The following is a 72,089-nucleotide window of genomic DNA, read 5'->3' as shown; positions in this document are numbered from 1 at the left end:
TTCGGGTGTGGTGGATTCCACACCAAGGAGATAACTCTCCCTGCTCTCCCCATGGGCCCGAGCATAAGGGCCCCTCCAGGGAACGAGCCAAAGCTCTGCGTGGCCGGGTGCCCGCCTGGAGGTGAGGCGGGGCTGGTCCTTCCGTCTAGCGGTCCAGGAGGAATTCAGATCCGGTGCAGCGTGTCCGGAAGTGAGCACCACCAAGTCAGAATGCGCTGTCGCAAGGACGCTTGCAACCATTCTGGGATTGCTGCCACTTTCTGCAGCGAGGCCCCCCGTGGTCTCCCTATGATTTCTGTGGGGGGGGGGGCGGGGCAAGGGGATCTCTGCCTAAATACTGGCTGATGGGATGGGGAGGTATCCTCATCGGAGGCCCCGAGCCTGTCAGCCCAAGGCGAACATCGCCACCATAATCTCCACCATCACTGTATTTACGGTGAGATAGGAGCGTCGGAACTCGTGTGCTGGGGATATTGCATTTGTCCCCTCAACATATAACCCGTAATTTGCGCAGATGTGCTGTAACCCCCAGAAGGAAAGGCTTTCCATGCTATGACATCTGCTAAATGGGAAGGATTCTCTTTTAAGTGATTCATAATGAAGTCTTGGCATATCTACTATAGTTACCCTGACGTGTATTCTAGCACAGGTTGGTGATGTTGTTTTATGATGTATGCCATGAGAAACGGTTTCCCTCCTATGTGTATCCATGATGATGTCTTGGTATGTTTTCTTTGACAAGTGAGTTGTTGTTAATAAGGGCAACCTGTCTACTACTTATGTTGCAGTACTACCAGTAACCTATGTGTTTTATTATGAATACAGTGGGTGTTCACAGAGTAACAGTACCCGAGTAGGGTTCTGACAGATGCTAGTGTAGCAGGATGTTACTGATACATGTTGTATTTTAAGCAATACAGTTTATTTTTACATTACTTGGTCTTGTGTTTCTTTTATGGTGTTCAAATTGTGTCATGTGTGTTGTGTGTGTTGTGCAATCACTTTACACATTGCCTCTGGGATAGGCCTCATGCCAAGCTACCAAGGTGGTGAGCTGGGGTTATCCTATGTGTGTAACCCCCTCGCCCTGTCTAGAGTGGGTGGGTTCTGCCTGGCTTAGGTGCATACCCTAGTCAACCAGAAACCCCACTTCTAACACTCTATAAATATCACTTGCTCCTGTTTAAAAAAACTTGATTCTATCCTATGTTAATTTGTGCTATATTATGTTATATGATTTACATAGTGCACTAATCACCAGGAAGCATATCCATGCGCTTTAGCAGATGGGTAGGTTTGTGGTGCTCGAGGTGCTTATACAAAGAACTAGTCCTTCAGCTTCTTGTGGAATTTAGGACGAGAGCAGGAGGCTCTGTTGTGTTGAGGGAGGTTGTTCCACCTCTTGGGTGTGGTATAGGAGAATGGGAGACCTCCAGTTTTGCTTTTGCTTATGCAGGGAATGAGTGCAAGTGAAAGTGAAGAGGAGCGTAGGTGTCTAGGTGGGTTGGAGAAAGTGTATGCGTCTGTTCAGGTATTCTGGTCCTCTGTGGTGTAGGGCTTTGTTCGTATGCATGAAAAGTTTGAATTGGCAGTGTAAGTGAATTTCTGTGGAGTAAGAAAAAACCTAGCATATCATTATTACACTTCAAAAAAACTAAACCGGAGGGAGGTACAATTTTTCCAGACTTTCATCTTTATCATGAGACCTTCTGTTTAAAACATGCATTACTGCGGTTGTGCCAATATTCTTGTGAACTTGTGCCATTGTCATCTGCGGCGTACCCCAGGGTTCATCCCTCAGCCCGACCCTCTTCAACGTCTACATGGCCCCGCTCGATAACATCACCCGATCCCACAACCTCAACATCATCTCATACTCCAACGACACCCAGCTGATCCTATCCCTCACCAAGGACTCCGCCAAGACCTACCTCCATGAAGGAATGAAGGCCTTCGCCAAGTGGATGAAGAGCAGCTGCCTCAAACTCAATTCAGCCAAGACGGAAGTCCTTATCTTCGGCCCCACCCCCTCCGCATGGGATGACTCCTGGTGGCCTGCCACTCTCTAAACCGCTCCGACTACCACCGACCACGCAACCGAGGATTCATTTTGGACACCTCACTATCCATGACCCAGCAAGTCACCGCCATCTCTTCCTCCTGCTTCAAAGCCCTCCACATGCTCCGAAAGATCTACAAATGGATACCCATCGAAACCAGAAGAACAGTTACCCAAGCCCTCGTAAGCAGCAAACTGGACTACGGCAATGCCCTCTACGCAGGAACCACGGCCAAACTCCAGAAGAGGCTGCAACGCATCCCGAACGCCTCCATATGCCTCATCCTGGACATCCCCCCCACTGCCACATCACAGACCACCTGAAAAACCTGCACTGGCTCCCAGTCAACAAGAGAATCACTTTCAAACTCCTCACCCACGCTCACAAAGCACTGTACAACACTGGACCAGAATACCTCAACAAATGACTCTCCTTCTACATGCCGACCTCGCCCTCACAAACGTCCCATGCGTCCACAGAACTGCAACTGGCAGTAGATAATTTTCACACCTTACCGCCAAAACGTGGAACCCACCTGTGCCAGACCAAAGACCTCCTTACCTTCTGGAAACTTCTCAAGACCTGGCTGTTCGAGCAGTAGCAGTAGCTCCCCACCCCGCCTTCTCCCCCTCCGCCTCCTCAGCGCTTTGAGAACCTCACGGGTGAGTAGTGCGCTTTACAAATCCCTGGTTGATTGATTGATTATGACTTGATGTTGGACAATCCTTACTGCTCCCTTTTGACCCTGGGAATAATTTATTTTTTCCTCAAAAACACATGTTATGTCTTCATCAATATTTAAACATACCTCTTGTTTTATTGTCGATCATGTTATAGCCTGCAAATAACTTCTTACCATACCCGGATTGGTATAATAATCTCATTACCATCAATAATAAAGCATTTTTGAAAATCTTTGAGACAGAAAAGTATTATAAAAGTTGCAGATTTATTTTATGACAATGCTCCAGTGTCTTTCCCTAATTTTCACACATCAGTTTATTGTCCCCTGATCCTTCCTACCTACATTTTCTCTCCTAATGAAAATTATTTTGGATGTTCTACACTCGCTACAAAATGTTTGACTCTTTCTATATCCAGGTAAGATATCTATATTATTTTGACTTCTACTCCTTTTCTTAATAATACTTTTTAACTGGTGTTAGACCTGACAGCCTTAGGGTGGTCATCCCCCAACTTTTTGGCTGCCTCTCTCCACTTCTCTGACACTGTTTTTGCTGGTTTTAGGACTCTTCGCACTGTATCACTGCTTTCCAGTGTTAAAGTGCATATGCTCTCCGCTAAACATGTTGAAATTGGTTCCTACCCAATTGGCATATTAAATTTACCTGTAAGATCCTATGAAAGTGCACTACCTGTGCCCAGGGCCTGTACATTAAATGCTACTAGTGGGCCTGCAGCACTGATTATGCCACCCACATAAGTAGCCCCTTAACCATGTCTCAGGCCTGACATTGCAAGGCCTGTGTGTGCATTTTCACGGCCACTTTGACTTGGCATTTAAAATTACTTGCCAACCCTTTAACTTCCCTTTCTCTACATATTAGTCACCCCTAAGGTAGGCCCTCGGTAACCCATAGGCTGGCTGCTATGTAGGTAAAAAGCAGGATATGTACTTATGTGTTTTACATGTCCTGGTAGTGGAAAACTCCTATATATGTTTACCACTAGTGTGAAACCTGCTCCTCTTACAGATTATCATTAGAAGTGCCCTCATATACTATTAAGTGGTAGATTCTGATCTGGCAGTAGTAGCCAGGTCTTGTTTAGTATTGCCAGACTGGTAATGGAAAATCCTGATTACTGTTGAAGTTGGATTTAATATTACTAGTTTAGAAATGCCACTTTTAGACAGTGGACATTTCTCTGTAGTTACTGCCATCTGTGCCTTACTGCCTGTCTCCAATCCACGTCTGGGCTGTGCTGGTTGACAGCTTCCCTTATGCATTCCACCCAGACAACCATAAACATAGCACACTCAGTCACAATTGTATTTATCTGCATACTGAATGGGTCTTCCTTGGCAGGAACAATGGAGGGGCTCTCTCTTACACTTCAAAAGCCAGTGGCCTGACCCCACACAAAGGGCAAAGAGGGCTGGGTTCAAAGAGAAACCTGTGCACTTCAAAACCACTCTCTGAAGTTTTCATGCACTTCAAAGGTGAATTTGGGTATATATACTGGATCTGTGACTCCCTAAAATCAGACATTTCTGGATCTACAACTAGACTCTGTCAGAGGGACTGCTATACTGCCCAAGGGACACATCTGATCTGCTTTTCTGGAAGGACTGTTCTTCTGCTTTTTGCCCTGTAACCTGCTGGCCTTTGACTCATCCGGAGGGACTCACTGCATCGCCTCCCAGATCGGTGCAGTGCCTGTTGCCTCTTCATAACTTGTTCTGGATTTTCCACGCATTGTCCCTGGGCTTCAAAATATCCCTACATCGCAGTGAGGAACCAAAGCTGTGCTCCTGGAAATCGACACATCACCTTGCAGCGTGGAAAGAAATGAAGCATTACCTTTGCTGCACCAGACAAAGGGATACATCACTTTACTTTCAGCCAAATCCCCTTTTCTGCTGCCCTCTGCATTGTTCTTTTTTATGCATTCCGGATACCGTTCATTGAAAGGATACAACCACTGATTCTTTAGGTTTGAGACTCCTTTAAATCTTTAAAAAGTGATATCTTGACTTCTACATATTGGATTTTTGTCATTTTGGTCTTATAAATTTCAGATAAATAATATCAATTTTTTCAAAACTGGTGTGGAGTACTTTTTGTGGTGTTACTGTATAAGTTATTGCACAAATACTTTAAACATTGCTGTCTAGTTTAAGCCTGCCTGCTCTGTGCCAAGCTACTGGAGGGTGAGCACAGGATACTTTAGGTTGTGTTGTGACTTACCCTGACTTGGATTGTGGTCCCTACATAGACAGAGTGCATACCTCTGCCAACTAGAGACCCAGTTTCTAACACATTGCTAGTGGGAAGCCATTGGGTTCTGGTGTTTTCCCAGTGGGGAGTGCCTGGATGGCTACCTGTATTAATTTAGCAGTAAGTGTCTCCTCTAACTCTCATCTCCCTGCATCCGTAAGTTTGGGGACAATCAATTCTTCAATGAACCGGTTGCCTTGCTGGGCCAGGGGTGTGGCTCGCTTCTTATAGAGGCACGTTTAATAATTTGCGAATATGAGGCGAAAGATTGTGACTACCAATCCTGTGTCCGTAATCAGGCTTGGAACTAACTGGAGTTCTTGTTTCCTGTTCACTAGCCAGTGTAAGAGTTTCCCTGTCTTGCCACCCAGTTTGTATAACTTGCACTGCCCTAGAGTATCCATATCAAGCAATTTGTGTCTGAGTTCCTGTTTCTTCATTTCTAGGACATGGTTTGCTTGATCATTCATGTTCTAAATCCATTATGTCCCTCTTTTTGTGAACTTTTGGCTGGTGAGATATTACCTATCTCCTTAGGAGTGCTTTTAAGGTCTCTCAAAATACATTAGGCATGCCCATAGTGTCTTTACTCATATTGAAGTACTCAGAGATTTGCTATTTGAGATAATTGTTGAATATGGTGTCTACAAAAACCACCATGCACTCAGTCTCCTCTGCCACAACCAATCCCATCTGGGAGAATTGAGTGTGAGGGTTATCAGGGCATGTTAGGTCAGTGCTTGAGAAAGAATTCAGGATACCACCAGAACTCCACCATCTTTTGAGGGAGGGAGGAAATGAACCATTTTGAAGATGGATTTGTGTGAGTGGGAGTAGAAGGTTCACTCCATAGTCTGAAGATGAATCAAGCACCAGGTGTCCATCAGGGCCAAGGATTTGACCCATTCCTCCAGGTTTATGTTTTTTTCATAACAAGGGGTTGTTAGACTCCAGGTGGGGATCTATAACAGAGTCAAAGTCACCCCTCTGTAGTGTTGGGATCGAGGGTGGGGTTTGTAATACCACCATTGTGAGTGCCTTTAGTGTGCTCATCACTAGAGTGGGAGAGAATGGATGGATGCAGTCATCCAGTGGGTGCATTCCATGCTCACATCAATGATACCAAAGTGTCTTAGGGCATCATAATGGAGTTTGGAGACTTGCATAAGGAAATGCTTGTATGGTAGAATGGTTGACACACTCAAAAGAGATTTAAAGTTGAAAATTACTTTAGGATTTGCTGGGAACAGGAGCATATACTGGGCCCTGAAGTGTTATTTGACCTTCACATAAGACCTCTGTATTGCTGAATCAAGTGCGTATAGTTAGGAAAAGACACAATCCGACATGCCTGGAATAAAGTTTACCCACCTTGCACACCTGAATATTGCATCCCTCTCCCTATAATTTAGGAATTCAGCAATCATTAGGCAATGGGTGGTTCCTGAAGGGTTTTTTTGTGCCAGGGAGCGATGAGCCCTCTTCATGACAAAGCAAGTAGACAGTGAGGATGCGGTCACCCAAGTGGCAGTCCAGGTCTACATAAATTATTTGGGCATGTGTTCTCCTACTTTTTCTGGGAATCCAACACAGCCAAGGTTACATCTACGGGCTGTGCCCTCTGCATCCCCCAGGAATTTGGACAGGTGGAAAAAACACAAAACTGCTGCTTTAAGAGGAATATTTACAAGCCTCTTGCGCCTCCTTGCACCACACTATCATAATTTATTTACGCTAATGTGGCATTAAGAAGGCAACTTCCCCATGCCATATTTACAAAGTGTAGCAATGCATGCATTGCCCCACCTTATAAACCCTTGCACCGCATTATGCCTCCCCCAGGCATAATGTATGCAAGGTGGCGTTCCCACGCAGGGAGGCCCAAAAAAATAGGCAAAAAAATGACGCTGTGAAATTTACAAGATTTCACTGCACTATATTTGGCATAATTTTTAACTCCTGCTCAGGGCAGGCGTTAAATGATACACCCATAATCTCCTATGGACTTCCCTGTGCTATGCTGAACTATCTTCAACCTTTTTGACGCTGGTGCAGCAAAGCACCACAATAGCGCCAAAACTTTTGATGGGATTGTGCACCATGGTGTGCAGTATTGCCGTTGGAGGGTGCAAGAAAAGTGACTCATCAATGCGGATGAACCAATTTCTTGTAAATATGCCCCTCAGTTCCTTCACTGTGTCCTCAAATTTGGAGGCATGGCCATCTGTCTCAGTCACTATTTCTGCAAACCCAAGCACGTCCTGCCCCAAATAATCGATCTCAGTGCCCTCTTCACCAATTGTAGCCTCTAATGCTGTGTGAGAGGCTTGAATGACCATCACAATAGTGTCCGTATTGTCCAAGTTCATGTAGTGTAGTGCAGTGACACACCTGCTTTGATGCCTCCTGGGCCACTGATGATGGGCCATATGTACTTAACAATCTTGATTTCGAGCTTCTGTGAGCCCATGCATGGCAGCATGAGCATCCAGAGCCCCAGAATATGGATGTCAATGTTAGGGGTGGGGGAAAGAGGCCCAGTGATGCAGAGATCCACATAGCAGGACACCTCTTGTGCCAAACCTGAGCTGAGGCATGTCTGTTTTCTGGCCCACTTTATCTGCAGTTAGCTCACATGAGGCAGCACAAGCAGCCTGACCCTAGAGATGAACATTGCAGCTGAGAAGTGGAGGATTCCCACCAGGATAAGTGGTTAGGGTTTCAGGGGCCCTGTAGATCCCCATTTACTCACAGGGCAAGGCCCACTCAAATATCTACTGGGGCAGTCCCATCAAAGGCCCCCACAGTCCACCACAGTAGGCTCACCAAGCCCCACAGGGCGCTCATTCGGCCGATCCAGGGACCACACTTGGATCCTTGGAGGTCCTCATTCCAGAGCCCACATGATCTGTGAAGGCGGGGTTTCTGCAGGAAGAGGGCACTTCACCACTCTGGTGGCAGGGGGAAACTTCAACTCTGGTGTTATGACCTGCAGCTTCACACAAGGTCCAGGGACTGGTCCCTCAGGCACACAGCCCGACCATGCAAAAAACAGCACTGGCAACCCAAGGCCCGAAGGCCCATCAAGGTCCTCTTCTGTGTGTGTCTGGGTGTGAGAAAGAGTGGGGGTCCCAGCAATGTGTGCCAGCCTTTATGCCCTACCGCCACCCGATGCAACGATGCAACAGAAGTAGGCCGCACCACCGAAGACTAATGTGACGGCCCTCACCGCTGGCAAACAGTGCTCTCAGTATGTTCCCTTGGGCATAGAGGTAATTGGCTCCATCACTGGGATCCATCTGTAGCAGCACCCATGATGAGGAGTGACCTGAGTCAGCGCTCAATAGTCAGGGAGACATTTCCATCATCCTAGCCTGCCAGGTGATGCCCCCTCTTAGCTTTTACTCTTAAAGCCTCCCTAATTTCTAAACATTTTCTCTCTGACAATACATCTAGATCTTAATGCAAAGTGGAACTTCACTGGGAATTGGATGTGGGTTTTACTTGATCTATCTTACTCTGGAACAAGAAGCAGTATAAAATACTTGTGGGCCCACTTTGTTAGTTTGCACCATGGCGCACCTTAAAACAGGTCCCCTAGGCACAAACAAAGAAAGTGTGCCCTATCACATTGAATGCACTGCCCCTAGGCAGCCACAAACTTTCAAGTAAAAATCAGAGCGGCTTTAAAGCAGCCGCTCCGTTTTTCACTTTGCAGGTGGCAACCCGTCTGCACTTTTAAGAAGCATTAGAGATCCCCTTGCAGGCGGTTGCAGTGAATGACTGCACCCGACTGTAAAGGGATGCCTGGGGGTCCATAGGGCCCCTTTTGCCCATCTAGAAGGCTGCCATCAGCAGATGTAGTGACAGTGAACCACCTTTTATGTGGTGAACTGTCAGTGTGCCTCCTGACAGTTTTTTTGCCTCTACATCCACATCTGTAATAAGGAGCAGGTACAGAGGCAAAGGGACTCCCTCATTTGGATGGGGCCACGCCCCCAATGCAAGTGAACTGAGGGAACACTCTCTGGTGATAGCGCTGGAACTGTATGTGTACCGTCACTATCTGTGTTACAGCAAGGGCTTCACAAGCGCCTGTGGCTCTTTCTGTAATAGCAAAGTGCTCAGGGGGGACCGCAAAGTTGGCGCTCATGACCGTTGCCCCCACGGGGCACTTTCCATAATATGGCCCAAGGTGACCAGATCAGCTACTACAACTCAAACATTATTCTTTTTATTCCAGAGACTTTATATCACTCTTACTCAAATAGCTACGTTTCCTAGAGATGCTAATGATAAATGTTGGTCCTGTGATCACCCCAAAGGTAATTGTAGGTGTATGTTATTTAGTTGTCCACCTACACTATCCTTTTGGCAAAAGGCTTGGTCTCAACTGAAAATCATTTTTCAGATTGGATGTCCTTTCTCTCTTCGCTACTACCTCTAAGAAGTTTGTTTGAAGATAACCCACTTATTCATAATAATAAGTTGATGGATCTATTGTTGGTTTTAGCTGTTCAACAAATAAAGGTTAACTGGAAATGTTCTTCTAATATTTCTTTCAAAGCTGGGTGGTGTAATGTATGTCACTTTCATACATTAGACACAGCTTTCGCATCCATGCTTCTTCCGAATGTGAACACAGAGGTATTCTGGTAATCACTGAAACATTTTCTTGATAATATTGTTATTAGTAGCTCACATACTATTTGTACATCTTTAGAAAATGTTAAGCTGCCATAATTTAAGTCTCTGCATTTGCCTTAGTGTATATTTAATTGCTAACTCTATTTTTCAATTGACGCATTTATTGCCTTTTTAATTCTACTACAGGGTCAGTTATTTATTATATTATTATACATAGTATGTTTAACCTCCTCTTTCACCCCCCAGCTCCTCCGTTTTAAATTGGAAAAAAGAATGTAATTTTTTTTCCATTGTTATTCACCAGTGTATTTGATGGTTAATAATAAAGCTTTTCAAACTATGAAGAATAGAGGTAGACCTGTGGATAAACATCTAGTCCTGAAACCTGCTTTTCTAAAATATTGTTTTGAATTTCAAAAAAATGTTCAGATTCTCTGAAATGTAACTTTTGGGAAGAAATAAACTCTGGCAAAAATACATTGAAATACTCTCAGTGCACCCATTTGAATTCTGCCCTAATGCTTGTCATGTTTCAGGGCCTGCTAAGGTCGGAAATCCATCACTCTTCGTTGAAAACCATAATAAATAAAATTACGAAAAAAGGTAATTTCTGGAAGTCAAGCCCGAGTTTAAAAAAAGAAACAATACTTAAGCAGTAATAAACAGCTACAAACAGTTCGGCCCACAAACATTCCTTGTGACACATACTCAGGTCACTACAACTTCAAATGAATGCAGATGAGGTTCGCTTTCTTCCAACCTGAACTTCCTTTTTATACGGGATGGAAGTCTGTTGGAAATGGCCTTTCTGCAGAGTCACCCCAAACTTTTTGCCTTCCGCCTTCTCTATTTCTGACCTAATTTTAGATGGCTTTAGGACTCTGCACACTTTATCATTGCTAATCAATGCCAAAGTGCATATGCTCTCTCCCTAAAACATGGTGACATTGGCTTATTCCCAACTGGCATATTTAATTTACTTGTAAGTCTATAGCAAAGTGCAAGCCTGTAAATTAACTACTACTAGTGGGCCTGCAGCACAGGTTGTGCCACCCACATAAGTAGTCCTGAACCACATCTCAGTCCTGCCACTGGAAGGCCTGTGTGTGCAGTTTCACTGCCCCTTCGACTTGCTATTCAAAAGTAATTGTCATGCTTTAAACTCCCTTTTTTCTACACATAAGTCACCCCTAAGGTAGGCCCTAGGTAGCCCATAGGGCAGGGTGCTATGTAGGTAAAAGGCAGGACATGAACATGTGTGTTCTATATGTCCTGGTAGTGTAAAACTCCTAGATTCAGTTTACACTGCTATGAGGCCTGCTCCTTTCATAGGATAGCAATAGGGCTACCCTACTGTTCGGGTGGTAGATTCTAATCTGAAAGGAGTAACCAGGTCATATTGAGTATGGCCAGAATGGTATTAGAAAATCCTAATTATTGGTGAAGCTGGACTATTCTAGAAATGCTACTTTTAGAAAGTGAACATTTATGTACACTTAAATCCTTCTGTGCCATACAATCCACTTCTGGCTGGGTTAGCTGACAGCTCCGTTGTGGATTTCACTCAGACAACCGCAAACACAGGATTCTCAGTCACACTTGCACACATCTGCATACTGAATGGGTCTTCCTGGGCTGGGAGGGCCTGACACATGTTAAAGGCCAGTAGTCTGCCCTCACACAATGGACTGCAAAACCCCCTACTGGGACCCTGGCAGACAGGATGGAACCTGCCCCACTTCAAAGGGGCATTTGTGTATCTAAACTGGGTCTCTGACCCTACCAATGGAGACACTTCTGCAGACACTTCTTAACAAGATACCTACCGGGAAAGGAACTCTGAACCAGAACCTGCAACCTGCTAGGAGAAGCTGGCTGCCCAAGGGACTCATCTGACTGCTTTGCTGTAAAGTACAGCTGCTTTACTGTTGCCAATGCTGCCTTGCTGCCCTCCGGCTCTGCTGAGAAGTGCTATCCAAAGGGCTTGGATTGAGCTTGCCTCCTGTTTCCTGAAGTCTCAGTGCCAAAAAGACTTCATCTCTGCAAAGAACTCCTTGTGCAGTGAAGATCGACACACAGCCTGCCAGAATCAGCGCACAGCCTGCCGGAATCCATGCACAGCCTGCCCTGGGGTGAGAAGATCACCACAATGCTGTACTGGAACGATGCAGCCCAGATCCCCAAGTGGAGATAGACACAGCGCCAGCGTTGCGACCGGAACTTCGATGCACAGCCCACTGGATCGACATATAACTGAGCTGGAACGACACAGCCCGACTTCCTGCGAGAAGAATCGAGGCAGCGCCTGCCATGCAACAGTAATTTCCCCGCATCACCCACCGGATCGACGCAGCTCCTGTGACTTCATCCTGCATGCCCAGGATTTCTCCACATCATCCCTGTGGCGTCCAAATACCCACAAACTGAAGAGGATCCAAACCTGCATGCCAGAAATCGACGTAAAGCTCTTGCTGCTTGGAAAAGCACTGACGCACCGTCTGTGTGCACCTGGAGAAACCAAAGCACACCTCCCTGTTTTCCACACAACTCCTTCTCTGGGATCCCGTGGGGATAATTTAGACGCAAACCAGGTACTTTGTGCTTGCAAAAGACACTTATTGCTTTTTAAGAACTAGGGGCCATATGTACAAACACATTTTCCCATAGACACAGAATGGGTAAAAACCTTTGCTACATCTGGCCCTAAATTCTCTATCATTACAAAAGTGATACCTCAACTTGTACTTGACAAATCATGATAGTTTTGACCTTAATCTACTCAGATAAATATTCTATACCTTTCTAAACCTATATGGTGTGTTTTTGTGGTGTTATATTGTGTTATTGCATGATTTATTGCACAAATACATTACACATTGCCTTCTAAGTTAAGCCTGACTGCTCAGTGCCAAGCTACCAGAGGGTGGGCACAGGATAATTTGGCTTGTGTGTGACTTACCCTGACTAGAGAGAGGGTCCTTGCTTGGACAGGAGGTAACCTGACTGCCAACCAAAGACCCCATTTCTAACGAAGACTATAGGCTTAATTATGAGTCTGGCAGTCACAGGAGCGCAAGACTTGCGGTGGTGGTGTGACCACCGCAGCTGTGGCAATCTGATCGCTACATTACAAGGTTGGTGGGCGGACCTGCCAACTGACTGCCGTCTCTGCCAGGATCGAAGATCCTCATGGGTGACGGTAGTCAGAATATAATCAGCCACAACAGCGATGAAGTCAGCTCAGCCTGGATGATTACTAGCCCACTTTCCACCAGACTTTTCATGGCAGTCTGACTGCCGTGAAAAGGCTGGCAGAAAGACAGTGCTGGGGGCACTGTCTGAACTGTAGATAGTGCAAATTCCAAGGGTGCTGATCGGCCCCCCATGTGATGGCATTGGACTCGGCTTCATGTGTAACCGACTCCAATGACACTGCACAATTTATAGTGGGCTGGTGGCCGGAAACCTTGGTTTCCACTGGTCAGCCCAGTGGAAAACTCATAATAGGACTGGTGAGCAGTCTCCTCACTGCGAGTGTGGCGGTCGGGTGTTCCGACCACTAGACTCGTAATGAAGATCTATGGGCCTGATTTAGAAGTTAGTGGAAGGGAATACTCCATCACAAACATGACAGATATTTCATCTGCCTTATTATGATCCCATTCTATCCTATGGGACCATTATACGGCAGACGGGCTATCCATCACAATTGTGATGGAGTATTCCCTCTGCTGACTTCTAAATCAGGCCCTGTGTGAATATAAATAGAATCGCTTGCACATCTCCAGGCACTTGCCCATCTCTAATTACTGAACTCAGGAAATGGCCACAAGATCATTTTATTTGTTTTAATATCTGCAGGAGTCGCCACTCTACATCCCTTCTAGCCAACTCGAATTAAATTAGTGGCAGCTTGTTAGGAAACAGGTGGCCTGAATACCTCGCAATACTTCATATTGGGCCATATGTATGAAAACATGAGCTTGCGAATCGCAAATAGCAATTTTTAAGAAATCACAATTTCCGAGTCGCAAGTAGCCATGTAACAAAATTGCGATTCGGAATTAGCGATTTCTTAAAAATCGCTATTTGTGGTTTGCGAGGCCCATTTACCGAATCGCAATTTGCATTCTCGCAATTTGAGATTTTTTTGCGATTTGGTAAAAAATCGCAAATTGCGAGAAAGTTCGAGAATGCACACCTGGAGGAGCCTGATGACATCACCAGCAGGAAATGAGTCATCCCAGGCAGTTTCAGGTGCCACACCCAAACCAGCATCCTGAGAGAGAGCAGCCCAGCCACACAGAGCAGCACTCAGCAGGAGCAGAAACACCTGAGCCAGGATGAATCCCCAGGACCATCACAGGAGAAGGCAGAAAGGAAGCGCAAGCTTAAATTTAGTGAACAGGAGCCTGAAGTCCTGACTGAAGAGGTGGTGAGGAGCCATGACCACCTGTTCGGGAAATCTTCACTCCAGGTTCCTGAGAGCGAAAAAAGAAGATTATGACTGGACATTCAATCAAAAATCTTCGCCATTGGAGTGGCACAGCGCTCCATTGAGGAAATAAAAAAAGGTGGTTCGACCTGCGCTCCCTTGCAAAGGAGAGGGTGGCAAGGAGATTTTCGGAGGCCAGGGGTACAGGTGGCGGACCACCAACCGAAGCACCATCCACACCATTGGATGACCTGGTGGAATCCAAACTCCTCCCTGAAGCTGTGACTGGGGTCACAGACATCGACACCTCCGGCACACCGAGTACCAGCAAAGGTAAGTGCAATGTTGTTTGTGAACCCGATATGTGTATGCACAAAAGCCCCTTAGGAATTATCATGTAATGTGAAGCAGTGTGTGAAGTAGTCCAGTCCACATCTTAGAAGCAGCACAACAATGCATTATGGGAGTGGCAGTCCACAAACTAGTACAGACAGTAGCATAACAATGTAATGAAGTATAGTGACACCCAAGGTAACACAACACACACAACACTGTGTAGAGCAGTACCTGTACCTTTATTGCCATTTTCTGACAGATAATGTAACATACAGAACTGACATGCTGCATATTGTTGTTGCAGGTGGGCCAGGCCCAGCAGCCACACACAGTCCATGTGTAAGAGAGACGACACCCATCAGCCCTCAGACACCAACACCAGTGGGTCCCTCCACATCTCCACTGTCCGCCGCAGGCCCAGGGCACTACCACTGCCAGAGTTCAGCGGCGACTCGGATGAGCACTTGGTGCAGCCAGATTCTGGAGGGCAGGGGTCAGCCAGCACCACGCAGGATTGCAACAGAGTCCCAGCAGCAACATCATGAGGCAGGTGATGGTCTGTCCTTATTCGGGGGCCTTGAGGCTGCTATGTTGCAGCAACAGCGCCTGCAAAACAAGCGGATCCTCAGTTTAGACCGGAACCTGCGAGTGCACAACCGACACATGATGGGCCAGCATCGGCAACTGAATGCACTAAATAGCAATAATTCCCAGCTGCCTGAGGGACAGGTGCAGGCTTCAGAGGACACCAGGGACCTAACTAGTGCTGTCCGTGACCTCTGCCAGGAGCTGCACCATGAAAGGGTTAGCCGGCGCAGACAGGAACACAGATTCCGGACAATGTTTGGCAGCTACTGCAGGTCCTCCAACAGGATGGCGAATTCCACTGCACTAATCGCCCGTCGCGCAGTGGCGGCACAAGTGGAGGCTGCACATAGCAGCAGGGACGTTGTCCAGGGACTAGTTCACATCACAAATGTGATTGAACATGTAATGGGACAGAGATCTGCCACTCCCAGTGAGGTAGCCTTGGGGGGACACTTAGGACAGTTCAAGCCTCAGTAGTGTTGCCGTACCAGCAGCAGACACCAGACGGCGCAGTGTCAGGTGCAGCACTGCCACTGAAGGTGACAATCAAGGTGCCAGTGACTTAACTGGGCACCCGAGTGGTGTGCATGGGAGGAAAAAGTGACTTTTGCTTCCATTACACTGCTGTTGCCACTATGAGGGAATAGTGCGTGACTCTGTTCATTAGTTAATTTGCGTTTCTAACATCACCTGTTTCTTTTATTTATCAATTTATATCACTACAGGTACAGTTGTCAGTGGATTTTTGTCATTCATACTCACGTCTGAACTGATTGTGTGTGATGTCGGCATGCCTTTGCCTTCCCTCTGCTGCACTGGTCCTGTCTGCTGGCTGTAGAGGTGGTATGGGATCGTCATCCTCATCTGATTCAGTGTCACTGATTTCTATAGGTATGCCCCTGGTTGTAGCTATATTGTGCAAGATTGCACAAGTAGCCAGTATTCTACATGTGGTCTCTGGACTGTACTGTAGTGCCCCTCTACTTTTGTGGAGGCAACGGAAGCGACTCTTCAGCAGTCCAAATGTGCGCACCACCATGTTGCGGATTGCCCTGTGTGTTGCATTGTATCTCTGTTCTGCTGGTCTTGTGGGATTGAGGTAGGGCATCATCATGTAGGTGCGCACTGCGTAGGCACTGTCTCCTGGAAGGGACAGAGGGTGTGATGAGTAACTGAGCCATCTGATATGGGTTCGCCATCTATGCACCAGTGTACAGAGTGACATTACCTAGTAGATATCCTTCACCAAACTCCCCAGCTAGCAGTCTTGTGTGAATGCCGCTGTGGCGAAAGATGTACGAATCATGTGTGCTCCCTGGGTACCTGGCCACGAGATCAGTTATGATATAGGAGGCATTGCATATCACCTGAATATTCATGGAATGTTGGTATTTACGGTTTTGGTACACATACTCTGTGGCTGATGGTGGACAGATTGCCATATGTGTGCCATCTATGGCACCTAGGACGTGGGGGAACTGTGCTATCTGGTAAAACTCTATTTTTGTCTGCTGTATTTCCTGTGGGGTGTGGGGGAATCTGATGTACTGTTGGAGTTTGCTTAGCATGGCGTTGATAAATGCACTGAAAAATCTGGAGAGGGTACTCTGTGAAACCCCTCCAGCTGCTGCTATGACCCCTTGATAGCTTCCTGAGGCAAGTAGGTGTAGGGAGCATAATACCTGCACATGGGTGGGTATGCTGTGAGTCCTTAGTGTTCTGCGCTGCAGTATGGGTTGTAGCCCAGCTATCAGATCAAGTATCATGGCTGAGTTCAACCTATACCTCTCAAATATTTCCTCCTCTGTCAGGTCAAAAAGTGTAATGCACACTCTGAAAATGAGCTCCTGTCTCCTCCTCCCTCTCCTCAAACCTGCCAAGATCCTCATCCTCCTTGCCATGACATAGAGTGCAGCCATTGTGGAAAAGAGCCTGAGGCATGCTGGGCCTCTTTATATAGGTTGCACCTGGTTACCACCTGGTTTCACTTAGTGGTATTTTGCATGTGCAAGATGCCACTCTGCGAAAAATAGTTTTGGAATTTGCGAATTTGCATTTTGCGCCTGGCAATTTCCTACTGGAAATACCGAATCGCAAAATGCAACTCGCAAAACCAGGTCGCAATGCAAAAAATCGAAATTTTTGCGATTTCTTATTTTTGGGCTGCGAATGCCTTTCATGCATCGCAGACCACGTTTTTGCACTCACAAACGGACGATTTTTGTGATTCGTACCGTTTGCGAGTGCAAAAGCTTTTCATACATCTGGCCCGTTGTTTCAAGAAGTACTGACATTTCATTTAAATACAGGAATTCAGCCTATCACTTTTAACTTTTTTAGCTCCTGCTTGCAGAGTCTAGTTGATTTGTTAGATCAATTTGCCAAGTCCCAATGTTTTTAAAATTTTGCTCAGCCTCCTTTAATCTACCTTAGAAATGAGCAAAAGCTATTGGAAATGAACTTCTGCCCATCACAATCAAGCTTTGTAGCCAATGTCTAATCTTACCAGTTTTAATGTTGCATTGCGTCCGCTTTTATTTACTATACGGTATTGTATTAATCAACTAGCAAATATCCCAGTTAAAGATTTTCACAGTTTAGAAGATAAAGGGGTGCCTATGATGAACATATACACAGTCAATCAGAGAGCTTTATCCTGCCTCCTTAGGAGTGAATGCTTTATTTAGCGCAGCACAACCTGGAAAATAAACCGGGTCACATGGGAAAAGTCATGTGTCCAGAATATCACACAGTTGTTAAGGGTATCCACCCTTGGTTCAAAATACGTTGTTATGTTTTTTATGTCTCCATTTTAGTCCCTAGATCATATCTCAGTAACAAGGAATTACCTATAAACTTTCAGTGCATCAACTGGGAATATTTTGAGCATTCATTGGAACATAGATACAAGGAATGAACCCGACATGTCTAATGTATTTTATTACTTTTAGCTGCAACTGCTTCACTGTTGATATTCAAATTTTACTAACGCACTGGACTTCCAAATATGCAGATTATTAACATTTTCACAAAGAGTCAACATGGTGATGGTATTAATTTGTTTTTACATTTTAATTGTAGTTGGACTTGGCCCTTTCTGGAGGTTCACCCCCAAACTGCTTGGCTTCCTCCTCCTATTTTTGCTGAATTCATTTTTGTTGGTTCAAGGACACTATGCATTTTACCACTGCTAACCACCTCTATGGCGCTTGTGCTCTCTTCTTAAAACAAGGTAACTTTAGCTTACACCCATTGGCATGTTTAATTTGCTTATATGTCCCTACTAAAGTGCACTACATGTGTGTAGGGCCTGTACATTCAATGCAACACTGCAGGACTGTTTGAGCAGCCAACATAAGTAGCTCTGTATAGTCCCATATGCTGCAAGGCAAACTTCTGGGTTTATATTGGCGAAAACATTTCAGTACAATTAATGCTACACACAGGAGGTTCGCTCTCCCAATTTGGGCTGCTGAGTTGTCAGAAACAGAGCAACCTGAAAAGAGTGGGTTATATATATGCTGCAATGCTGTTACAATATGGAAGTGCTATAAGGTGCATGCCATCATATCCCAATGGAGGTTATAGAAGTGACTGTCATTTGTCTGTAAGGTTATTCAGCGGAAGAGATGTGTGTACATGGGTATTCGGTATAGCACCAGCATGTCACCAGCAAATACTTCAGAGGGATACCGTGAAATGTGGTTTTTAAAGAACGTGCCGTTTTGGTGGAAACATGGCATCGGGGGTGATAACGCGTCCAGCCCTTATAAATTACCTGTACCTGGACACGTTGGAGGTCTGTGAATCTTTTAACCGAGTCGGGCTCTCCTCATCCTAAAATAGTCGAGTCACTCAGATCAATAATCAATAACTATTGCAATCGGTAATCAATACTCAATTAATAGATCAATATAGCACATCAGAAATCAATAACAGTTGGTATTTCGGCGCACCATGACCTTTCAGTCATGAATAACCACACCAGTTTATTAAAAGTTAGTGAATTTATTTCCCTATATTAACAAAGCTAACACGATGTATATAAGTCTCAAAACCAAATGATATATGTATATGAACATTACTAGCTGTCCATAACGGCGGAAGAAACTCAATCTACGCAAAATCTGGATGATGATATACACTCAGTTATTGCAATGCAAATCACTAATATGACTAACTGTATTTGACTAATTTCATACATTGGTCAGCATAACAAGATTTCAATTTAGCATGATACATTGAATGAATACCTCGACTAACCTCTAATTAGCATCGGCATGTGGGGCTTCATGCAAAACGAATTTAGTCAACACAAATTTGGAAAACTTCTAACTAGGACCCTATCAAAATAGCAGTTGGTACCTAAAAGGAAAAACACAATGCATAATACATTTATCCTTTCATATTTACCAAATACAATCAGCATTCAAGAAAAGTCTTCGTCCTTCAGGTACCGGTTGATCAGCATGGGGCAAGTTTCAAAGGGGCAAAGTTAACCTCTTCTGTGCCTTGGACGAGATGATCTCGTCCAAGGCTACAGTTCCCCTGTGCCTTGGACGAGATCATCTCGTCCATGGCACAGGGGAACTTGGGGGCGCGCTAGCGTGCCCCCCGTGCACCCCCCTTCCCCCCCCAAGTCGGGGATGGAAGGGGAAGACCTTCCCCTTCCACCCCCGACCCCCCCCCACCCCCCCCCTGTGACGTCAGCGCGCGCGCGCGCGCTGATGTGTCACAGGGGCCTCCCTCGTCGCGCTGGAAGCTCTGCTTCCAGCGCGATTGAAAAAGAAATGCAAAAGCATTTCTTTTTCAATCACTTGGGAGGCCCGGAGGGGCTTCAAAGGGAAGGAAAAGTATTTCCTTCCCTTTGAAGTCCCTCCGAGGGTTTCAAAAGCCGGATTGCTTGCAATCCGGCTTTTGAAACCCCACTAGACACCAGGGATTTTTTTTTTTTCACTGAAATTGACAAAAGGGAGCGACCCCTTGGGCAAGGGTCGCTCCCAGTGGGGGCATTTTTTTGAAAAGGCCTTTTCTGCCCCCCCTGGGGGCAGATTGGCCTTATTAGGCCGATCTGCCCCCAGGGGGGGCAGAAACCTCTAGGCACCAGGGACCATTTTTTTTTTTTTTTTTTTTTTTTCATTTTTTTTTTATTGAGGTGGGGAGCGACCCCTTAGGCAAGGGTCGTTCCCCTTGGGGGAAAATTATATTTTGGCCATTTCTGCCCCCCTTGGGGGCAGATTGGCCTATTTTGATGAGGCCAATCTGCCCCCAAGGGGGGTAGAAACCACTAGACACCAGGGATTTATTTTTATTTTTATTGTTATTGACAAAAGGGAGCGACCCCTTGGGCAAGGGTCGCTCCCAGGGGGGCATATTTCCGGGAAGGCCTTTTCTGCCCCCCCTGGGGGCAGATCGGCCTACTATTAGGCCGATCTGCCCCCAGGGGGGGCAGAAACCTCTAGGCACCAGGGACCATTTTTTTTTTTTTTGTTTCATTTTTTTTTTTTTTTGGTGGGGAGCGACCCCTTAGGCAAGGGTCGCTCCCCTTGGGGGAAAATTATATTTTGCCCATTTCTGCCCCCCTTGGGGGCAGATTGGCCTATTTTGATGAGGCCAATCTGCCCCCAAGGGGGGTAGAAACCACTAGACACCAGGGAGTTTTTTCTTTGCGTGAATTTCACGCAAAGGGAGCGACCACTTAGGCAAGGGTCGCTCCCTGGGGGGGAGGGGAATTTATTTTAGGCCATTTCTGCCCCCCCTGGGGGCAGATCGGCCTATTATTAGGCCGATCTGCCCCCAGGGGGGGAAGAAACCTCTAGGCGCCAGGGCAAAAAAAAATTTTGTGTTTTTTTTTTTTTGTTCTTTTTTTTTTTTTAGAGATGGGGAGCGACCCATCAGGCAAGGGTCGCTCCCCTGGGGGGCAAATTGTATTTAGACCATTTCTGCCCCCCTGGGGGCAGATTGGCCGATTTTAGGTCAATCTGCCCCCAAGGGGGCAGAAACCACTAGGCACCGGGGATTTGTTTTTTGGCTTCAATGTCACGCAGGGGGAGCGACCCCGTAGGCAAGGGTCGCTCCCGGGGGGGGGGGTGGGGGTTGGGGGGGCAAATTTATTTTAGGCCATTTCTGCCCCCCCGGGGGACAGATCGGCCTATTATTAGGCCGAACTGCCCCCGGGGGGGGGGCAGAACACTCTAGGCGCCAGGGCAATTATTTTTTTGTGTTTTTTTTTTTTGTTGTTTCTTTTTTTAGAGATGGGGAGCGACCCATCAGGCAAGGGTCGCTCCCCTGGGGGGGGCAAATTGTATTTAGACCATTTCTGCCCCCCTGGGGGCAGATTGGCCAATTTTAGGTCAATCTGCCCCCAAGGGGGCAGAAACCACTAGGCACCGGGGATTTGTTTTTTGGCGCCAATGTCACGCAGGGGGAGCGACCCCGTAGGCAAGGGTCGCTCCCGGGGGGGGGGGGGGTGGGTGCTGGGGGGGCAAATTTATTTTAGGCCATTTCTGCCCCCCCGGGGCACAGATCAGCCTATTATTAGGCCGAACTGCCCCCGGGGGGGGGCAGAACACTCTAGGCGCCAGGGCAATTTTTTTTTTGTGTTTTTTTTTTTTGTTGTTTCTTTTTTTAGAGATGGGGAGCGACCCATCAGGCAAGGGTCGCTCCCCTGGGGGGGCAAATTGTATTTAGACCATTTCTGCCCCCCTGGGGGCAGATTGGCCAATTTTAGGTCAATCTGCCCCCAAGGGGGCAGAAATCACTAGGCACCGGGGATTTGTTTTTTGGCGCCAATGTCACGCAGGGGGAGCGACCCCGTAGGCATGGGTCGCTCCCGGGTGGGGGTGGGGGTTGGGGGGGCAAATTTATTTTAGGCCATTTCTGCCCCCCCGGGGGACAGATCGGCCTATTATTAGGCCGAACTGCCCCCGGGGGGGGGGGGGGGGCAGAACACTCTAGGCGCCAGGGCAATTTTTTTTTTGTGTTTTTTTTTGTTGTTGTTTCTTTTTTTAGAGATGGGGAGCGACCCATCAGGCAAGGGTCGCTCCCCTGGGGGGGGCAAATTGTATTTAGACCATTTCTGCCCCCCTGGGGGCAGATTGGCCAATTTTAGGTCAATCTGCCCCCAAGGGGGCAGAAACCACTAGGCACCGGGGATTTGTTTTTTGGCGCCAATGTCACGCAGGGGGAGCGACCCCGTAGGCAAGGGTCGCTCCCGGGGGGGGGGGTGGGGGTTGGGGGGGCAAATTTATTTTAGGCCATTTCTGCCCCCCCGGGGGACAGATCGGCCTATTATTAGGCCGAACTGCCCCCGGGGGGGGGGGGGGGGGGCAGAACACTCTAGGCGCCAGGGCAATTTTTTTTTGTGTTTTTTTTTTTTGTTGTTTCTTTTTTTAGAGATGGGGAGCGACCCATCAGGCAAGGGTCGCTCCCCTGGGGGGGCAAATTGTATTTCGACCATTTCTGCCCCCCTGGGGGCAGATTGGCCAATTTTAGGTCAATCTGCCCCCAAGGGGGCAGAAACCACTAGGCACCGGGGATTTGTTTTTTGGCACCAATGTCACGCAGGGGGAGCGACCCCGTAGGCAAGGGTCGCTCCCGGGGGGGGGGTGGGGGTTGGGGGGGCAAATTTATTTTAGGCCATTTCTGCCCCCCCGGGGGACAGATCGGCCTATTATTAGGCCGAACTGCCCCCCGGGGGGGGGCAGAACACTCTAGGCGCCAGGGCAATTTTTTTTTTTTGTTGTTGTTTCTTTTTTTAGAGATGGGGAGCGACCCATCAGGCAAGGGTCGCTCCCCTGGGGGGGCAAATTGTATTTAGACCATTTCTGCCCCCCTGGGGGCAGATTGGCCAATTTTAGGTCAATCTGCCCCCAAGGGGGCAGAAATCACTAGGCACCGGGGATTTGTTTTTTGGCGCCAATGTCACGCAGGGGGAGCGACCCCGTAGGCAAGGGTCGCTCCCGGGGGGGGGTGGGGGTTGGGGGGGCAAATTTATTTTAGGCCATTTCTGCCCCCCCGGGGGACAGATCGGCCTATTATTAGGCCGAACTGCCCCCGGGGGGGGGGGGGGCAGAACACTCTAGGCGCCAGGGCAATTTTTTTTTTGTGTTTTTTTTTTGTTGTTGTTTCTTTTTTTAGAGATGGGGAGCGACCCATCAGGCAAGGGTCGCTCCCCTGGGGGGGCAAATTGTATTTAGACCATTTCTGCCCCCCTGGGGGCAGATTGGCCAATTTTAGGTCAATCTGCCCCCAAGGGGGCAGAAACCACTAGGCACCGGGGATTTGTTTTTTGGCGCCAATGTCACGCAGGGGGAGCGACCCCGTAGGCAAGGGTCGCTCCCAGGGGGGGGCAAATTTATTTTAGGCCATTTCTGCCCCCCCGGGGGACAGATCGGCCTATTATTAGGCCGAACTGCCCCCGGGGGGGGGGGGGCAGAACACTCTAGGCGCCAGGGCAATTTTTTTTTGTGTTTTTTTTTTTTTTGTTTCTTTTTTTAGAGATGGGGAGCGACCCATCAGGCAAGGGTCGCTCCCCTGGGGGGGCAAATTGTATTTAGACCATTTCTGCCCCCCTGGGGGCAGATTGGCCAATTTTAGGTCAATCTGCCCCCAAGGGGGCAGAAACCACTAGGCACCGGGGATTTGTTTTTTGGCACCAATGTCACGCAGGGGGAGCGACCCCGTAGGCAAGGGTCGCTCCGGGGGGGGGGGGTGGGGGTTGGGGGGGCAAATTTATTTTAGGCCATTTCTGCCCCCCCGGGGGACAGATCGGCCTATTATTAGGCCGAACTGCCCCCCGGGGGGGGGGGCAGAACACTCTAGGCGCCAGGGCAATTTTTTTTGTGTGTGTTTTTTTTTTGTTGTTTCTTTTTTTAGAGATGGGGAGCGACCCATCAGGCAAGGGTCGCTCCCCTGGGGGGGCAAATTGTATTTAGACCATTTCTGCCCCCCTGGGGGCAGATTGGCCAATTTTGGGTCAATCTGCCCCCAAGGGGGCAGAAACCACTAGGCACCGGGGATTTGTTTTTTGGCGCCAATGTCACGCAGGGGGAGCGACCCCTTAGGCAAGGGTCGCTCCCGGGGGGGGGATGGGGGTTGGGGTGGCAAATTTATTTTAGGCCATTTCTGCCCCCCCGGGGGGCAGATCGGCCTATTATTAGGCCGATCTGCCCCCGGGGGGGGCAGAAACCTCTAGGCGCCAGGGGAATTTTTCTTTTTTTTTTTCTTTGTTTTTTTTTTTTAGAGATGGGGGCGACCCATCAGGCAAAAGTCGCTCCCCTGGGGGACAAATTGTATTTAGGCCATTTCTGCCCCCCTTGGGGGCAGATTGTCTGAGTTTAGGTCAACCTGCCCCCAAGGGGCCAGAAACCACTAGGCACCGGGGATTTGTTTTTTGGTGCCAATGTCACGCAGGGGGTGCGACCCCGTAGGCAAGGGTCGCTCCCGGCGGGGGAGGGTGGGGGTTGGGGGGCAAATTTATTTTAGGGCATTTCTGCCCCCCCCCCCCCTGGGGCCGGCTGAGCTACAGGCCAAACACCACAGGTAGGCACCTTGCAAAAAACACCTCTGTTTTCTGCGAAAAAATATGTTGTGTCCACGTTGTGTTTTGGGCCATTTCCTTTTGTGGGCGCTAGGCCTACCCACAGAAGTGATGTACCATTTTTATCGAGAGACTTAGGGGAACGCTGTGTGGAAGGAAATTTGTGGCTCCTCTCAGATTCCAGAACTTTCTGTCACCGAAATGAGAGGAAAAAGTGTTTTTTGGGCCAAAATTTTGATGTTTGCAAAGGATTCTGGGTAACATAACCTGGTCAGAGCCCCGCAAGTCACCCCATCTTGGATTCCCCTGGGTTTCTAGTTTTCAAAAATGCACTGGTTTGCTAGGTTTCCTCAGGTGTCGGCTGAGCTACAGGCCAAAATCCACAGGTAGGCACTGCTTTTTATAAAAAAATGTGATGTGTCCACGTTGTGTTTTGGGCCCTTTCCTTTCGTGGGCGCTAGTCCTACCCACACAATTGAGGTATCATTTTTATCGGGAGACTTGGAGGAACGCTGGGTAAAAGGAAATTTGTGGCTCCTCTCAGAAATGTGAGTAACATGTGTATTTTTAGCCAAATTTTGAGGTTTGCAAAGGATTCTGGGTAACAGAACCTGGTCCGAGCCCCGCAAGTCACCCCTCCTTGGATTCCCCTAGGTCTCTAGTTTTCAGAAATGCACAGGTTTGGTAGGTTTCCCTAGGTGCCGGCTGAGCTAGAGGCCAAAATCTACAGGTAGGCACTTCGCAAAAAACACCTCTGTTTTTTTCCAAAATTTAGGATGTGTCCACGTTGCGCTTTGGGGTGTTTCCTGTCGCCGGCGCTAGGCCTACCCACGCAAGTGAGGTATCATTTTTATCGGGAGACTTGGGGGAACGCTGGGTGGAAGGAAATTTGTAGCTCCTCTCAGATTCCAGAACTTTCTGCCACAGAAATGTGAGGGACATGTGTTTTTTTAGCCAAATTTTGAGGTTTGCAAAGGATTCTGGGTAACAGAACCTGGTCCGAGCACCGCAAGTCACCCCTCCTTGGATTCCCCTAGGTCTCTAGTTTTCAGAAATGCACAGTTTTGGTAGGTTTCCCTAGGTGCCGGCTGAGCTAGAGGCCAAAATCTACAGGTAGGCACTTCGCAAAAAACACCTCTGTTTTTTTCCAAAATTTAGGATGTGTCCACGTTGCGCTTTGGGGTGTTTCCTGTCGCCGGCGCTAGGCCTACCCACGCAAGTGAGGTATCATTTTTATCGGGAGACTTGGGGGAACGCTGGGTAGAAGGAAATTTGTGGCTCCTCTCAGATTCCAGAACTTTCTGCCACAGAAATGTGAGTAACATGTGTATTTTTAGCCAAATTTTGAGGTTTGCAAAGGATTCTGGGTAACAGAACCTGGTCCGAGCCCCGCAAGTCACCCCTCCTTGGATTCCCCTAGGTCTCTAGTTTTCAGAAATGCACAGGTTTGGTAGGTTTCCCTAGGTGCCGGCTGAGCTAGAGGCCAAAATCTACAGGTAGGCACTTCGCAAAAAACACCTCTGTTTTTTTCCAAAATTTAGGATGTGTCCACGTTGCGCTTTGGGGTGTTTCCTGTCGCCGGCGCTAGGCCTACCCACGCAAGTGAGGTATCATTTTTATCGGGAGACTTGGGGGAACGCTGGGTGGAAGGAAATTTGTAGCTCCTCTCAGATTCCAGAACTTTCTGCCACAGAAATGTGAGGGACATGTGTTTTTTTAGCCACATTTTGAGGTTTGCAAAGGATTCTGGGTAACAGAACCTGGTCCGAGCCACACAAGTCACCCCTCCTTGGATTCCCATAGGTCTCTAGTTTTCAGAAATGTACAGGTTTGGTAGGTTTCCCTAGGTGGCGGCTGAGCTAGAGGCCAAAATCTCCAGGTAGTCACTTTGCTAAAAACAGCTCTGTTTTCTGTGATGTGTCCACGTTGTGTTTTGGGGCATATCCTGTCGCGGGCGCTAGGCCTACCCACACAAGTGAGGTATCATTTTTATCGGGAGACGTGGGGGAACGCTGGGTGGAAGGAAATTTGTGGCTCCTCTCAGATTCCAGAACTTTCTGCCACAGAAATGTGAGGAACATGTGTTTTTTTAGCCACATTTTGAGATTTGCAAAGGATTCTGGGTAACAGAACCTGGTCCGAGCCCCGCAAGTCACCCCTCCTTGGATTCCCCTAGGTCTCTAGTTTTCAGAAATGCACAGGTTTGGTAGGTTTCCCTAGGTGGCGGCTGAGCTAGAGGCCAAAATCTACAGGTAGTCACTTTGCTAAAAACAGCTCTGTTTTCTGTGATATGTCCATGTTGTGTTTTGGGGCATATCCTGTCGCGGGCGCTAGGCCTACCCACAGAAGTGAGGTATCATTTTTATCGGGAGACGTGGGGGAACGCTGGGTGGAAGGAAATTTGTGGCTCCTCTCAGATTCCAGGACTTTCTGCCACAGAAATGTGAGGAACATGTGTTTTTTTAGCCAAATATTGAGATTTGCAAAGGATTCTGGGTAACAGAACCTGGTCCGAGCCCCGCAAGTCACCCCTCCTTGGATTCCCCTAGGTCTCTAGTTTTCAGAAATGCACAGGTTTGGTAGGTTTCGCTAGGTGGCGGCTGAGCTAGAGGCCAAAATCTACAGGTAGTCACTTTGCTAAAAACAGCTCTGTTTTCTGTGATATGTCCACGTTGTGTTTTGGGGCATATCCTGTCGCGGGCGCTAGGCCTACCCACACAAGTGAGGTATCATTTTTATCGGGAGACGTGGGGGAACGCTGGGTGGAAGGAAATTTGTGGCTCCTCTCAGATTCCAGAACTTTCTGCCACAGAAATGTGAGGAACATGTGTTTTTTTAGCCAAATTTTGAGGTTTGCAAAGGATTCTGGGTAACAGAACCTGGTCCGAGCCCCGCAAGTCACCCCTCCTTGGATTCCCCTAGGTCTCTAGTTTTCAGAAATGCACAGGTTTGGTAGGTTTCCCTAGGTGGCGGCTGAGCTAGAGGCCAAAATCTACAGGTAGTCACTTTGCTAAAAACAGCTCTGTTTTCTGTGATATGTCCACGTTGTGTTTTGGGGCATATCCTGTCGCGGGCGCTAGGCCTACCCACACAAGTGAGGTATCATTTTTATCGGGAGACGTGGGGGAACATAGATTAGCAAAACAAGTACTATTGCCCCTTGTCTTTCTCTACATTTTTTCCTTCCAAATATAGGAGTGTGTGTAAAAAAGACATCTATTTGAGAAATTCCCTGTAATTCACGTGCTACTATGGTCACCCCGGAATTCAGAGATGTGCAAATAACCACTGCTCCTCAACACCTTATCTTGTGCCCTTTTTGGAAATGCAAAGGTTTTCTTGATAGCAATTTTTTACTCCTTATATTTCAGCAAATGAATTGCTGTATACCCGGTATAGAATGAAAACGCACTGCAGGGTGCAGCTCATTTATTGGCTCTGGGTTTCTCGGGTTCTTGATGAACCTACAAACCCTATATATCCCCGCAACCAGAGGAGTCCAGCAGACGTAACGGTATATTGCTTTCGATAATCTGACATTGCAGGGAAAAGTTACAGAGTAAAACGTAGAGAAAAATTGATGGTTTTTTCACCTCAATTTCAATATTTTTCTTTGTCAGCTGTTATTTTCTGTAGGAAACCCTTGTAGGATCTACACAAATGACCCCTTGCTGAATTCAGAATTTTGTCTACTTTTCAGAAATGTTTAGGTTTCTGAGATCCAGCATTGGTTTCATGACCATTCCTGTCACTGACTGGAAGGAGGCTGAAAGCACAAAAAATTGCACAAATGGGGTATGCCCCAGTAAAATGCCAAAATTGTGTTGAAAAATTGGGTTTTCGGATTCAAGTCTGCCTGTTCCTGAAAGCTGGGAAGCTGCTGAGTTTAGCACCGCAAACCCTTTGTTGATGCCATTTTCAGGGGAAAAACCACAAGCCTTCTTCTGCAGCCCCTTTTTCAAATTTTTTTGAAAAAAACGAAATTTTCAATGTATTTTGGCCAATTTCTTGGCCTCCTTCAGGGGAACCCACAAAGTCTGGGTACCTTTAGAATCCCTAGGATGTTGGAAAAAAAGGAGGCAAATTTGGCTTGGTTAGCTTATGTGGACAAAAAGTTATGAGGGCCTAAGCGCGAACTGCCCCAAATAGGCAAAAAAGGGCCTGGCACAGGAGGGGGAAAAGGCCTGGCAGCGAAGGGGTTAAGGGCAAGCTTCCTTGCAGCGGCAAGGGGAATGGGGCAAAGTTACTGCATGGGCAAGACGGGGCAAATCAAAGTTAAAGTCTCTAGGGTGAGAATTCTTAAAGTCTCTTTCTCTCAGATAGAGAAAAGGGCATCAGGGTGTCGTCCAAAATGGAGTCTGGCATCTGGCTTCAAACTGGCATCGAGGAAAATGGCTGACTTCTCTTTGTCCAGTGGGTTTAAGTAAGAAACATTCCATATTCTGCAGGGTCTTCCATTGGAGGGTTCATAGGTTGGCTTCAAATTTTCCAATGAAAATTGTCTTTTACTAGCGCTCATTTATGCATACACTGTCCTTGGAGCCTTGAAACACAAGTTGTAACATGGGTTGCCAATTATTTTACTATCTGTACCTTCATTTTCCGCACCTGCAGACTGACCTTGTTCAAAGGGGATGAAACCGGCCTAGTACGAAACCTTGGAGATAAGTGTATCAGTCAGCTCTACTGGAAAAATACAACTTCAAGCAAGAATATATATTTCATTAGTTCAAGGAAAAAAAAACACGCAGTTAGAATTTGAGACCAGGCAACTAGGCCAAAGCCTGTACTAAATTTAAGCTAAGCAAAACGGTTTTCAAACAAGAAACCATGGCATACATTTGCAATTATGACGGATTACTACATTTTCAATACTTCATGATTAATAAAGCTCGTTTACAATGATGGCAAACTACCCCGAGGGCACAATTTCTCTCGTACATTATTTTCTTTACTAAAATCACACTTCATTATATGTTTTGATTACACGATATGTATGAATATATGTCGGACCTTCTTTTTCTGCGTCATCAATCCCTCCTCTGATGACTAATTATGTCATTACATCAAATCTACCCACAAATTTTATTCCATTAAAATTCTGTATAGTAATTTGGCACTTCAGTCAATTCCCTTTTTCTTTTAGTCCCTTTTGATTTTTCTCTATATATTTCCACCATTTTGTTCTCTATTTTCTCTTCTCTTTTTCTTTTGTTCCTTGCTTTTAACATTTTGAAAGCTTTCCATGTTCCCCAAGAACCTAATAGACAAATTAATATTATTAATATTCCCTTTACTATTTTTAGTAACAATCCGTTCCAAACGTTGCTGAGCCAATTTCCCACAGAAGCAAATCCTTTTCCAACTTTCTCCCAAACTCCGGGTTCTTTCAATTCCTTTAAATCTACACTTTCTTTAGTTAAATTTGTAAGCATCGTTCTAATTTTTCCACTGCTGTCTGGTATATATGTACAACAGTGACGTGTACCAAGCATTTTGCAAACGCCGCCATCCTTTGCTAAAAGAATGTCTAAGGCAAGCCGATTTTGAAGAGTCATAGCTCTTTCTGCAGCAAGTTCAGCATCCATCAGGATTATAGCTCCTGAAAACTTTGTCAGCATGTTATCCACAATAGTACACAACTTTCGTATTTTGATTGAATTCAATATGACTCCTACTGAAGGAATCAATGCTCCAAATATATCTCCTACCACACCAGAAGCTGTCTCCCTTTTCTGAATATGATGTGATTCAGACAGCCTTGGAAATTTCTTTAAGTCGTCTAGTTGGTAAATCTTTGGGAACACTATTCCCAAATAACACCTCCCATGCCATCCTTTAGGAAGACGATAATAGGCGTTGAGTCCACAAATATAACATATTCCAGGAATAACTGGGTCTTGTCCATTCAGCATGAACGTCCACTTAGGTTTAAATGCATACGTATGTTTGCATTCACTCGTTCCCACAAAAACTGTGTCATATTATGATTCAGCTCTATATATACAAAATGTCCCTACGTGCAATGTATCTAAAGCTATTTTTCCTTGTGTCTTTATTGCGGCAAAAGCATAATTATCTACAGATGTCCTTTTGTGCAATTCCCTTTCTAATTCCTCCTTCATTTCTTTCCTCCTATCATCAGTGCAGTCTAAGAAATTTATTTCTACTGGTGAAAGCAAGCATGTAAGGTTCTCTCTATGTGCGTGAGCTGTGTGAAAAGGTGACATTGGTTCGAAGAATTCCCTCATTAATTTGGCATAATAATCTCTAGCTATTTTACTTAGGTGCCCTATTATGGGGACATATGCAAAAGTAACATCATAATTAGTGTAAAAATAATGAATGTACGTTTGACCATAAAATCTGGAAGCTATTATACTACATGTAATTCCATACGTAAGAAGCATGCTGTGATACGTTACCCCTTCCACTACTGAGGTAGGTATTTGTGTACACACATAACAATCTTTCGCATCCATGGTCTCAACATACTCACTCAGCCAAGGATAGAAAATGTTAGATGAAAGTTCCTTCTTATCATGCAAGTGTCTCTCGTCTTTCTCGAGTCTCTTCAGAGCTGTTAGTTCAGTAACAATAATAGGTTTAGAAGTAGAAGCATCATTCGTCTCACTCTCATTTTTACCATGCATTCCAAGAACTATTGCTACAATGATTAGTATGCATGCGGTTATTAGACCGATACACATGTATTTACAACACTTCATCTTACGCCCCTGTGTAGTGAAGCTAGTCATGATCTGTATAGAATCAGAAAGTTGAAGACACTTTATCAAAGCGTATTTGCAGGTATTTACAAAGCCGAACGAGTTCAATGTTCACACAGTTTTCTTTAGCAGCTTTGGTCTCTTATCGGTTAGCAGCGTTGTCTCAAAATCTGTTTCAAAGTCAATCAAGTTAGCAATGTCTTAGCCGGTTGAAAAGTCAATCAGGTGATCAATGTCTTCAATCGACAGAGTCCATAAAGTTTTTATTTCCAAAATGAAGTTCTGCCTCTTCGTTCTCAAGACTGAGGGATACGAATTCGTCTGATCAATCGTTATTGGCTACGTATGCCCACTCCGGACCGGAATACCTCCTGCTCGGTATCCTTTTTCTTTTCAATTTTGCATCTATCTTTGATTCTTTCTCACTGGTACTTTCCTCTTTGGCCAAGTCCTTTTCTTCAGTTGGTGTTGGTACTACGACAGACACTTCCTTTCTTTTCTCTTTCACTCTTGGCCCTTCACTGTCGTTCAACGTTTCTCCAATTCTTAATTTTACTGGCGATATGCTTGGTCTTCTTTTTGCACTGTGTCCACTTGATGGACCTGCAATCTCTTCTGAAGGAGTTTGAGCAGTTTCGTTCTGTTCTGCCTTGTCCCCTCCTTCTGGGGAGTCAATCAGGTTTTCCTTTTCTTTTCCTGTATCGTCTGCTTCTGGGAAAGCCCTCCTCTGATCAGGCTCTCCTGCTTCCTCACCTGTTCCTAGCCCTTTGTCACCGTTACTTTCTTCAGGCTTGTGGCAGGTCGAACAGTATGAAGACCACTGAAGCGTTGTTTTGGGAGTGGTAAGTGGTTTATTTTTAATTATCCGGGAAATAAGGTATTTTAACAAAACAACAAGGGCGATTGTCTTTCTCCTTTGTTCTGTTCTTCTTTCGTATCTTTTCCCAGATTGATGATTTTATGGTTGAACTTCTTGTCTTACAGGTGACCCATCTGTCTTGCTCGCAGGAATCCAGGGAGATACCGAAAACAGAAGGGAAAACGCTAAGGTAAGTATTGTTGTCTAATTGGGGTTCTCCTCTCTCTCTATTATCTCTGGACTGGGGAAATCGGTAAACACAAAAGGAGGGGGTTGGTGCCGGTGAGGAGTTTTAGGGAATGGTGTGACCACATCTTGTTTAGCCACGACCCTCCAGGGTCGTGGCTGGCTTGGTAGTGGTCTTCCTGATGGTCCCCTTTCTCCAGGCTCTGGTGCTCTTCTGCCCTCTCTCCCTCCTCCTGCTCCTCGTCTGCTTCTCTCCTCCTGTCCCTCCGTTCCTCCTCACGCTCCTCGTTTCTCCCGGTCTCCGTCTCCGTGTTCGTTTCTCCTTCTCTTCTCCGCAGTGTCTCTGCCCCTTTACTCTCTCCAGCCCGGGAAACTGACCTCGTTTCCCGGGAAACGCTGTCCCGCCTGCCTCGCTCTCGCCGCGTCTCCCCGGCAACGGGAAGACGCAGAAATGACGTATCGGCCCCGTCCGATACGTCATCCGAGTTGTTCGTAGCCGGGATCACCCGGCTACACACCTCTCCCCATGAAAGGTCCTGCTCGAGGACCGTAGCAGAGTTTGTGAATCGAGATAAATAGTCAGCTGGGGCCTGTTGGTGTCCTGGTATGTGACGGACCTGAAATGAAAATGGTTGCAGTTCAAGGAACCATCTTAAAATCCATGAATTGGTATCCTTATGAGCAGATAACCACGTGAGGGGAGCATGATCCATAAAAAGTATAAAGGGTCGGCCTAGAAGGTAATATCGTAAGGTATCCACGGCCCATTTAATGGCCAAACATTCCTTTTCAATAGTTGGATAGTGCTGTTCCCGGGGAAACAGTTTCCTACTGACGTATACTACCGGATGATCCCTACCTTCCCCGTCGGGTTGGGCCAGTACTCCCCCTAAACCCACATCTGAGGCATCAGTATATAGATGAAAAGGTTTAGAAAAATCCGGGCACCGGAGTATTGGGTCTTTGGTCAGATAGGACTTCAGTTGTTCAAAGCTGTCTTTCTGTTGATCCGAAAAAGGTGCTAGCCTATTAGGATGGGATTTAGACAAAAGGTCCGTGAGAGGGGCGGCCAGGGTAGAATAGTCAGGTATGAATCTTCTATAGTAACCTACCAACCCTAGGAATGAGCGTAAATCTTTCTTTGTTGTCGGTTTAGGTGCATTTAGAATGGCATCTACTTTTTTGTTTGAGGTTTTAGACTCCCTTGACTAATTTTGTAGCCCAAGTATGATATGTCAGGTGTTCCTATGACGCACTTTTTAGGATTGGCAGTTAATCCAGCGGTGGTGAGAGTGTGAAAAACCTGGTGTAAATGTTTTAGATGATCGTTCCAGGTTTCGCTAAAAATCACTACATCGTCTAGGTAGGCTGCTGCAAAAGACTGAAAGGGGTTTAAGAGTTTATCCATTAACCGTTGGAATGTAGCTGGTGCTCCATGGAGACCAAATGGTAGCACAGTGAACGGATAAAGACCGGACTGAGTGGCAAAAGCTGTTTTCTCTTTATCCTCTGTGGCTAAGGGAATCTGCCAATACCCTTTTGTCAAATCTAAGGTAGACATATATTTGGCTTTTCCTAGTTTCTCTAATACGTCATCAACTCTGGGTATAGGATATGTGTCAAACATGGAGTTTTCGTTAAGCTTCCTGAAATCAATACAGAATCTAATAGTACCATCGGGTTTTGGCACCAGAACAACCGGGGAGCACCAGGGACTATTTCATGGTTCAATCACTCCTTGTTCTAACATTTTCTGTATTTCAGCTTCCATTATCTGATTCCTCGCCTCAGGAATACGATACGGCCGTAACCTCACAATTTTCCCTGGTGTAGTTCTTATTTTATGGGTTATCAAGGTGGTTTTACCCGGTAATACTGAAAAAAAATCCCGGAAGTGTTCTAGTAAGCTGTATACCTGTTCCTTCTCTGATCTGGTTAATGTTTCATTTACTGCGGGTAGCCCTTCCTCATTGCTGTGTTCGGTTGGACAGAACTCAATACTTAAATTGTTACTAGGATATAGGAATCCTGCCAACACTCCGGAAGTGTTCGAGTTGTCTGGTTCTTCCCATTTTTTTAAGGAGATTTATATGATAAATCTGTGATTTCTGGGGAGTATTCGATAGTTCAACCAGGTAGGTGACAGGAGAAACTGCTCTTATTATCTTATAGGGACCCTGCCATTTGGCGATTAGTTTTTGTTCTGATGTTGGACGCATTATTAAAACCTGATCTCCTGGTTGTAAAACCCTTAACTTACTCCCTCGGTCATAATATTGTTTTTGAGTGTTTTGAGCTTGTTCCATATTCACTTTGACCGTGTCCCATAGACCTTGTAGCTGAGACCTTAAATTGTGGGCATATTCTAGAAGGGGCCTTCCTCCTTCTTCTGCCTCTTCCTCCCATGTTTCAATGGCCATGTCAAGAAGAGATCTCGGCTGTCTTCCGAACACAAGCTCAAATGGGCTGTGGCCTGTAGAGGACTGTTCATGCGTTCGAACAGCGTATAACACAAATGGTAATTTTTGATCCCAGTCTCTCCCTGACTCTTCCATTAATTTTTTCAGTAAGGTTTTTATTGTTTGGTTAAATCGTTCCACTAGTCCATCCGTCTGGGGATGGAATACCGACGTTCGGATTTGGGAAATACCCAAGGTCTTACATACTTGCTTCATGAGAGTAGACATAAAAGGAGTTCCCTGGTCGGTGAGTATTTCATGCGGGAACCCAACTCGAGAAAAAATGTTTATCATTGCTTGGGCCACTGTTTTGGTTGTCATACTTTTTAATGGAACGGCCTCAGGGTATCGTGTGGCATAGTCAACCATGACTAGGATATATGTGTGACCCTTTGTGGATGGTACTACAGGCCCAATCAGGTCCATTCCTATCCTACTGAATGGAATGTCTATGATGGGTAGGGGCATCAGTGGTGCTTTCTTAGGTCTACCGGGTTCAGTGAGTTGGCACCTGGGACATTGGGAACAATATTTACGTATGTGGGCGAAAACTCCCGGCCAATAGAACCGTCTAAGGAGATATTCTTCTGTTTTTTCCCTCCCATAATGACCCCCCCCCCGGGTTGACAATGAGCCATCGTTAGGACCTGATTTCTATAATGATCGGGTACCACTAATTGTTGTTTATGTTCCCCGGTACCAGTAGTGGTTATCCGGTATAAAAGGTTTTTCTAAATGAGGAAGTAGGGACCCGCCTCTTCGTTTTCTTCTTCTCTGGCTGACTTCCAGGCGTGGGCGAGAGAAGGATCTTCTCTTTGTTGATGGGGAAAACTGACAGGGACTTCATGGGTTTCTGCAATAAGGCCTGTGCTCTGTCCTGTTATCTCTTTTCCCAGGTAACTCAATTTTTCTATTCGTTTCTCTCTGCGTGATAACTTCCTACGGATTGTGGGGCTTTCTATAATGCTATCAGAAAAAGGTGCGTCTTTCCACCAATCTTGTGCCAGTTTGGGTTGTCGAACATAATCCAGTATTTCTTGGAAATGTTCATAATCAGTTCCAATGATACACTCCTCAATCAGATCTGTCATTATACCCATCGGTAGGACATCCCGGTGTGTTCCCCATTCCACTGTTATTTCATGTAAAGGGTATTGCTCTTTATCTCCGTGAATACAACAAATATTCACCCATCGCTCTGTTCCTTTATCTACTATGGTTACTATGTCTTTTCTCACCACCGACTGGCTACACCCTGAATCAATAAGGGCCCATACTGTTTTCCCGTTGACTTTCAGAGTCTGTTTAAACTTCTGGTTACCTCTTCCGGTACACAGTACCCGTCGCCTAGTAACTCCGATTTCCATAGGCTCACTACTATCCTGTTTTCTGGGGCATACTCGGGCAATGTGGCCCCATTCCCCACAGTTGTAACATTGGGGACCGGCTACCGGTGGATGGTCAATCAGTCTGTGGGGAACTGGTTCCTCGGAAAGGTTTCTTGGCGTGGTTTTAGGATTGGAAGGCCCTGGCTTTAGGCTGGGTCGGGGTGATATACTTCTTACATCGGTTGAGCGATGATAGGCACATGCTAGGTCAATTGCCATGTCAGTAGTCACCTTTGGATGTTGACGGATCCAGTGTTTTGTGGTGGTAGGCAGGGACTCTAGATATTGTTCAAGGACAATTGTTTGTATCACTTCCTCCCTACTATTTCCGGAAGAACCCAACCATTTCAATGCCAAATCCTTTACCCGATAATAAAAGGTTCGGGGATCTTCATTCGGTCCCCATTTGATTTTTCTAAATTTAACCCTATAGTATTCTGTGTCATGACCCACACGTTCTAAGATACTAGTCTTTATCTCTTGGTATGGCGTGGTTCCACCCGGGTTTGCTGCTTGATAGGCTGCTTGTAAGATACCTGTAAGTAAGGGGGCGACATACTGACCCCATCTATCCTCAGGCCATTGGGCGGATGACGCCACTCTCTCAAAATTAGTAAAAAAGGCTTCGGGGTCTTCTCCATCTTGATATTTCTGTAACACGGAACTGGGAACATTGGGGTGAACCTTACTACTAGCAATAGTCTCCGTTAATTTTTTCATGGCCGTCTCATGGACCAGTTGATTATTCGCAAGGATGGTCGCCTGACTTTTCAAAGCCGACTGTAAGGCTTCCCTGTCCTCTTTAGCTTCTCGCTGGTGTGCCTCCCACACCAGCTGTAGATGGCGTTGGCCTTCGGCCAATTGCTTTATCATATCTTCCAACGAGGGTTTGTCACTCATTGTTATACTGTTCGATTACTGCGAGGAGGCCTAATGGGTCAAGATCCCACTTCTGACACCACTGTGGCAGGTCGAACAGTATGAAGACCACTGAAGCGTTGTTTTGGGAGTGGTAAGTGGTTTATTTTTAATTATACGGGAAATAAGGTATTTTAACAAAACAACAAGGGCGATTGTCTTTCTCCTTCGTTCTGTTCTTCTTTCGCATCTTTTCCCAGATTGATGATTTTATGGTTGAACTTCTTGTCTTACAGGTGACCCATCTGTCTTGCTCGCTCGTAGGAATCCAGGGAGATACCGAAAACAGAAGGGAAAACGCTAAGGTAAGTATTGTTGTCTAATTGGGGTTCTCCTCTCTCTCTATTATCTCTGGACTGGGGAAATCGGTAAACACAAAAGGAGGGGGTTGGTGCCGGTGAGGAGTTTTAGGGAATGGTGTGACCACATCTTGTTTAGCCACGACCCTCCAGGGTCGTGGCTGGCTTGGTAGTGGTCCTCCTGATGGTCCCCTTTCTCCAGGCTCTGGTGCTCTTCTGCCCTCTCTCCCTCCTCCTGCTCCTCGTCTGCTTCTCTCCTCCTGTCCCTCCGTTCCTCCTCGCGCTCCTCGTTTCTCCCGGTCTCCGTCTCCGTGTTCGTTTCTCCTTCCCTTCTCCGCAGCGTCTCTGCCCCTTTACTCTCTCCAGCCCGGGAAACTGACCTCGTTTCCCGGGAAACGCTGTCCCGCCTGCCTCGCTCTCGCCGCGTCTCCCCGGGAACGGGAAGACGCGGAAATGACTTATCGGCCCCGTCCGATACGTCATCTGAGTTGTTCGTAGCCGGGATCGCCCGGCTACAAGGCTCTTTGTCACTTTCAGCTGCTTCAGGCTCCTTGTTACCTTCAGCTGCTTCGTCGCTTTCTGAGGCTCCTCCTTGGTCTTCCCCAAGTGAATCAGTTGCTTCGTCCTCAGAGAATATTTCTCCCTCCTCTATTTCTGCCTGTTCGCTTCTAGTTCTTTTTCGCTCTGTCTCAGCGCTTGGTACTTTGTTATCAGGTACTGGCAACTTCAGCGCTTCAACTTCCTCGTCTGTAGGACACAATACCCTCTTTGTGTGACTGACGTGAATCCAATTGGGAACTCCCGCACACTTCACAGCGGTGGTAGTCGTCAAAATCACTTGAAAAGGTCCTTTCCAACGGGGTTCCAAACACGACTTCCTCACGTGCTTCTTTATCACGACCCAGTCACCTGCTTTCAGGGCATGTCCTGGACCTTGGATCGGTGGCAAGGTGGTTGCCTCCACCTGGTGAGAGAAAGAGCGAACCACATCAGCTAGACCTTTGCAGTAGTCTAACACCATATCATCTGTAATATTCAAAAGCGCATTTGCAGGAACTGCTGGAAGTCTAATAGCTCTGCCCATGAGAATCTCGTGTGGGGACAGTCCAGTCTTTCTGTCAGGGGTGTTTCTCATTGACATTAGTACCAAAGGCAATGCGTCAGGCCATTTCAAGTTTGTTGATGCGCATATTTTCGCCATTCTTGATTTCAATGTGCTATTCATTTGCTCCACTAGACCTGATGCTTCAGGGCGGTAGCTACAATGCAGCTTTTGCTCAATGTTCAGTGCTGCACAAAGCAATTTTATCACTTCGTTATTGAAGTGACTTCCCCTATTTGATTCTAAAGAGATCGGGAATCCAAAACGTGGTATTAGCTCTCTCAAGAGTAGTTTTGCAACTGTGAGACTGTCATTCCTGCGTGTAGGGTATGCTTCGATCCAGTGACTAAAAATGCACACAACCACCAACACATACTTCAAGCCTCCATGCATAGGCATCTCAATGAAGTCCATTTGCATCCCGCTGAATGGACCCCCTGCTCTTCCTATGTGGCTCAAATTTACTACGGTTCCCTTCCCTGCGTTCATCTGTTGGCAAATGACGCAACGGTGGCAAACTGCTTCAGCCACTTGACGGAATTTGGGGTTAAACCAATCAGTTTTAAACAATCTAATCATGGCATCCCTCCCAAGAGGAGCTTGTCCATGGTAAAATCTGGCTATCTGTGTCAAAAGAATGTTTGGAAGAACGAATTTCCCTTCACTTGAAACCCATAATTCATCTACTGTAGTTTCTTTACACATTGTGATTTGGTCCATGAGAGTTTCTCATCCTCACTGACATCATTCTGTAAGGATTTCAATTCGTCCATCGTATCTACCACCTTTAGAGCAAAGATTTCGCTTGGTTCGAGTTCTGGTTCACTTATCAAATTCCATTCATCCCTAAGCAATATACAGTTCAATGTGTAAAACCTTGTGACTTGATCTGCATATCCATTTCCCAGAGAAACATAGGGGGTCATTCTGACCCCCGCTGGTGGCGGAAGCCGCCGGCCTGGCGGGAACCGCCAGAAGACCGTACCGCGGTCAAAAGATCAGCAATCCGAATGGAGCCGGCGGAGTTGCTGGTGTGCGACGGGTGCAGTTGCACCCGTCGCGATTTTCAGTGTCTGCCAAGCAGACACTGAAAATCTCAATAGGGCCCTGTTAGGGGGCCCCTGCAGTGCCCATGTCAGTGGCATGGGCACTGCAGGGGCCCCCAGGGGCCCCACGACACCCGTTCCCGCCATCCTGTTTCTGGCAGTGAAAACCACCAGAAACAGGATGGCGGGAAGGGGGTCGGAATCCCCATGGCGGCGCTGCTTGCACCGCCGCCGTGGAGGATTCCCTGGGGCAGCGGGAAACCGGCGGGAAACCGGTGGGAAACCGCCAGTTTCCATTTTCTGACCGCGGCCTTACCGCCGCGGTCAGAATTGCCCCAGAAGCACCGCCAGCCTGTTGGCGGTGCTTCCACGGCACTCTGCCCTGGCGGTTTTCAACCGCCAGGGTCAGAATGACCGCCATAGTCTTGTCCCTTCGAGTGTGCACTGCATTTTACCACTGCTACTTCTCCTGGTAGTTGGATGGCATGTAACAATTCTCTTATTCTTTCACCATTTTTCACTGGTGATCCTGAAGAGGTCATGAAGCCTCTCTGTGACCACAATTGTCCAAAATCATGCACTATTCCAAACCCGTATTGGCTGTCAGTGTAAATGGTAACTTTCATTAATGCAGAGAGTTGGCAAGCTCTAGTAAGGGCTACCAATTCTGCTACATGTGCAGAGTAAACTCCTTGAAGCCAAGATGCTTCCAAAACACCTACTACCGTACATACAGCGTACCCTGCTTTCAATATACCCAGTGCATCTCTTAAACATGAACCATCAACAAAAATAATTTGATCATTTTCTTCCAATCGGGTATCTTTGATATCAGGTCTTGGTTTGGGGCAAAATTCAGTCACCTGAAGACAGTCGTGCTCGATGTCTTCGGCGTTCTCAATTTCGGCATTTTCACTGGGAAACAAGGTTGCTGGGTTCAACGTAGTGCACCTTTTCAGCTGCACATTAGGTGATCCCAGAATTATTGTTTCATACCTTGTGAGTCTAGCACCAGTCATGTGTTGTGTTCGAGAACGTGTCAAAACTATCTCGACTGAGTGAGGGACCATGACTGTTAAAGGGTGTCCCATCACTATTCCTTCACTCTGAGTGAGGCTGATACCAACTGCGGCTACGGAACGCAAGCACCCTGGCAGTGCTGCTGCGACCGGATCCAAAGTAGCTGAAAAATATGCTACTGGTCTGTTTACGCCGCCATGGGCTTGGGTCAAGACAGACAAGGAACATGCATCACGTTCATGACAAAACAATGTGAAAGGCTTTGTGTAGTCAGGCATACCTAAAGCTGGAGCCCTGCACATGCATTCTTTCAATTCAATAAAAGCATCCATCTCATCTCCTTTCAGCTCAATTTCATCCAATGCATCCTTCTGAGTCAGTTTCAGTAAAGGTTTTGCTAGAGTTGAGAAGTTGGGAATCCATTGGCGACAGTAGCTCACCATTCCCAAAAATTTCCTCACCTCCCTCCTCGTCTTTGGGGGACTCATTTGGAGTACACTCGTTATCCTTTCCTTCATAATTCTTCGTGACCCTTTCTCTATTTGGTGACCCAAATATTTCACTTTCTTCTGGCAGAATTGTAATTTCGAAGGAGACACCTTGTGTCCATTCCTTCCCAAATGGTTCAATAGGGCAATGGTGTCGACTGTGCAGTCACTTTCTGTCTTGGATGCAATCAGTAAGTCGTCAATGTACTGTACTAGGGTTGACTCGAATGGCAATTCCAACGCTTCCAAATCTTTCTTTAGAATCTGATTGAAAATTTACGGTGACTCCGAAAACCCTTGAGGAATTCGACACCAACTGTAAACTCTGTCTAAGAATTTGAAACAAAAGAGAAATTGGCTGTCCTCATGAAGAGGCACCGAAAAGAATGCTTGTGACAAGTCGATGACTGAGAACCACTCAGCATCACAAGGGACTTGAAACATTATCACAGCTGGATTTGGTACTACAGGGCAACATTTTATTATTATGTCATTTATTTTCCTCAAGTCCTGCACAATTCGGACCTTTCCACTTGGCTTTATTAGTCCCATGATTGGCGAATTACATGGACTGCTTAACACTTCTTTCAGTACCCCCTGCTTTACAAACTCATCAATGAGTTGGGCGACTTTCATGAGGGTGTCTTGTGCCATATGGTACTGTGGGGTCTGGGGAAAGGTTACATTGGGTTTTACGGTCACTTTCACTGGTTCCACTCCTTTCACCAACCCCACCTCTTTCCCTGTCATATCCCACACTTCTTTCCCGACTGTTTCCTGTAACTCAGCAGGAATATCTGCTTCAGTGATCATCGGATAAAGGGTAATCAGGGGATACTCTTCTTCGACAGTCTCCATCTCATCCCCTTCTACACTGTCCTCTTCTTCCCCATCACTGCTCGTCTGAATTCTAATTCCATCGTTCGAACACATAATCGAACATCCCAATTTGCACAATAGGTCTCACCCTAACAGTGATATCGGGCTTGAGTCACATACCACAAAATTATGTGTCCCTTGATAGTTACCAATTCTGACTTGTACTGGATCTGTGATTGGGTTCGTAAGGTACCTGTTTGCTACTCCCACTACTTGAACTGAACTCCTTGAAAGTGGCAAATTTGGTACTTCAATGCTCCTAACAGTGGAACGTGTAGCTCCTGTGTCAACCAAGAATGAAACACGATGACCCATAACTCTTCCCTCCACATACGGACCCTTTTGATCAACTTCCAAAGATGCTGCAAGCACACAATTTCCCTCCTCATCTGAACTTTCACTCTCCCATACATCGTTTATTCCATTCTCGCTGTGTAGTGGGAATTGGTGTACTGTGTCATTTTGACTCATTCCCTGACCCGTGACCTGTTGAGGAAGCATTGCTTGCTGCTGATTCATTGGTGCTAATGGTATTTGCATTTGCTGATTAGGTACCATAGGAAACTGCTGTTGCATTGGCTGCAACTGTGCCATTTGCACACGGGGCATTTGCACCTGTTGCGGTTGCATGGGTGGTAAACCCTGCAGCTGGTTCATATTGTTTTGGAAATTTGGGTTTGGACCTCTCAGTTTCAGTCCTCTCATAGTCTGGAATGCATTGACATCATTGTTTTGCTGACCTACACCTTCCTGAACCATCATTGGGCACTCCCGTTTCCAATGCCCGACAATTCTGCACGTGTGACATGGCATCACCTTCTTCATTGCCTGTATACCATTTGGAATCATAACGGTATTCAAATCAGGACCATTATTCACAAAACCTCCTCGGCCTCTGCCTCTCATCTGCGGCTGAAACATAGCATTTCCCTGCTGCTGCTGCTGCGGCATCTGTTGTTGAAAACCTTGCAAACCTTGTAAACCTGTCTGAGCTGCTCTGAGCTGCATCACCATCACCTTTTCTTTCAATCTTTTCTGTTTGGTCTCAATCTCATCACTGCAGTATTTTGCATAATTCAACACTTCATCGATCGACTTCGACTGCCAACCAATCAAATGCGTTTTAATCATCTGGCTGATTTCGGGTCTCAACCCTTCCACAAACCTGAACACAAAATGGAGCATGTCCTTTGCCTCAATCGTTTCCGTGCCACTGTAATTTTTAAACGCTTTCAACAACCTCTCATAATACGCATGTATAGACTCTTTAACCTCTTGGGCTGTTCTGTCAATCCTCTGCCAATCCACATTTTTCGACGCAACCTTGGTTTTCAAGTGCTCGATCACCTTGTGGTACAAGCTCATTACCGTGGGTGATGGCGCACCTGTGTCCCTGTCTCTCTCTGGTTCACTCGTCGGCCAACCTACAGCCCTTTTACAATCTTCCCACAAATCCGCCGGAACCACAATTTCAAACAAAGTATTCAAGTCTTCCCAGAGACACTTCGCGAGTTTCACAAATCTATCTGTTTGTTGATACCACTCAATCGGCTTCTCTCTCAATTTGGGAAAGTCATCCGTAAAGGATTGAATATCGCACCTGTGCCACGGTACATGTACAAGTTTTCCCCCTGCTGTCTCTCTCATTGGTAACATAGTTATCAGATCGTCATTCTGTTGTTTTTTCTCATTCCGCTCTGGAGTATTTTCTTTCTTTTTGTCCTTTTTCTTAACCCACCTGCTTTCCCACTTGTCTAAACATCTCCAGACCTGTGCACTCTGCAGTATCTCTTTAAGGTGTGTTTTCATCCCTGCGGATCTCATGTGTTCAAAATCTTTTGTCTCAAAGTCTAACCTGTAACTTCTGCTCAGGTGTTTAGTCTTACTTATATCGATCTCGTTTCTGTCTGCAATTTCTTGTAATTTCTTATGTATGCTGCTTACTCCTCTTGTAATCCTAGGGCACATGTATCTTAGTTCTTCCTCTGTGTATGATTCTAATCTGTTCAAACCCATTGTTCCCTCTACCAGTTCATCTGCCTCCATACCCAACCTTATTTTATTCAGGTATTCTTCTCCCTTCCCGCTAGATGCACTCTGTGGGGAGTTCAGGCTGTTGAACCATTGTGTTAAGTGTTGCGCGTTCAGTCCCATCAGTGTAGCAGTTACATCAACTGCCACTGATGGTTTCTGTAATGTTTCAGTCTGTGAGGTTAACGGTACTAATAGTGGTGGATGTGACCTTACCACGGTTGACGGAGCACAAATTGGAATTGGACTAAATTCCGACAAGGACCCAGGTCCATTTGGCAGTGCCGCTATCGGAGTTGTCTCTGGAATGGTTTCTATGCATCTTCTCCCTGTCCCATTCTGTATCATTAACCCTTGGTTGCTTGTGCTTGAATTTGCCTGTATGTACAGTGGTACTGGTGGACCTACAGTGATAGGTAGAGATATCGCGTCTGGATTCTGTCTGTTCCCCGAATTCTGTGGCATGTTAATCCCCACATTGTGGTTCATCATTGCTTGCATACCTAACTGGCTTTCTACTACTCACACTTCTTGTGTCTGCTTTTGGGGCATCGAGAACTGTGTTGATTCAGCTTGAATCAATGTTGGTCTCTGATAGTTTTGTCCTCCCTGCGCCATTGAATCAGAAGTCATTCCCATGTTATGCTCATCACAACAGTGCCTTTGAACCTGTGGCTGATAGTTATCAGCAGGTTTCAATGTCGGCACGTCTGGGTATATTCTCTGAATCTGTGGTATTTGTGGTGAGAAAGGCATGTCGGAGCTGCTCGGCCTCTGAGATATTCTCAAATTTGGTGTTACATTACCCTGTATTGGTTCTGGAGGGGCAGTACTAATGCTTGGGCCTTTTTCGCTTTCCACGTATGGTGGTGGGCGATCATTCAGCAATTGTATAATGAACTCTTCATCATCTGACTCGTCTCCCCTTTTCGAGTTTCTATTGTTCTCTCTCTCTCTGGACTGACTCCTGTTTGTCTTATAGGTGGCTTTCCTTCCTTCCGTCTCCGCTTCATCAGTAATCGCTGGAAACAATTTAATCCCCTGCAATACGTCTGATCTCCAAACCTTTTGTGTGTTGTCCCATCTAGCATCCGCTAGTGTCTTTTCTACTTTTCTTATTCTTGTCTCAAATTTCTTTTGTTGTTGGTTTCTAGCTATTAGCTCCCAAATTGCTGGTGCCTCAAACTGTGCTGGTCTTGGAGGTACTTTCATGTCGTATAGCGCAAATCTCAGATTTTCTAAAACTCTTAGATTAAACGACCCGTGGATAGGGAACGCTACACTTTCATGTTTCTCTGCTAATTTGCACCATTGTTTTAACCAAAGACATGGCGCTACACCCTTTTCTTCAATGACAATGTAAGCTGGTGTACCCTCAGGCGGTGTTTCTTCTCCTACATTTGCTTTAATATAAACATCTTCCCTCATGGCACTCTTAAATGCTTTGAAAAATTTAATCTTTCCGTCTTTTGTTTTTCTAAAATATGTAATCAATAAGTGACTTTAATTCCCGGAATACTCTTCGCTTGCCTTTCCTCTTCCAATTGCGCTTCACGGACTGCGTCCAATCCGTGCGCGACCCTTCTCACCAACCGACCTATCCCAGCGCGGCTCCTAGTGACGTCACACTCACACACTGCGGCTGACAAAGTCCCGCGGCTTGTCCTCTTTTCATTCGGCTTCACTCATAAACTAATTTCTGCAATATAACGCGAGCACTTAACCAAAAGAATAAAACAGATCTGTCGGTTTACTACAGGAAAGGTAATACAATCGCTTCAGAAACCTTAGGGATTTTTCACTAGCCTCGGCAGTTATTCCATCTTTCTCGGTTTCCCACTTTCGCAAGCAAAATTTGACCCACAAACTTTACTCTTAACTGATCAATGAACTATTCTAGTGCACTTTAGAATTAGTCAAATCTCAAAGTCGAAGTTTTCTTTCACTCTGCAACATTCATACCGACTTGTTGACCACGCCCGATCAACCTATTAAACCTGACCAGATCACAACATCAAACAAGTGTCACATACACTTTTCAACATACTCCGGAGTCTCTTGACCTCGCAGGGCCCGTCTCAACATCAACAACCACGTGGACAATTTTTTTCTGCTCAAAGCGCTACACACACACGTGAAGTTCGACGACTTCCCTACTCTCACACCTTTGGAGTAACACTCTTCTAATATCTTTTAACCCCCCTTAAAATCCTCACAAACTTCTCAATTAATCTGCGGCGATAAGCTGTGCAAGCGCGAAACCCTAACTTCACTCATACCGTCACTAGAAACGCTGAGACCATTCTCATACCTCCATGTTCCTCATTCGCAAGCTCTGAGATTCCGGGAAAGTCATTGGGGACTTAGGGCATCATCGTCTCTCCAACTTGTTTTATCAAAGAAAATTCTAACTTGACTCTGTCTATTGTTCGGATGGGGTCCCAAAGGGCTAAACCATCAATCTCTGCTACCATCTACTGATAACGCGTCCAGCCCTTATAAATTACCTGTACCTGGACACGTCGGAGGTCGCTGAATCTTTTAACCGAGTCGGGCTCTCCTCATCCTAAAATAGTCGAGTCACTCAGATCAATAATCAATAACTATTGCAATCGGTAATCAATACTCAATTAATAGATCAATATAGCACATCAGAAATCAATAACAGTTGGTATTTCGGCGCACCATGACCTTTCAGTCATGAATAACCACACCAGTTTATTAAAAGTTAGTGAATTTATTTCCCTATATTAACAAAGCTAACACGATGTATATAAGTCTCAAAACCAAATGATATATGTATATGAACATTACTAGCTGTCCATAACGGCAGAAGAAACGCAATCTACGCAAAATCTGGATGATGATACACTCAGTTATCGCAATGCAAATCACTAATATGAATAACTGTATTTGACTAATTTCATACATTGGTCAGCATAACAAGATTTCAATTTAGCATGATACATTGAATGAATACCTCGACTAACCTCTAATTAGCATCGGCATGTGGGGCTTCATGCAAAATGAATTTAGTCAACACAAATTTGGAAAACTTCTAACTAGGACCCTATCAAAATAACAGTTGGTACCTAAAAGGAAAAACACAATGCATAATACATTTATCCCTTCATATTTACCAAATACAATCAGCATTCAAGAAAAGTCTTCGTCCTTCAGGTACCGGTTGATCAGCATGGGGCAAGTTTCAAAGGGGCAAAGTTAAGGGCAAGCTTCCTTGCAGCGGCAAGGGGAATGGGGCAAAGTTACTGCATGGGCAAGACGGGGCAAATCAAAGTTAAAGTCTCTAGGGTGAGAATTCTTAAAGTCTCTTTCTCTCAGATAGAGAAAGGGGCATCAGGGTATCGTCCAAAATGGAGTCTGGCATCTGGCTTCAAACTGGCATCGAGGAAAATGGCTGACTTCTCTTTGTCCAGTGGGTTTAAGTAAGAAACATTCCAAATTCTGCAGGGTCTTCCATTGGAGGGTTCATAGGTTGGCTTCAAATTGTCCAATGAAAATTGTCTTTTACTAGCGCTCATTTATGCATACGCTGTCCTTGGAGCCTTGGAACACAAGTTGTAAAATGGGTTGCCAATTGTTTTACTATCTGTACCTTCATTGTCCGCACCTGCAGACTGACCTTGTATCAAAGGGGATGAAACCGGCCTAGTACGAAACCTTGGAGATAAGTGTATCAGTCAGCTCTACTGGAAAAATACAACTTCAAGCAAGAATATATATTTCATTAGTTCAAGGAAAAAAAAACACGCAGTTAGAATTTGAGACCAGGCAACTAGGCCAAAGCCTGTACTAAATTTAAGCTAAGCAAAACGGTTTTCAAACAAGAAACCATGGCATACATTTGCAATTATGACGGATTACTACATTTTCAATACTTCATGATTAATATAGCTCGTTTACAATGATGGCGAACTATCCCGAGGGCACAATTTCCCTCGTACATTATTTTCTTTACTAAAATCACACTTCATTATATGTTTTGATTACACAATATGTATGAATATATGTCGGACCTTCTTTTTCTACGTCATCAGGGGTTATGGAGGCCCCAGCGGTTCAGGGGGCACCCAACCCTTTAGAGTGGTCTCTGACCCTTCAGGGGGCCCCCGTTGAGCCCCAGATCAATCACTATCTGTCTGATATGGGAGAATCAGAAGTCAATCTTCACATTCTGCAGGGGGCTCCATCATTGAGAGTGTGGGTATACCACAGGAAGGAACGAACTAATATAAGAATATATTTATATGCACTGTGCATAAAATACACATTAGTTAATTACAACAGAGTATTCAAATTAGTGCAGAAAGCTGGTGTCCTGGACATTTTCAAGCCCCGTGATCCTCGAATCTCTATTACCTTGTGGACATCTCCCTCTTTCCGGAAAACTGCAGAAACTGCAAATAACTTTCCCACTATAACTAATTTGTGATAGTAATTCCAAATTACATTTGCACACCACATCTTATCATGAAATACTCAAGGTTTGACATTCCATCGCCCGAATCTGTGTCCTAGCAAACTAACCACAAGTACATGGCTTGTCATTCATCTCTATTCCAACACTGAACATGACGTGTCCTTAAAACAAGCAACGGACAACCATGCAACGAGAGTAATACAAAAAATGGCAAAGGCCTTTGGTAATATAGCCATACAAGTATTACATCACAGGTATCCCTGCTAGGATCCAGACCTGTTTAATCTCTCTGCATTCAGTAGAAATTATACTAAACAATACTCTGGAACCACTGATCTTCACTGAGCCAGACACAATGGCCCTCATTCTGACCCTGGCGGTCGGTGATAAAGCGGCGGCCAACCCGCCAACAGGCCGGCGGTCCAAAATATGCAATTCTGACCCTGGCGGGAACCGCCAACACAACCCGCCGCATTAACACTCCGCCCGCCACGGCGGAACAAACAAACAGCGCGGCGGTCCCCGCCAACAGCCAGGCGGCAGACAATGTACCGCCCACCCTATCACGACCCACCAATCCGCCACCTTTTCCGGGGCGGGAGCACCGCCGATAAAAACACGGCGGAAACAGACTACGAACGGAAAAACGCTCACCTCCACATACTCCACGCGAGATTCCGGCAGTATGGAACCCGAGTTGCAGGTCATCCCCGCACTCCTATACCTGCTCCTGTACCAGGAGCACGCCCGGCGGCGCGGAAGACATCGGTGAGTACTGCACCTACGACACAGGGGAGGGAAAAGATTACCGGCACACACCCACCCACCCACACCCACTACAACACACACATCAATGCATTCCCACAGATCACTGTCACAACCCACAAACCCCCCCCTCCGAAATAATGCAAAGACCAAAAGAAGAGAACTTAAACGGGCAGATATATTGAAATATGGACAGCAGTAATCCCAATAAATAAATAAACTATGTACAAAATATATACAGCTACTAAATGTAGTCCAACCACTGTCCGTGGACCACAGGGGTCCTGAGCAAAGGGGCAAGGCCCAGTCCCACGACAAGAACTCCACGGAGAGAACACTACAGGGGCATCAGAAAGAAAAAAGGACAGGCACCTCAGGGGGAAGGGAAGGGGGGGCACCTCAGCAACTTGAGTACACGACGCCAGATCCACGAGGGGACTCCATGACCACTGGCCCATCCTGGGGAGAGCAAAGCCACAGTCCATACAGTCTATACAGTGGGTGGCCTGCCCACTGGGCCATCCTGGGGAGTGCAAAGCCACAGTCCATACAGTCCATACAGTGGGTGGCCTGCCCACTGGGCCATCCTGGGGAGAGCAAAGCCACAGTCCATACAGTCCATACAGTGGGTGGCCTGCCCACTGGGCCATCCTGGGGAGAGCAAAGCCACAGTCCATACAGTCCATACAGTGGGTGGCCTGCCCACTGGGCCATCCTGGGGAGAGCAAAGCCACAGTCCATACAGTCCATACAGTGGGTGGCCTGCCCACTGGGCCATCTTGGGGAGAGCAAAGCCACAGTCCACACAGTCCATACAGTGGGTGGCCTGCCCACTGGGCCATCCTGGGGAGAGCAAAGCCACAGTCCATACAGTCCATACAGTGGGTGGCCTGCCCACTGGGCCATCCTGGGGAGAGCAAAGCCACAGTCCATACAGTCCATAGGACATCCTGCAGCCCTGCCCGAGACAGATCCTGCCCTGCCACGTCTGCCAAAGGGCCAGCGGTTCTTGCCTTGAAGGGCCCAGTTCAGCGGTTCTTGCCTTGAAGGGCCCAGTTCAGCGGTTCTTGAGACGGCGGTCCCCAGCGGAGCGGTGCTGGAGACGGCGGGGCCCAGTTCAGCGGTTCTTGCCTTGAAGGGCCCAGTTCAGCGGTTCTTGAGACGGCGGTCCCCAGCGGAGCGGTGCTGGAGACGGCGGGGCCCAGTTCAGCGGTTCTTGCCTTGAAGGGCCCAGTTCAGCGGTTCTTGAGACGGCGGTCCCCAGCGGAGCGGTGCTGGAGACGGCGGGGCCCAGTTCAGCAGTTCTTGCCTTGAAGGGCCCAGTTCAGCGGTTCTTGCCTTGAAGGGCCCAGTTCAGCGGTTCTTGAGACGGCGGTCCCCAGCGGAGCGGTGCTGGAAACGGCGGACATTCTATGGCCAACTGCTCATTGCCTGGTGGTGCCCTCCTGGGCAGCGGGGATGGTGCTCCTTCAATGCCCACCTGGGCTGTGGGTGGTGGGGCCCTCCTGGCCAGCTGGGCTGGGTCCTCCCTGGGCAGCGGCTATGTGGGTGGTGGGCTCTCCCGGGGCAGCTGTGCCGGTTCCTCCCGGGGCAGCGGCTATGGGGGTTGCGGGCTCCTCCTGGGCAGCTGTGACGGGTCCTCCATGGGCAGCAGGCCTGCTGCCTGACTTCTCCGACTTGCTGCCCTTGCCCTCCTTAGTCGGGAGTCTGTGGCCCTTTCCTCCCTTTGGAGCTGTGGCTGTTGACGGTGGCTGGCTAGTGTCCTGGGGGGATATCGAATCCGGGCTCCGGCGGCGGCCCTTCCGCCTTCTGCTCCTCTTCCCAGGGGGTGGGCTGGCTGTCCCCTTGCTGCTGGGCGAAGATCCAGACCTGCGGGCTGGTGGGCTCCAATACCCCTGCGCCCTTGTCAAGGGGGCTGCAGGGCTGGTGGTGGCTGAGGTGCTCTATTTACCCCGACGAGAAGGAGGGGGGGGCTCAGGGTCAGGAAAGAAGGTAGCAGTAGAGAGATAGATTTTCTTGGGACAATGGAGAGTGGTAGGTACAGTGGGTATGGGAGTGGAGGGAGAGGATGTGGTTGTAGGCGAGACAAGTTTGCTGTCTTTGGGTGCAGGTGCAGGAGCGGGAGGCTGTCGTGAGGTGGATGGCTGTTGGGTGGGTGGGTGGCTGCGTTTGTGTGGTGTGGAAGAGGGGGTGACAGACACAGTGGGAGAGGACACAGGGGACGTGTAAATGGCAGTGAGGGTGGTGACTGCACGTGTGCGGACTGTACTGGAGGGTGTGCTGGTGATGGAAACACTGGCTGATGGTGAGGTGAATGAAGGTGTGAGTGTAGACGTCACAGGGAGGGAGGAGGGAGACGAGGAGGTGGGGGTCACAGAGGTGGAAGTGACTGTTGGCATGTCTACATCGGAATGTTGCTTGTGTGAATGTCTGCGTGATCTGTGGTGCTTGTGTTTGGATGAGCTGCTCTTGGGTGTTGAGGTGTGTGCAGGCTGGTCTGATGGTGTGGGTGGGACAGGCAGAGGAACAGGAGACTGGGAGGAGGGAGTTAGTAGAGGGAGGCAGGAGACAGGGACAATGGCTGCCGTCAGTGCTGAGGCCAGAGCCTGGAACGATCGCTGATGGGCAGCCTGACCCGAATGAATGCCCTCCAGGTACGCATTGCTGCGATGAACCTCCCTCTCCACCCCCTGGATGGCATTCAAAAGGGTAGTCTGCCCAACAATGAGCGTTCGGAGGAGGTCAATGACCTCCTCACTGAGGGCAGCGGGGGTAACAGGGGCAGGGCCTGAGGTGCCTGGGGCGAAGGAGATGCCCGGCTTCCTGGCAGAGCGGGCACGGGGCGAACGCTGAGGGGCTGCTGGGAGGGCGGAGATGGTGCGCTGGGTGGCGGCTGTACCTGTAATGGCGGGGGGCACGGATGGTGCCACCCCCGAGGACGTGTCCGTGTCGCTGCAGGGTCCAGTCGTCCCCGTTGTGGAGCTCCCCTTGCCCTCCGTCTCACTGGTCCAGTCAGACTCTGTGGCATGGCCCTCCTGGGCCATGTGAGATGCAGCTCCCTCCTGCCCCGATGCCACTTCTCCTCCGCCTGATGATGCTGATGCACACAAGCACAGAAAGACAAACAAAAAGGGGGGGGAGAGAGAAATAAAGAGATTTTGAGTACATGGATCACCGGTACAGTTAGCGGACATGACAGACACAGATGCCCCCTGCACTAAGTTGTGCACTTGGGGTCCGCTACGCATTCCGTGGAACATGCCCTACACGCCTAGAGTTGACAACTGCACCCATGGATGACACGGCGCAGGGATGGCTGTACTGACACACTACTGAGGGTGGTGGCTGGGGACACAGGGGTTTACGGGGGTGCCCAGCCTACAGATATCGCCCTGGCCTAGGGGGACCCACAGCCCTCCTCCCCCACCCAGACACCTCCACTGCGCGACAACAGAGTAGATAATGCTTGTACTCACCCCCTTGTGTCTGCTGTGCTGCCCTCACGCGCCCATCCAAATCAGGGTAGGCCACCGCCAGGATCCGGAACATCAGGGGGGTCAGTTGACGGCAGGCACCCCGCCTACGTTGGGAGGCCATCCCCAGCAGAGACTCGGCGGTCTTCTTGGTCCCGCGGCGGATGTCCTCCCACCTCTTGCGGCAGTGGGTGCCCCGTCGATGGTGGACCCCCAGGGTCCGGACTTCCTTGGCGATGGCACGCCAAATCCCGATCTTCTCATGGGCGCGGACCTATGTGACACGTACAGGGAGGGAGAAATACCATGTTCAAGTTTGTCTGCATTTTCGTGGCCAGTGGCCCAATGCCCCCCATCCCCGCCAGGCCCCCCGCCAGGCCCAACATGCCCCCCATCCCCGCCAGGCCCCCCGCCAGGCCCAACATGCCCCCCATCCCCGCCAGGCCCCCCGCCATGCCCCCCGCCAGGCCCAACATGCCCCCCATCCCCGCCAGGCCCCCCGCCAGGCTCAACATGCCCCCCATCCCCGCCAGGCCCCCCGCCATGCCCCCGCCAGGCCCAACATGCCCCCCATCCCCGCCAGGCCCCCCGCCATGCCCCCCGCCAGGCCCAACATGCCCCCCATCCCCGCCAGGCCCCCCGCCATGCCCCCCGCCAGGCCCAACATGCCCCCCATCCCCGCCAGGCCCCCCGCCAGGCCCAACATGCCCCCCATCCCCGCCAGGCCCCCCGCCAGGCCCAACATGCCCCCCATCCCCGCCAGGCCCCCCGCCATGCCCCCCGCCAGGCCCAACATGCCCCCCACCCCCGCCAGGCCCCCGCCATGCCCCCCGCCAGGCCCAACATGCCCCCCATCCCCGCCAGGCCCCCCGCCAGGCCCAACATGCCCCCCATCCCCGCCAGGCCCCCCGCCATGCCCCCCGCCAGGCCCAACATGCCAGCCAGTGGCCCCAAATCCATATTGAATTAAACTCACTTGTTGGTCTGGAGGACCGTAGAGTAGCGCATACTGGGGGAGGACCCCATCCACAAGTTTCTCCAACTCCTCTCCAGTGAAGGCAGGGGCCCTTTCCCCAGTCGCAGCAGCCATTGTCCCTTCCAGACCGAGGTCACAGCAACACTTGCAGTATAGGTCCTCTCCTGTGAAAGTTCGAGTCGCAAGTGGATAAGTAGATAGAAAATGGCGGTCACGCCCGCGGCGGTGCGTACCGCAGCGGTGCGTACCGCCACCGCCGGCGCCCTTCGCCATTGGCTCCTGAAACCCATAGGCTTCAATGTTAACCAATGCGGCTTCGCGCCGCGGTCTTCGACCGCCGACCGCCGCGGTGTGCCACGCCAGCGCATTGACCTCACATCCCATTGTCACACTTCACAGGTCAGGCAGCCGCCATTTCGAGGGTCCACATGGCTCAATTTCAACTGCGTCACACAGGCCTAGGCCTTGCATAGCCACTCAGACACGCCATTCACTGCATAGAGAATCGTTTACTGTGCAAGCTGTGAGTACGTACCTGTGGGTTGCTTGACTCTGTGCTCCATGTTGTCCTTCCTAGGCACCGTCCGCTGGGTTTGGCGAGGAGACGGATGAATCCTCGCGTGTACCGACCGCTGGTGGACCTGTCGACAATGGAAGAACGCCACATTATCCTGACCTACCGGCTTGACCGTGCCACTATACATGAACTGTGTGCCCAGCTGGAGCCCGACCTGATGTCCCCCATCCGCCAACCCACAGGGATTCCCCCTCTGGTGCAGGTCCTGTCAGTACTCCATTTCTTGGCAAGTGGGTCATTTCAGACAACAGTGGGAATTGCTTCTGGGATGTCTCAGCCCATGTTTTCGAAGGTGTTATCCAGAGTGTTGTCTGCCCTGATGAAATACGTGAGGAGCTACATCATTTTCCCTGAGGTGGGCGAATTGGCTACAGTGAAGGGTGATTTCTACGCCCTTGGACATATTCCCAACGTCATTGGTGCCATTGATGGGACCCATGTGGCTTTGGTTCCCCCAAGAGACAGGGAGCAGGTGTACAGGAACAGAAAAAGTTACCATTCCATGAACATCCAGGTGGTGTGTTTGGCTGACCAGTACATCTTGCATGTAAATGGCAAGTTCCCTGGGTCAGTGCATGACGCCTACATCCTGAGGAATAGCAGCATCCCTTACGTGATGGAACAGCTAGAGAGACACCGTGTATGGCTATTGGGGGACTCTGGGTACCCCAACCTGTCGTGGCTACTGACCCCAGTAAGGAATCCCCGGACCAGGGCAGAGGAACGGTACAATGAGGCCCATGGGCGTACTAGGAGGGTGATCGAACGCACCTTTGGCCTCCTAAAGGCCAGGTTTAGGTGCCTGCATATGACAGGTGGATCCCTAATGTACTCACCTAAGAAGGTGTGTCACATCATCGTGGCCTGCTGCATGCTTCACAACCTGGCTTTGCGCCGCCAGGTGCCTTTCCTGCAGGAGGATGGTCGAGACGGTGGTGTAGTGGCAGCTGTGGAACCTGTGGAGAGTGACGAGGAGGAAGACGACGGGGCTGAAACAGACAACAGGGACAGAATCATTGAACAGTACTTCCAATAGGACACAGGTAACAATTCAAACATAATTTAGTAAATGTGAACTACTCTCCTGCATCTCTGCTGCCTGTCTATTTGCCCCAGTGTATGATGACTGAGTTGTGGCTTTTCCCTCCCTATTTCAGATCTGGGGTCCCCACTACGAGTCCTGTGCTTCGTTTCCCCATGGACTACAGCCTTGTGGCAGCTGTTTGTTGACTTCACTATGTACAAGGACATATTTGCACTGTCATGTCAATTACAATATTTTGAAATCACAGCCAGACTCCAGATAGTTTTGTGCTAAATGGGTGTTTATTTCAGTGCTCAAAATGGGATGGGTGGTTTCAAGTGGGTGGGGGCTATGGTGAAGGAATGTCCATGGCAGAGTCCAGAGTAACAGTCACACAGGTGCATTGTCCAGAGGCCTGTGGAGAGATGGAGCATGGGCAGTTCAAGGATGGACAGGGTGACAATGTGGGACAGTGGGATGACATCAGGTGGTATCCTTTGCTGGCGGGGGTCTTGACATCCTACTCTGTCTTCTTGCGAGATCTCAGGGCCCTCTTGCAGGGTGGTTCTTCTCCTGCAGGAGGTGGGGGTCTGGTGGGCTGCTGTTGTGCGGGGGCCTCCTGTCCACTAGCGCCGGCGGAGGTGGTTGGCTGTTCTTGGTCCAGGCTAGTGGCAGGGGCCCTTTGTTGTTGTTGAGTGTCCGTCCTGGTGTTGATGAGGTCCTGCAGCAGCCCTACCATGGTAACCAGGGTGGAGGTGAGGGCTCTGATGTCCTCCCTGTACCCCCGATAGTGTTCCTCCTGCAGTACCTGGATCTCCTGGAACCGGGCCAGTACCGTCGCCATCGTCTCCTGGGAGCGGTTGTATGCTCCCATGATGGTGGTGAGGGCCTCGTGGAGAGTGGGTTCCCTGGGCCCGTCCCCCCCCTGTCGCACAGCTGCCCTCCGAGTTGCCCTGTTTCCCTGGGCCTCTGCCCCCTGGCCGGTGTGCCCACTACCACTGCCCCCAGGTCCCTGTTGTTGTTGGGGTGGTGGGTTATCCTGGGTGCCCTGTAGTGGTAGACACACCGCAGATTGACACGCCGTGGAGACAGAGGCATGGGCCCGCTGGGTGGGAGCTGTGCTGGTGTTCCCAGAGGGGTTTGGGTCTGTAGTGGCCTGTGCCTGTGTGAGGGGAACCGACTGTCCAGAGGTCCCAGATGGTCCGGGCTGGTCATCGGTGTCCAGGTCGACAGAGCTGCTGTCATCGCTGACGGCCTCTTGGGTGGGGGGTGTGGAGTATTCTGGGCCCTCCGTGGCGGTGTGTTGACGGTCGGGTCCTGCAGGGGTATAGAGGTATGGTTATAGTTTCAATGTGTGGCATATGGGTGTATCTGTGGGTTCCCGTGTCCCCAAGTGCTGGCATTCGTGTGTGGGGGCTTTGGTGAGGGTGGCTTGTGGGGGGGATGTGTATATGCATTGGGCATGCTTTGGTGATGGGTGTCCATGCTTAGTGGACGCATGCAGGCCTAGGTTTTGGGATGTGTGGGTTGTGATGGTGAGACATTGGCAGGGAATAGGTGTGCTGGGGGTGGGGGTGAGGATGGTGGTGGGGGTGAGGATGGTGGTGGGGGTGAGGATGGTGGTGGGGGTGAGGGTGGGGGTGAGGATGGGGGTGGGGGTGAGGATGGTGGTGGGGGTGAGGGTGGGGGTGAGGATGGGGGTGGGGGTGAGGGTGGGGTTCGAGGATGGGGGTGAGGGTTGGGGTATGATTTGGCATGCAGGTGGGGGGGAAGCAGTAGTGAAGCTTCAACTTACCAGTATCCATTCCTCCGCCGACTCCTGCGAGGCCGTCAGGATGCAGGATGTTCAAGACTTCCTCCTCCCATGTTGTAAATTGTGGGGGTTGAGGTGGGGGTCCTCCGCCAGTCTTCTGCACGGCGATGTTGTGCCTGGATACCATGGAACGCACCTTCCCCCGTAGGTCGTTCCATCGCTTCCTGATGTCTTCCCGATTTCTGGGGTGCTGTCCCACAGCGTTGACCCTGTTGACAATCCTCTGCCATAGCTCCGTCCTCCGGGCAATGCTGGTGTATTGGACCTGTGTGCCGAATAGCTGGGGCTCTACCCGAACGATTTCCTCCACCATGACCCTGAGTTCTTCGTCTGAGAAGCGGGGGTGTCTTTGGGGTGCCATGGAGTGGTGTGTATGATGTGTGGGGTGGAGTATGTGTAGTTAAGTGTGTTGAGTGTGGTGGTGTGTGTTGTTTTGTGTGTGGATATTGTGTGGGTGATGGTGTAGTGTGCCTCTGTGTGATGGTATTCTGTAATCGCTGCTGTGTCTCTCAGTGCTTCTTTCTGAATTTTTGGTCGTAGGGGTTTGTGGGTGATGTGGGTGTGTGTTTTATATTGTATTGTGTGTGTGGGAGTGGTGTGTGTATGTGTATCAGGTGTGTGGAATTCAAATCGGCCAATGTGGCTAAGTTTTGTTCGTTTGTGTGTATTCTGACCGCGGCGGTGTGTACCGCCAATGGAAAACTGCGTTTGAAAGACCGCCGCGTGGATTCGTGGGTCGTAATGGCATGGGCGTATTTCTGTTGGCGTGACGGTGGAGGTTTGGTCACCTCCACTTTTCCGCCGACCGCTGGTCTGGCGGTCTGTTGTGGCTGTCGGATTTTCAGAGGTTTGGCTGCTGCGGGTCAGAATGACCGTGGCGGGTTACCGCGACCTCGGCGGAATTATGGAGGATTTCTGACCGGCGGTAGGCGCCTTTTACCGCCGAGGTCAGAATGACCACCAATGTCACCAGACCACCTCGATTCCAAACTGTTCGGGGTAGAGTAAATAGATTTTGCTCCGGTCCGTATCAATGGAAGAAACGTTCTACAGTGTAAACATGGAGGAATGGTGAAATCATATGCAACACCTGTACTGCCCATAAATTAACTGAATTAAATGAAACACAAAACCATTTTTACATGTAAAAAGTGGAGACATATTTGTGTTATTTTAAAAATCAATTTGCTGCATCTTCCCCTTTCACAAACAGAAGATGTTTTATTCTGGATTGCACAAGCAGGAAAAAAGGTGAAGTTTCTATGACATGACTCCAACTAAGTGAGTTAAGTGCGTGCTGTTGAAAGATGAGATGATCAAATGGTCAAGAGTTTGCTTTATAGCAAGGCTGACACGGGTTTCCATCTTGATGAGATTGGTAAACTCAGAAACATTAAAGGACATATTTACAACCCCTAGCACTACAGGAGCATCACTTTTAGCAACGCTCCAGTGGCGCTCTGCGCTGCTCCATATTTATAAGGCAGCGCTAAGCCACTTTTTGTGGCTTAACCCCTTCGCTGCCAAGCCTTTTCCCCCTCCTGTGCCGAGCCATTTTTTGGCTATTTGGAGCAGTTCGCGCTTAGGCCCTAATAACTTTTTGTTCACATAAGCTACCCACGCCAAATTTGCGTCCTTTTTTTCCAACATCCTAGGGATTCTAGAGGTACACAGACTTTGTAGGTTCTCCAGAAGGAGGCCAAGAAATTAGCCAAAATACATTGAAAATTTTGATTTTTTCAAAAAAATGGGAAAAAGGGGCTGCAGAAGAAGGCTTGTGGTCATCAACAAAGGGTTTGCGGTGATAAAATCACCAGCTTCCCAGCTTTCAGGAACAGGCAGACTTGAATCAGAAAACCCAATTTTTCAACACAATTTTGGCATTTTAGTGGGACATACCCTATTTTTACGATTTTTTGTGCTTTCAGCCTCCTTCCAGTCAGTGACAGAAATGGGCATGAAACCAACGCTGGATCCCAGAAACCGCAACATTTCTGAAAAGTAGACAAAATTCTGAATTCAGCAAGGGGTAATTTGTGTAGATCCTACAAGGGTTTCCTACAGAAAATAACAACTGAAAAAGAAAAATATTGAAATTGAGGTGAAAAAAACATCAATTTTTCTCAATGTTTTACTCTGTAACTTTTTCCTGCAATGTCAGATTTTCGAAAGCAATATTCTTCTGGTTGCGGGAATATATAGGGCTTGTAGGTTCATCAAGAACTCTAGGTACCCAGAGCCAATAAATGACCTGCAACCTGCAGTGGGTTTTCATTCTATGCCGGGTATACAGCAATTAATTTGCTGAAATATAAAGAGTCAAAAATAGCTATCAAGAAAACCTTTGTATTTCCAATATGGGAACAAGATAAGGAGTGGTTATTTGCACATCTCTGAATTCCGGGGTGCCCATACTAGCATGTGAATTACAGGGCATTTCTCAAATAGACGTCTTTTTTACACACTGTCTTACATTTGGAAGGGAAAAATGTAGAGAAAGACAAGGGGCAATAACACTTGTTTTGCTAATCTATGTTCCCCCAAGTCTCCCGAAAAAAATGATACCTCACTTGTGTGGGTAGGCCTAGCGCCCGCGACAGGATATGCCCCAAAACACAACGTGGACACATCACAGAAAACAGAGCTGTTTTTAGCAAAGTGCCTACCTGTAGATTTTGGCCTCTAGCTCAGCCGGCACCTGGGGAAACCTACCAAACCTGTGCATTTCTGAAAACTAGAGACCTAGGGGAATCCAAGATGGGGTGACTTGTGTGGCTCGGACCAGGTTCTGTTACCCAGAATCCTTTGCAAACCTAACAATTTGGCTAAAAAAACACAGGTTCCTCACATTTCTGTGGCAGAAAGTTCTGGAATCTGAGAGGAGACACAAATTTCCTTCCACCCAGCGTTCCCCCACGTCTCCCGATAAAAATAATACCTCACTTGTGTGGGTAGGCCTAGCGCCCGCGACAGGAAACGCCCCAAAGCGCAACGTGGACACATCCAAATTTTTGAAGGAAAACAGAGGTGTTTTTTGCAAAGTGCCTACCTGTAGATTTTGGCCTGTAGCTCAGCCGCCACCTAGGGAAACCTACCAAACCTTTGCATTTCTGAAAACTAGAGACCTAGGGGAATCCAAGATGGGGTGACTTGTGTGGCTCGGACCAGGTTCTGTTACCCAGAATCCTTTGCAAACCTCAAAATTTGGCTAAAAAAGCACATGTTCCTCAAATTTCTGTGGCAGAAAGTTCTGGAATATGAGAGGAGCCACAAATTTCCTTCCACCCAGCGTTCCCCCACGTCTCCCGATAAAAATGATACCTCACTTGTGCGGGTAGGCCTAGCGCCCGCGACAGGAAACTCCCAAAAGCGCAACGTGGACACATCAAAATTTTTGAAAGAAAACAGAGGTGTTTTTTGCAAAGTGCCTACCTGTAGATTTTGGCCTGTAGCTCAGTCGCCACCTAGGGAAACCTACCAAACCTGTGCATTTCTGAAAACTAGAGACCTAGGGGAATCCAAGATGGGGGGACTTGTGTGGCTCTGACCAGGTTCTGTTACCCAGAATCCTTTGCAAACCTCAAAATTTGGCTAAAGAAACACATGTTCCTCACATTTCTGTGGCAGAAAGTTCTGGAATCTGAGAGGAGCCACAAATTTCCTTCCACCCAGCGTTCCCCCACGTCTCCCGATAAAAATGATACCTCACTTGTGTGGGTAGGCCTAGCGCCCGCGACAGGAAATGCCCCAAAGCGCAACGTGGACACATCCAAATTTTTTAAAGAAAACAGAGATGTTTTTTGCAAAGTGCCTACCTGTAGATTTTGGCCTGTAGCTCAGCCGCCACCTAGGGAAACCTACCAAACCTGTGCATTTCTGAAAACTAGAGACCTAGGGGAATCCAAGATGGGATGACTTGTGTGGCTCGGACTAGGTTCTGTTACCCAGAATACTTTGCAAACCTCAAAATTTGGCTAAAAAAACACATGTTCCTCACATTTCTGTGGCAGAAAGTTCTGGAATCTGAGAGGAGCCACAAATTTCCTTCCACCCAGCGTTCCCCCACGTCTCCTGATAAAAATGATACCTCACTTGTGTGGGTAGGCCTAGCGCCCACGACAGGAAACGCCCCAAAGCGCAACGTGGACACATCCAAATATTTGAAAGAAAATAGAGGTGTTTTTTGCACAGTGCCTACCTGTACATTTAGGCCTGTAGCTCAGCCGCCACCTAGGGAAACCTACCAAACCTGTGCATTTCTGAAAACTAGAGACCTAGGGAAATCCAAGATGGGGTGACTTGTGTGGCTCGGACCAGGTTCTGTTACCCAGAATCCTTTGCAAACCTCAAAATTTGGCTAAAAAAACACATGTTCCTCAGATTTCTGTGGCAGAAAGTTCTGGAATCTGAGAGGAGCCACAAATTTCCTTCCACCCAGCGTTCCCCCACGTCTCCCGATAAAAATGATACCTCACTTGTATGGGTAGGACTAGCGCCTGCAACAGGAAATGCCCCAAAGCGCAACGTGGACACATCCACATTTTTGAAAGAAAACAGAGGTGTGTTTTGCAAAGTGCCTATCTGTAGATTTTGGCCTGTAGCTCAGCCGCCACCTAGGGAAACCTACCAAACCTGTGCAATACTGAAAAGTAGAGACCTAGGGGAATCCAAGATGGGGTGACTTGTGTGGCTCGGACCAGGTTCTGTTACCCAGAATCCTTTGCAAACCTCAAAATTTGGCTAAAAAAACACATATTCCTCACATTTCTGTGGCAGAAAGTTCTGGAATCTGAGAGGAGACACAAATTTCCTTCCACCCAGCGTTACCCCACGTCTTCCGATGAAAATTATAATACACTTGTGTGGGTAGGCCTAGCGCCCGCGACAGGAAACGCCCCAAAGCGCAACGTGGACACATCCAAATTTTTGAAGGAAAACAGAGGTGTTTTTTGCAAAGTGCCTACCTGTAGATTTTGGCCTGTAGCTCAGCCGCCACCTAGGGAAATCTACCAAACCTGTGCATTTCTGAAAACTAGAGACCTAGGGGAATCCAAGATGGGGTGACTTGTGTGGCTCAGACCAGGTTCTGTTACCCAGAATCCTTTGCAAACTTCAAAATGTGGCTAAAAAAACACATGCTCCTCACATTTCTGTGGCAGAAAGTTCTGGAATCCGAGAGGAGCCACAAATTTCCTTCCACCCAGCGTTCCCCCACGTCTCCTGATAAAAATGATACCTCACTTGTGTGGGTAGGCCTAGCGCCCGCAACAGGAAATGCCCCAAAGCACAACTTGGACACATCCAAATATTTGAAAGAAAACAGAGGTGTTTTTTGCAAAGTGCCTACCTGTAGATTTTGGCCTGTAGCTCAGCCGCCACCTAGGGAAACCTACCAAACCTGTGCATTTCTGAAAACTAGAGACCTAGGGAAATCCAAGATGGGGTGACTTGTGTGGCTCACACCAGGTTCTGTTACCCAGAATCCTTTGCAAACCTCAAAATTTGGCTAAAAAAACACATGTTCCTCACATTTCTGTGGCAGAAAGTTCTGGAATCTGAGAGGAGCCACAAATTTCCTTCCACCCAGCGTTCCCCCACGTCTCCCGATAAAAATGATACCTCACTTGTATGGGTAGGCCTAGCGCCTGCAACAGGAAATGCCCCAAAGCGCAACGTGGACACATCCAAATTTTTGAAAGAAAACAGAGGTGTGTTTTGCATAGTGCCTATCTGTAGATTTTGGCCTGTAGCTCAGCCGCCACCTAGGGAAACCTACCAAACCTGTGCAATACTGAAAAGTAGAGACCTAGGGGAATCCAAGATGGGGTGACTTGTGTGGCTCGGACCAGGTTCTGTTACCCAGAATCCTTTGCAAACCTCAAAATTTGGCTAAAAAAACACATATTCCTCACATTTCTGTGGCAGAAAGTTCTGGAATCTGAGAGGAGACACAAATTTCCTTCCACCCAGCATTCCCCCACGTCTCCCGATAAAAATGATACCTCACTTGTATGGGTAGGCCTAGCGCCTGCAACAGGAAATGCCCCAAAGCGCAACGTGGACACATCCAAATTTTTGAAAGAAAACAGAGGTGTGTTTTGCAAAGTGCCTATCTGTAGATTTTGGCCTGTAGCTCAGCCGCCACCTAGGGAAACCTACCAAACCTGTGCAATACTGAAAAGTAGAGACCTAGGGGAATCCAAGATGGGGTGACTTGTGTGGCTCGGACCAGGTTCTGTTACCCAGAATCCTTTGCAAACCTCAAAATTTGGCTAAAAAAAACACATATTCCTCACATTTCTGTGGCAGAAAGTTCTGGAATCTGAGAGGAGACACAAATTTCCTTCCACAAAGCGTTCCCCCACGTCTTCCGATAAAAATTATAATACACTTGTGTGGGTAGGCCTAGCGCCCGCGACAGGAAACGCCCCAAAGCGCAACGTGGACACATCCAAATTTTTGAAAGAAAACAGAGGTGTGTTTTGCAAAGTGCCTATCTGTAGATTTTGGCCTGTAGCTCAGCCGCCACCTAGGGAAACCTACCAAACCTGTGCAATACTGAAAAGTAGAGACCTAGGGGAATCCAAGATGGGGTGACTTGTGTGGCTCGGACCAGGTTCTGTTACCCAGAATCCTTTGCAAACCTCAAAATTTGGCTAAAAAAAACACATATTCCTCACATTTCTGTGGCAGAAAGTTCTGGAATCTGAGAGGAGACACAAATTTCCTTCCACAAAGCGTTCCCCCACGTCTTCCGATAAAAATTATAATACACTTGTGTGGGTAGGCCTAGCGCCCGCGACAGGAAACGCCCCAAAGCGCAACGTGGACACATCCAAATTTTTGAAGGAAAACAGAGGTGTTTTTTGCAAAGTGCCTACCTGTAGATTTTGGCCTGTAGCTCAGCCGCCACCTAGGGAAATCTACCAAACCTGTGCATTTCTGAAAACTAGAGACCTAGGGGAATCCAAGATGGGGTGACTTGTGTGGCTCAGACCAGGTTCTGTTACCCAGAATCCTTTGCAAACCTCAAAATTTGGCTAAAAAAACACATGTTCCTCACATTTCTGTGGCAGAAAGTTCTGGAATCTGAGAGGAGCCACAAATTTCCTTCCACCCAGCGTTCCCCCACGTCTCCCGATAAAAATGATACCTCACTTGTGTGGGTAGGCCTAGCGCCTGCGACAGGAAATGCCCCAAAGCGCAACGTGGACACATCCAAATATTTGAAAGAAAACAGAGGCGTGTTTTGCAAAGTGCCTACCTGTAAATTTTGGCCTGTAGCTCAGCCGCCACCTAGGGAAACCTACCAAACCTGTGCATTTCTGAAAAGTAGAGAGCTAGGGGAATCCAAGATGGGGTGACTTGTGTGGCTCGGACCAGGTTCTCTTACCCAGAATCCTTTGCAAACCTCAAAATTTGGCTAAAAAAACACATGTTCCTCAATTTTCTGTGGCAGAAAGTTCTGGAATCTGAGAGGGGACACAAATTTCCTTACACCCAGCGTTCCCCCACTTTTTCCGATAAAAATGATAATTCACTTGTGTGGGTAAGCCTAGCGCCCGCGACAGGAAACGTCCCAAAGCGCAACGTGGACACATCCAAATTTCTGAAGGAAAACAGAGGTGTGTTTTGCAAAGTGCCTATCTGTAGATTTTGGCCTGTAGCTCAGCCGCCACCTAGGGAAACCTACCAAACCTGTGCAATACTGAAAAGTAGAGACCTAGGGGAATCCAAGATGGGGTGACTTGTGTGGCTCGGACCAGGTTCTGTTACCCAGAATCCTTTGCAAACCTCAAAATTTGGCTAAAAAAAACACATATTCCTCACATTTCTGTGGCAGAAAGTTCTGGAATCTGAGAGGAGACACAAATTTCCTTCCACAAAGCGTTCCCCCACGTCTTCCGATAAAAATTATAATACACTTGTGTGGGTAGGCCTAGCGCCCGCGACAGGAAACGCCCCAAAGCGCAACGTGGACACATCCAAATTTTTGAAGGAAAACAGAGGTGTTTTTTGCAAAGTGCCTACCTGTAGATTTTGGCCTGTAGCTCAGCCGCCACCTAGGGAAATCTACCAAACCTGTGCATTTCTGAAAACTAGAGACCTAGGGGAATCCAAGATGGGGTGACTTGTGTGGCTCAGACCAGGTTCTGTTACCCAGAATCCTTTGCAAACCTCAAAATTTGGCTAAAAAAACACATGTTCCTCACATTTCTGTGGCAGAAAGTTCTGGAATCTGAGAGGAGCCACAAATTTCCTTCCACCCAGCGTTCCCCCACGTCTCCCGATAAAAATGATACCTCACTTGTGTGGGTAGGCCTAGCGCCTGCGACAGGAAATGCCCCAAAGCGCAACGTGGACACATCCAAATATTTGAAAGAAAACAGAGGCGTGTTTTGCAAAGTGCCTACCTGTAAATTTTGGCCTGTAGCTCAGCCGCCACCTAGGGAAACCTACCAAACCTGTGCATTTCTGAAAAGTAGAGAGCTAGGGGAATCCAAGATGGGGTGACTTGTGTGGCTCGGACCAGGTTCTCTTACCCAGAATCCTTTGCAAACCTCAAAATTTGGCTAAAAAAACACATGTTCCTCAATTTTCTGTGGCAGAAAGTTCTGGAATCTGAGAGGGGACACAAATTTCCTTACACCCAGCGTTCCCCCACTTTTTCCGATAAAAATGATAATTCACTTGTGTGGGTAAGCCTAGCGCCCGCGACAGGAAACGTCCCAAAGCGCAACGTGGACACATCCAAATTTCTGAAGGAAAACAGAGGTGTTTTTTGCAAAGTGCCTACCTGTAGATTTTGGCCTGTAGCTCAGCCGCCACCTAGGGAAACCTACCAAACCTGTGCATTTCTGAAAAGTAGAGAGCTAGGGGAATCCAAGATGGGGTGACCTGTGTGGCTCGGACCAGGTTCTGTTACCCAGAATGCTTTGCAAACCTCAAAATTTGGCTAAAAAAACACATGTTCCTCACTTTTCTGTGGCAGAAAGTTCTGGAATCTGAGAGGAGACACAAATTTCCTTCCACCCAACGTTCCCCCACTTTTTCCGATAAAAATGATAATTCACTTGTGTGGGTAAGCCTAGCGCCCGCGACAGGAAACGTCCCAAAGCGCAACGTGGACACATCCAAATTTCTGAAGGAAAACAGAGGTGTTTTTTGCAAGGTGCCTACCTGTAGATTTTGGCCTGTAGCTCAGCCGCCACCTAGGGAAACCTACCAAACCTGTGCATTTCTGAAAACTAGAGACCTAGGGGAATCCAAGATGGGGTGACTTGTGTGGCTCAGACCAGGTTCTGTTACCCAGAATCCTTTGCAAACCTCAAAATCTGGCAAAAAAACACATGTTCCTCACATTTCTGTGGCAGAAAGTTCTGGAATCTGAGAGGAGACACAAATTTCCTTCCACCCTGCGTTCCCCCACGTCTCCGGATAAAAATGATACCTCACTTGTGTGGGTAGGCCTAGCGCCCTCGACAGGAAACGCCCCAAAGCGTAATGTGGACACATCCAAATTTTTGAAGGAAAACAGAGGTGTTTTTTGCAAAGTGCCTACCTGTAGATTTTGGCCTGTAGCTCAGCCGCCACCTAGGGAAACCTACCAAACCTGTGCATTTCTGAAAACTAGAGACCTAGGGGAATCCAAGATGGGGTGACTTGTGTGGCTCGGATCAGGTTCTGTTACCCAGAATCCTTTGCAAACCTCAAAATTTGGCTAAAAAAACACATGTTCCTCACATTTCTGTGGCAGAAAGTTCTGGAATCTGAGAGGATCCACAAATTTCCTTCCACCCAGCGTTCCCCCACGTCTCTCGATAAAAATGATACCTCACTTGTGTGGGTAGGCCTAGCGCCCGCGACAGGAAACGCCCCAAAGCGCAACGTGGACACATCCACATTTTTGAAAGAAAACAGAGGTGTTTTTTGCAAAGTGCCTACCTGTAGATTTTGGCCTGTAGCTCAGCCGCCACCTAGGGATACCTACCAAACCTGTGCATTTCTGAAAAGTAGAGACCTAGGGGAATCCAAAACGGGGTGACGTGTGTGACTCGGACCAGGTTCTGTTACCCAGAATCTTTTGCAAACCTCAAAATTTGGCTATAAAAACACATGTTCCTCACATTTCTGTGGCAGAAAGTTCTGGAATCTGAGAGGAGCCACAAATTTCCTTCCACCCAGCGTTCCCCCACGTCTCCCGATAAAAATGATACCTCACTTGTGTGGGTAGGCCTAGCGCCTGCGACAGGAAACGCTCCAAAGCGCAACGTGGACACATCCAAATATTTGAAAGAAAACAAAGGTGTGTTTTGCAAAGTGCCTACCTGTAGATTTTGGCCTGTAGCTCAGCCGCCACCTAGGGAAACCTACCAAACCTGTGCATTTCTGAAAAGTAGAGACCTAGGGTAATCCAAAACGGGGTGACTTGTGTGACTCGTACCAGGTTCTGTTACCCAGAATCTTTTGCAAACCTCAAAATTTGGCTAAAAAAACACATGTTCCTCACATTTCTGTGGCAGAAAGTTCTGGAATCTGAGAGGAGACACAAATTTCCTTCCACCCAGCGTTCCCCCACGTCTCCCGATAAAAATGATAATTCACTTGTGTGGGTAGGCCTAGCGCCCGTGACAGGAAACGCCCCAAAGCGCACCGTGGACACATCCACATTTTTGAAGGAAAACAGAGGTGTTTTTTGCAAAGTGCCTACCTGTAGATTTTGGCCTGTAGCTCAGCCGCCACCTAGGGAAACCTACCAAACCTGTGCATTTCTGAAAACTAGAGACCTAGGGGAATCCAAGATAGGGTGACTTGTGTGGCTGGGACCAGATTCTGTTACCCAGAATGCTTTGCAAACCTCAAAATTTGGCTAAAAAAACACATGTTCCTCACATTTCTGTGTCAGAATGTTCTGGAATCTGAGAGGAGACACAAATTTCCCTCCATCCAGCGTTCCCCCACATCTCCCGATAAAAATGATACCTCACTTGTGTGGGTAGGCCTAGCGCCCGCGACAGGAAACGCCCCAAAGCGCAATGTGGACACATCCAAATTTTTGAAGGAAAACAGAGGTGTTTTTTGCAAAGTGCCTACCTGTAGATTTTGGCCTGTAGCTCAGCCGCCACCTAGGGAAACCTACCAAACCTGTGCATTTCTGAAAACTAGAGATCTAGGGGAATCCAAGATGGGGTGACTTGTGTGGCTCGGACCAGGTTCTGTTACCCAGAATCCTTTGCAAACCTCAAAATTTGGCTAAAAAAACACATGTTCCTCACAATTCTGTGGCAGAAAGCTCTGGAATCTGAGAGGAGCCACAAATTTCCTTCCACCCAGCGTTCCCACACGTCTCCCGATAAAAATGATACCTCACTTGTGTGGGTAGGCCTAGCGCCCGCGACAGAAATCGCCCCAAAGCGCAACGTGGACACATCCAAATTTTTGAAGGAAAACAGAGGTGTTTTTTGCAAAGTGCCTACCTGTAGATTTTGGCCTGTAGCTCAGCCGCCACCTAGGGAAATCTACCAAACCTGTGCATTTCTGAAAACTAGAGACCTAGGGGAATCCAAGATGGGGTGACTTGTGTGGCTCAAACCAGGTTCTGTTACCCAGAATCCTTTGCAAACCTCAAAATTTGGCTAAAAAAACACATGCTCCTCACATTTCTGTGGCAGAAAGTTCTGGAATCCGAGAGGAGCCACAAATTTCCTTCCACCCAGCGTTCCCCCACGTCTCCTGATAAAAATTATACCTCACTTGTGTGGGTAGGCCTAGCGCCCGCGACAGGAAACGCCCCAAAGCGCAACGTGGACACATCCAAATATTTGAAAGAAAACAGAGGTGTTTTTTGCAAAGTGCCTACCTGTAGATTTTGGCCTGTAGCTCAGCCGCCACCTAGGGAAACCTACCAAACCTGTGCATTTCTGAAAACTAGAGACCTAGGGAAATCCAAAATGGGGTGACTTGTGTGGCTCAGACCAGGTTCTGTTACCCAGAATCCTTTGCAAACCTCAAAATTTGGCTAAAAAAACACATGTTCCTGACATTTCTGTGGCAGAAAGTTCTGGAATCTGAGAGGAGCCACAAATTTCCTTCCACCCAGCGTTCCCCCACGTCTCCTGATAAAAATGATACTTAACTTGTGTGGGTAGGCCTAGCGCCTGCGACAGGAAACGCCCCAAAGCGCAACGTGGACACATCCAAATATTTGAAAGAAAACAGAGGTGTGTTTTGCAAAGTGCCTACCTGTAGATTTTGGCCTGTAGCTCAGCCGCCACCTAGGGAAACCTACCAAACCTGTGCATTTCTGAAAAGTACAGAGCTAGGGGAATCCAAGATGGGGTGACTTGTGTGGCTCGGACCAGGTTCTGTTACCCAGAATTCTTTGCAAACCTCAAAATTTGGCTAAAAAAACACATGTTCCTCACTTTTCTGTGGCAGAAAGTTCTGGAATCTGAGAGGAGACACAAATTTCCTTACACCCAGCGTTCCCCCACTTTTTCCGATAAAAATGATAATTCACTTGTGTGGGTAATCCTAGCGCCCGCGACAGGAAACGTCCCAAAGCGCAACGTGGACACATCCAAATTTCTGAAGGAAAACAGAGGTGTTTTTTGCAAAGTGCCTACCTGTAGATTTTGGCCTGTAGCTCAGCCGCCACCTAGGGAAACCTACCAAACCTGTGCATTTCTGAAAACTAGAGACCTAGGGAAATCCAAGATGGGGTGACTTGTGTGGCTCAGACCAGGTTCTGTTACCCAGAATCCTTTGCAAACCTCAAAATTTGGCAACAAAAACACATGTTCCTCACATTTCTGTGGCAGAAAGTTCTGGAATCTGAGAGGAGCCACAAATTTCCTTCCACCCAGCGTTCCCCCACGTCTCCCGATAACAATGATACCTCACTTGTGTGGGTAGGCCTAGCGCCTGCGACAGGAAACACCCCAAAGCGCAACGTGGACACATCCAAATTTCTGAAGGAAAACAGAGGTGTTTTTTGCAAAGTGCCTACCTGTAGATTTTGGCCTGTAGCTCAGCCGCCACCTAGGGAAACCTACCAAACCTGTGCATTTCTGAAAAGTAGAGAGCTAGGGGAATCCAAGATGGGGTGACTTGTGTGGCTCGGACCAGGTTCTGTTACCCAGAATCCTTTGCAAACCTCAAAATTTGGCTAAAAAAACACATGTTCCTCACTTTTCTGTGGCAGAAAGTTCTGGAATCTGAGAGGAGACACAAATTTCCTTCCACCCAGCGTTCCCCCACTTTTTCCGATAAATATGATAATTCACTTGTGTGGGTAAGCCTAGCGTCCGCGACAGGAAACGTCCCAAAGCGCAACGTGGACACATCCAAATTTCTGAAGGAAAACAGAGGTGTTTTTTGCAAAGTGCCTACCTGTAGATTTTGGCCTGTAGCTCAGCCGCCACCTAGGGAAACCTACCAAACCTGTGCATTTCTGAAAACTAGAGACCTAGGGGAATCCAAGATGGGTTGACTTGTGTGGCTGTGACCAGATTCTGCTACCCAGAATCCTTTGCAAACCTCAAAATCTGGCAAAAAAAACACATGTTCCTCAGATTTCTGTGGCAGAAAGTTCTGGAATCTGAGAGGAGACACAAATTTCCTTCCACCCAGCGTTCCCCCACATCTCCCGATAAAAATGATACCTCACTTGTGTGGGTAGGCCTAGCGCTCGCGACAGGAAACGCCCCAAAGCGCAACGTGGACACATCCAAATTTTTGAAGGAAAACAGAGGTGTTTTTTGCAAAGTGCCTACCTGTAGATTTTGGCCTGTAGCTCAGCCGCCACCTAGGGAAACCTACCAAACCTGTGCATTTCTGAAAACTAGAGACCTAGGGGAATCCAAGATAGGGTGACTTGTGTGGCTCGGACCAGGTTCTGTTACCCAGAATCCTTTGCAAACCTCAAAATTTGGCTAAAAAAACACATGTTCCTCACATTTCTGTGGCAGAAAGTTCTGGAATCTGAGAGGATCCACAAATTTCCTTCCACCCAGCGTTCCCCCACGTCTCTCGATAAAAATGATACCTCACTTGTGTGGGTAGGCCTAGCGCCCGCGACAGGAAACGCCCCAAAGCGCAACGTGGACACATCCACATTTTTTAAAGAAAACAGAGGTGTTTTTTGCAAAGTGCCTACCTGTAGATTTTGGCCTGTACCTCAGCCGCCACCTAGGGAAACCTACCAAACGTGTGCATTTCTGAAAACTAGAGACCTAGGGAAATCCAATATGGGGTGACTTGTGTGGCTCGGACCAGGTTCTGTTACCCAGAATCCTTTGCAAACCTCAAAATTTGGCTAAAAAAACACATGTTCCTCACATTTCTGTGGCAGAAAGTTCTGGAATCTGAGAGGAGCCACAAATTTCCTTCCACCCAGCGTTCCCCCACGTCTCCCGATAAAAATGATACCTCACTTGTGTGGGTAGGCCTAGCGCCCGCGACAGGAAACGCCCCAAAGGGCAACGTGGACACATCCAAATTTTTTAAAGAAAACAGAGGTGTTTTTTGCAAAGTGCCCACCTGTAGATTTTGGCCTGTAGCTCAGCCGCCACCTAGGGAAACCTACCAAACCTGTGCATTTCTGAAAAGTAGAGACCTAGGGGAATCCAAGATGGGGAGACTTGTGTGGCTCGGACCAGGTTCTGTTACCCAGAATCCTTTGCAAACCTCAAAATTTGGCTAAAAAAACACATGTTCCTCACATTTCAGTGGCAGAAAGTTCTGGAATCTGAGAGGAGCCACAAATTTCCTTCCACCCAGCGTTCCCCCACGTCTCCCGATAAAAATGATAATTCACTTGTGTGGGTAGGCCTAGCGCCCGTGACAGGAAACGCCCCAAAGCGCAACGTGGACACATCCAAATTTTTGAAGGAAAACAGAGGTGTTTTTTGCAAAGTGCCTACCTGTAGATTTTGGCCTGTAGCTCAGCCGCCACCTAGGGAAACCTACCAAACCTGTGCATTTCTGAAAACTAGAGACCTAGGGGAATCCAAGATGGGGTGACTTGTGTGGCTGGGACCAGATTCTGT

The sequence above is a fragment of the Pleurodeles waltl genome, chromosome 3_1, assembly GCF_031143425.1.
Source record: "Pleurodeles waltl isolate 20211129_DDA chromosome 3_1, aPleWal1.hap1.20221129, whole genome shotgun sequence".
NCBI classification, from domain to species: Eukaryota; Metazoa; Chordata; class Amphibia; order Caudata; family Salamandridae; genus Pleurodeles; species Pleurodeles waltl.
Note: the sequence above shows the minus strand (reverse complement) of the source record.